Raw genomic sequence first — 72,089 nt, 5'->3', positions numbered from 1 at the left:
GTTCATCCTGGGGTTCTCACTGTTCCTGGGCCTTTCAGTTCCTCAGTATTTCAATGAGTACACATCCGTCGCTGGTTTTGGCCCTGTTCACACCCGCGCAAGATGGGTTCGTGGCAGTATAACCATTCTCAACTTTACATGAAGAGATATGAGATACTAACCAGTTGCTTCCCCTACTTCTGCAGTTCAATGACATGGTGAACGTGCTCTTCTCATCAAAGGCTTTTGTTGGTGGCATTGTGGCATACGTGCTGGACAACACCCTTCACAGGCATGAGGCTACTGTCAGGAAAGACCGTGGGTATCACTGGTGGGATAAGTTCAGGTCATACAGGACTGACACAAGGAGCGAGGAGTTCTATTCCCTGCCATTCAACTTGAATAAGTTCTTCCCCTCGGTTTGAGCATACTGTGATTAATGCAAGACGCTAAGGTTACCTGTACTGTCTGTCCATCCCTACCTATCTGGAACAGCCAAACCATTGGGCTCGGTAACAAGGTGCGAATCCAACGGTGCAAACATAGTGTTTCAGTGCCTTGCTAAAACCATCGTCCTATGTTAGGCCAGTGCTGTATATTTGGTACTCTATTCGGGGACAAAAAATACTCGCTCTGATCCATAATAAGTGTCATGGTTTTAGTTTAGATTTGAACTAAAACCATGACCCTTATTATGGAACGGAGGGAGTAGGAATTTTTTGGCAACTCATTTGCATATGGAACAGCATGCTGGTTCGGTACAAGTCTCATTTCAGAAGTGAGGCCAGTGTATTGACAGCTATTGTAGTGCTGCTGCTGTAGGGATATTACTAATGGAGCTATAATATGTATGTAGGCTTCAGTAGAAGTGTAGAACAATGAACTGGTATCCTTTGAGGCTGGTACTCTGCTTGTTATGCTATGTTGCAGTGGGGTACTATTGATGTAGACTTGAGAACGGAATGGAGGTCGTTATGATTAATTAATTTTCCTGCTATAGAATGTTTGAATGACCATTTAGACATGAAATATGTTGGATAATTCTGTATGTCTCTTCTGGTATTCCGTTTTTTGTTGGCTGTTGGTAGCTGGTACTGACAGCACCTGTGGTGGTTGCTCTTTTTTTATTGATAAAAAAGGGTGGCCTGAAAAGAAAAAAAACTGTGAAAAGTAAAACGACACCTTAAACAAGACGTGCTCCATGAGAGATTATCTAGAATGACAGGCGAAAGATTATCTAGAATGACAGTTGAAGATAATAGTCTTCAATTAGCTTCTAGCAAGCCATCTCCTGGTGCCAACGATCTGATCTTTGTCAGCCAACCCCTCAGCAACGAAGAGGTGGCCTGAGCTTTGTCAGCCAACCCCCTCAGGCCTCAGCAACGTCTTCATGTCATGCAATCAGGAGCAATTGCATAACAGGTACCAGTGCCAGCTTTCGCAAAACCTCTTTGACACCTGACTAGTTTAGGTGATGGAAACACATCTCGTTACAAATCAACCACAAGGTTCACAAAACAGCATAAGAGAAAACATTCAGAACTGAATTCTTATTTTCAATTAACCACCACCTTGATGCTGACTCAAACGAGGCACCAGTACAGATATTAAAGATGTCGAAGATAACAGTCCAGACTTGTTTAGCTACAACACACACAAATAATACATGTCTAGCTGATTCTTGTTCATTGCAAAATAAACAGGAACCATCCTCTACCGGCCTTCTCTTACTAAGGTTATCCCTAGTTTGAAGTTTATCATTTGACAACAGCCACATGAAGATGTGAATACGGGGTGGAATGTGAAGCTTCCAAACTGCAAGAGTATGAATAAGAACAACACCATCATTGTTCACAATCCCATAAAAGGATCGAACCGAATAATTACTAGAGGAATGTAACAACCAAACATGACCATTAGGATCCTTAGTTAGACACACAATTTTAATCAACTCAACTAGCTCAAGCCAACGGTTAAACAAAGTGGGGGAAACGGTGTGTCTAAAAGATAATCATATGTTTTTGCTCATTAACAATTGAATAAAGGTCCCATAACAGAATAGAGAGAAGAGTAGCTAAGCCAAATGTCTTTCCAAAATAATACCTTTTGACCATTCCCAATATGTATGTATCCTACTTGAGCAACAGAAGTTTCCCCCATGGCACTTTTCCTGAAAGGAGAGCTATGCGAGGGATTAGCCCTCAAGATGGTTGGAGACAAATCATACTAGTAATCCACAATCATTTTCCAAATTTTGTTATTATCTAAATGATATCTTCTAATCCACACCACAAGGAGACATAAACTGAAAATCCTAAGGTTTTGGATACCCAAGCCACCAAACTCATTCTTATGGGATACAAAGTCCCAAGAAGCAAGAGGATACTTATGGGAATTACCAATACTATTTAAAAAGTAATAAGCCATTTGAGAAATAATAGCTTTAATAGTCCATTTTGGAAATTTAATAAAAGATAATAAAAACATAGGAATGCTAGCGATGCATGCTTGAAGGAGAATAAGCCCACCTCAGTAGGAGAGAAGCTTATCCATCCATCCAGCAATATGTTTAATTATTTTACTCAAAATAGGGATGGCATTTTCGTCACCGTCTTCTCCATGGAAATCGAAAACCGATATGTCCCTTGACGGCAACAACTAGTGAAGCTTCACGCACTCCTTCCTAAAGCCACACGACCAGAAATATGGATGCACACGACCAAATTTCAGTGGAGATTGTCGGCGGAGCCTTCTAAAACTCATCACCAGCAATGTGGGCCGACATCAAGGAGAAAACCGTCTTGGCGCGAGAAGAACTCAAGGACTGCCTCCTTTATTAAGAAGAACGGTAGGTCCCCACACCGCGTACATCGGCTCCCAACAGTAGACTGGAGATCTCAGTGGGCACCACCACCACCACACGAAGATGCGGTACTGAGCTGTATTGAGTCCCCCGAACTAGGCGTTGTGCCGCCCTTGCGGCCACAACTATCTCCAAGGTCGCCGAAGAAGTCTGGGGTCACCGCCCAGCGTCCATCATGGCCGGATGAGCCGCGTCGTCTAGGGCTACCGCGAAGCTCCGACCGGAGATCGCACCACACGAAGAGGAGGAGGCCCCCGCCAACCACACTCGGAGATGAGAGCCCGCCACAGTCGTATGCCTAGAAGGGTTTCGACCACCGCCGCCGAGGAGATGCGAGGGAGGAGGGGTGGGAATCATTTGACTGGAAGGAGCTTTATAAATGTTTTTTTGTGAAAACATCAGCAGTAAGATTAAACATATATGGGAAAGGAGATCCCCTTGCTTAAGCCCTTTTCCAGCAACAAAATAACTGTTGTTCACACTATCCGGATGCACATGCACCTCATTATGAAAAATTCCAAAAAATGCTATTTCAAAGTTTCAGAAAATTCTGTTTCATGTATACCCTATGTTGACACTTATTTGTGCAGATTTTGGAATAAAAAAGATCATCTGTGACCTACACAAAAAAATGAAAATGGAATTCCCTATTTCCATGAACAATACACAACCAATCATTATAGTATCATTTGAATATTTTGTCATTTTTGTGTAGGCCACATACAATTATATTTTCGTGAAATCCTACACAAGTAAGTATCAACATAATATATATGATTTTTTTTTAGATTTTCAAATAGCATTTTTTTCAATATTGGAGAAATCGGTGCACGTGCACCTGGGTTCATCATGGTATTTTCCCTGTTCACATCATTAATTCTAACACGAAACGTACCTTAAACTAAACCGCCTAGACTTAAGCATAGCGGTGGTCGCTCTTCACTCTTCCAGGTAAAATAATAAAGCGAAGCCCGTCACCAAGTCAATTCTGAGATCGATATTTCGTGTACTCACTTTTATTCGGTTGTCGACGTCGATCAGGACTGCCTCCTTGCGAGCATTGCTTCAATTGAGACTTTGATCCTGGATTGCTATTGCGTATGTGCATTGTTGCATCGATTGATTTGTATAGCTTTTAGAGTACGTAATTACTAATTAGATTAGTTGCTAAGGCTGGCGCTTGCGTCTTAATTTTGCTTGATACAGTATTAATTCCATGTGATGTCACGAACTGAACTATTGCAAGTCATGACATCTTGAGATCCCCCGATACAAGCTGGGAGTTTGTTTCCGTATCAGACTCCTCTCACGTGATTGCATGGCTCGTGCATGTGGCAATTGCTGACGCTTAGTGAGTGTGACGACATATATGTCATTGTGAGGACAGCTCAGCGAAACACGCGCGCGTTTTGCTCGAGCAGGCTTCTTTCATCTGAAGGAGATAAAACTAGGAAACACTGACAACACTAGCTGGTCAATTGGACCGATCTCCCTCCGTGCGTTTCGTCCCTGCCACGCCGGCGGACTCCAACGGGCAACGGCCGAGCGCTCGCTGTCAAGCGTTTCCTCTTCTTCTGGTGCGAGACAACGATGCACGGGCAGCGGCGAGCGCGGACAAGACGTGGATGTGGATCGGTGGCCGCTTTCCTCGGCGTGGAAAGCTCCAGCTCACGTACGCACTTTGGACTTGCTTCGCCGATCACGCGAGCTATAAAACAGGTGGATGCCGTCTAGCGTCGACAGACCATGGCAACATTCTGAGCTTTTAAGTGCCGTACAGGTAGGAGAGCTAGTGAGGAGGCAGAGTTCGTGGTCTTGTACAGCTTGCGCTTCGTGAACGGTGAAGAAACAGCGGACGGGACACATGTGGCTTCTGAACGGAAAAGAGGAGCAAAAGGTAGTCGGATTGCGAGCAGGAGTTTGCGGAAAATAAACAGTATTTGGATAGCGAGGAATGTTGCACAAGAATGCTAGTCTAAATAATGTTGCAGAAGAAGAAATGATGAAGATGGATCTGTATTTGGCAAATATTGACCACAGACACTAGTTAAAGATAGAGGCAGACAAGTTGAAGTTTAAGCAATTACTTAGAAACCATTAAAAATAGCTTTTATTGCTTTAGCTACCATTGTAATCCTAATAGGGTTGCAATAGCACTTTAAGGCTTATTTAGGTGCACGCATTAGAGATTTCTGAACAGTGTTGTGGGAAAATTATCTCACACACGGTTAATGGCAGGTCCACCTTTTGCGACATCCTTATAGCGCAAATAGTTTTTCATAGATAAACATGTGCGATATTTGGTCCGTGGTCGCCCAATAGATGTAAACCCTACAAACATTTTTTTTTACAAATATGGACCTGTGACCTCATGTGGTTCCATTCCACTTCACATGCGTCCTCCTCTTTAGGACCACGACTGCCCCTGGAAAACTTACCTAGTCGGCGAGGCAGAAACTACCTTCTAGTCGAAGATCTTTCTGGCCGGAATACCGTGGATGGCACGCTAACCGTAAAGTCGCGCCGATCAATGCTCTCGTAGGCCGGACCTACGGACGACACAAACGAGCCGGTTCATCCTCGCCCTCCACCCCGGCTGAACCCATCCTAGCGCTCCACCGCGGCCGGACCTGCCGCCGACACCTACGATCAAGCCGGCTCGTCTTCCCTAAGGTTTACGTTCTTAGGTTTTTCATGTTTGCCTTCTATTTATACCATGGATCTATTCAATGGATATATCTATAGAATATACACATAGTTAGCAAAGATGGATCCATTAGAATATTGGGTTGATGTTATATTGTATTATTGGATATTATAGTTAGACCTTTATATTATATTATGCAATCTTGCTAGATTTATACATTACAAGTTTTTCTATATATTTCACGTATTTGGTTCTTAACTATCATCTTATAATAGGGATGATAATTTAATGACACCGCATAAGAATTGGACAACCCTGGCTCTGCACCATCATCTGCGAGTAAGAACACAAATCATTTGAACTTGCGTTTATTTAATTTTTTAATTTTCTATATTTATGTTCTAACGCAAAATGGTTTTTGTGCAATTTTACCGTCTTGTGCCATGTATTTGGCAAGGCGGAGAACTACATCCAAATTAGGACCAGTTAGAACATCCACATACGGAGTTCCATCCACGGTATTCCTAGGGTGCCTTCTACCGTGGATGGCACGCTAACCGTAGAGGCGGGGTGGAGGTGAATCATTGCCGACTCTCATGGACATAACAAACGTAACTAAGAATTATTCTGCAGCTCTCTCATTTGTATTGCTATTAGCTAGCAATGGAATCCATGTTAAAATACATGTATACATATGGTGTATGAAATGTACAATTAAATATAAATTAGTTTTGCTAATATATTTTCATACAACATTGAGTTATAGGATACTGGGTACAGATGAGTATTGCTTGTTGCATAGATAGAACGGTTGTGATGCTTGCGAAAAGTATACCGCTGGTTAAAACAAACGTGTGCCATCTAAAATAAATACATACAACTTGTTAAACATTTATCATATGTGACCTTACAATTTACGATCAAGTATAATAAAATATTTGTGATGACCCTTTGTATCACAAACGATTATGAGAAAATGATCGTGTGTCAAAGGAGGCTCCTTCGCAAACGGTTTATTGTAGAGGCTCATCGCCTACCCTTGCATAGTGACGATTAGATAAATCATGTGTAACATGTCATTTTAGTCGTGTGTAAAAGTGTGTTCTGTATTTGTGTGGGGAAGAAGTTTTTGATACACATGCTTGAGTACCATGCAGATGAAGTCGAGGACAATATTTCTCATGTTCTACGAGGGTACCTTACGTGGGTCAAGAGAGAATGGCTTAATAAATAAGTAATAAATTTTCAGTCTTCGCATTTTATATATTTTATGTTAAATTATGTGAAGTAAACCTTTGAATATTTTAAAACATTATGAAGTTATCTTTTTTTATGTAGTTAGATATTTACACGCATTAAATACATGTGTTATGTGTAACATATGCAACACTAGGCATAATGTAAGTTGCCGTGGCAACCCACGGACACCCCGCTAGTAAATATAAATGAATCCCTTCAAAGTAATTTCTGAGGCTGAGACTTAGAGCATCTCCAGTCGCGTCCCTCAAAAAGCGTCCGGCACAAATGATTTGGGGCACGTTTGGGACCACGCCGGACAAAAAGAGACCAAAAATCTGTACAAAAAAGAGGCCCTTCCCAGCCGCGTCCCTCAAACAACGTCCGGATGCATGTATTTTAATAGAGGGGACCACCCCATGTGGGAAAAGTAGGTGAGAGAAAGTGTGGGGAAAGAGACTAGCATGTGGGGACTAGGGGCTGCATGCATGCATATGGACGCTGTTTTTGTGTCCGGCGTCCTCGGTAAAGACTCTATGCATAGAGTCTCTACCGGGGACGCCGGACACAAAATGAGGCGCTAATTAGCTTTGGGCGACGCGACTGGACAATTTTTTTCCCCATTTCTTGTCCGCGGTCCACCAAACCTTATTTGGGGGACGCGACTGGAGATGCTCTTAGCATACTCACTTTTGTTCAGCGGTCGCCGTCTGATGAGGACTGTTTTTGGAGGATGCTGTGTTCTAGTTGGGACTCCGATTTCCTAGTTTGATATTGCGTCTGCATTATTGCATCAGTGATTCCTGGTTTGCTGAGTGATTAGATTGATTGTTCAACATTCTCTTCCGGCTACTAAGGTTGGCGCTTGCGATTTGGTTTAATATACAATATTCATGTGATGTCACGAACTGAACTATTGCAAGTTATGGTATCTTGAGATCCCCCGATACAAGCTGGAATTGGTTTTCGTATCGGACTCCTCGCATGATTGTATGGCTCATGCATGTAGATGTGGCAATTGGCGAGCCTCATTGAGTGTGACATGTCAAATTCGATCGATCTCTCTGGTGCGTTTCGTGCCCGCCACGCCGGCGGACTTCAACCGCCGAACGCTCTCTGTCAAGTGTTTCATCTTCAGTTTGGTGCGAGACAACGATGCAGAGGTAGCGGCGAGCGGGATCGGTGGCCGTTTTTCTCGGCACGGAAAGCTCCAGAGCTCACGTATGCACTTTTGACTCGCTTCGCCGATCACGCGAGCTATAACAGGTGGATGCCGTCTACTAGCGTCGGCAGACCATGGCAACATCTTGAGCTTTTAAGGGCATCTCCAACCGGCCGACCCAAATAGACGCGCAGGGCCGTTCGTTTTGGGCCGTTTGGGTGGCCGCGCGGACACGCGGACAGCGCCCCGCGTCCGCGTGTCCGTTTGGGTCGCACGCGGCGCCCAACGCGGTGACCCAAAGAGACGCCACGTGGTTCATCTTCCTTGCGCCGCGCTGTGCCATGGCAGGCCTCGACGGGACAACCATGGTGGGCGGTGGAACGCGCGAGAAAGTTCCTGCGCGCACCAAGGTTCCCGCGCGCGCGCGAGCGCCCAAGTTTCCCGCCAGGCCGCCGGCTATAAAAGACGGCGGCGGTCTCACACAGACCGCAACACCATCCTCTCCCCTCCACCTTCTTCGGCGCCATGCCGCGCACCCTGCAGGCCACATGGGCCAAGCTCTCCCTCGCCGCCCGGGCCAGGTTCCCGCGGACGGAGGAGGAGGAGCGCGCGGACTCGCGGTGGGTCGCCGACGACGAGGCGCTCCGCGTCGCTGCCGAGGCGGCGGCAAAGAAGGCCGGTGACGCGGAGATGGTGGAGGCGGCCGCGGAGGGTCGGCACGAGACCGCGGACGGGCTGGGTACGAGGCCGCGGAGGAGGGGCGGCCGCCGCGGAGGAGCCCGTCGGCGAGGAGGACCTCGCGCTGGCGAACATCAACGCCGCCATCGAGGAGCATCTCGCCGACCTCACGCGCGTGACGAAGGAGCACGAGGCCACCTGGCGGGCCGGCCGCCGCCGCTTAGGCGACCTCCTCGGCCAGAAGAACGAGCTGCTCGCTATGCGAGCAGCCCGTCACCTCATCCAGATGTCGTCGCCGAGCGGCGCGCCCGGGAGGATCTTGAGTCGGCGGAGCGCGGCCGGCAAGAGCGCATGCGCCGGCGGCAGGAGAACCACGAGGCCTGTGCCCCCGCCCGCGTCCGCCCGGGAGGCGCGCACCGCCGTGGAACGCGCCGCCCTGCAGGAGGTGGAGCTATGCGGGAAGCGGATGATTCCGCCGCAGAGGCGGAGCGCGAGCGCGCCCGAGGTGCGCGGACGGAAAGGAGGAGGATGATGGCCTCCGCCCAAGCCGCCGCTGCCGCCGCCCGCGCCGCCGCCGACGCGCCACCCAGCCCGTAAGCTGGAGTGGAATCCTCACGCGTACAGGCCGCCCGCGTCGAGTGAAATCCACGGCCCCGACGGCGAGCCGGCGAGGAGTCGCCGGCGAGGCCGCCGGCCCCGTACGTATTTAGGATAGAAGTAGTAGCTAAAAAAAATGTAATGAGTTCTTTTTAATGAAAAATATTGTTTATGCCTATGACACGCGGGCCAGGGGCGGACAAGGGGCGGACAAGGGACCAAGATTTGGGCCGGGTTTGCGTCGATCCGGACGCCGCGGGTATCCGTTTTAGGGATGGGTCCGCGCGCTGGGCCGGGTTTTTGTCCGGGTGGACCCATCCGGACGCACGGGCGCGGGATGGGTCGCCCGGTTGGAGATGCCCTAAGTGCCGTGCAGGTAGGAGAGCTAGTGAGGACGTAGAGGTAGAGGCCATGGTCGTGTACAGCAGCTTGCGGGACATGTTTCTGTAGGGGATAGAAGGATGGGGATCGAGAGGTAGTTGGATTGTGATGAGCAGGAGTTTGTGGAAAATAGTCTTTGGATAGCCGGAAATTTCAGGCTAATGATTATTTGTTACGTGCAGTGATGCTAGAACGATTCTTATACTAGTATGAAACAACCAGAGTATTCAGAAATCACACTCCTTGAGGACCTATTTTACAGTGCAGATGTTGCATATGGTGGTGTTTATTACTATTGTTTTTTGCGAGAAATTACTGATAGTATTAAACCACGGTTCTTACAGAACAGTCCAGAACAAAGATAAAAATACAAGTCGATCCTTATGGACCCCAATGCCGAGGACGGCAACGAGAACGTTGCGCCGGCGGGCTGCCGCACCTTCTCCCCTGAGCCTTGGATTGGGAGGATCCCCTGCACGGTCGGGGTAGTCGACGCCACTCAGCTCCAAAGATGAGCTTCCGGCTTGCGCCACCATCGCTATCGACGTGGTCAACACCAACAACAACTTCCAATATATTCGGAATCCAGATCCGCCACCGCGCAAGATCTGGCCGGGGAACAGCGCACGATGCAGATCCACCGATCCGCGAGCGCCAGAGAAGCAGGCACACCACCACGAAGCTCCATGGAGCACCATCGTCGGAGAGGACGCGAACCTGCAACAAAACCACCACCGGCGACCCCACCACCTCCACGGCGCCGCCGGCTGAAGCCCCTACTGAACCTACGCTGTACACCACCATGAGGCGGGGATCCCCCACCCTCCCGCCGCCGGAGGGTGAGGGATCCGACGAATCGATGGGGAGGAGGTGGATCGGCCGGGAAGATCTAAAAACCGCCCCTCTCAGCTACAATGGTGGGAGAGGAGAGACGTCCAGGGTCATCTGGTGTTTATTACTATTGTTGTGATTCACTTATCACGTTAGCAGGTTTTTTCTTTTATTTTTCATTTTGGCTATGTACATTCTTAATATTTCGTCTAGTTCTTAACATTGCTAAAAGACTGAGTATAATTGATAGCTTCCTGGTATTAATATATTTTTTTGGTCGAAAAGGATATCACACTAAAAGAAAGGGAATAAGTATATGAACTTGAATAAAGGGCACGGTTAATTCTCGATCGACCTAGAACTAACTTAATTCTAGGTCACTGAATATCATGTGCAATTAGCAAAAGCACAAGTAATTGCACACACATATGCAATTCTCACGCGCACGAATTGTGAATTTGTGACGCAAATCTAACAGTTCTAGAGTTGGCATAGAACTGACTTAATTCTTTGTTGACCTAGAACTAGCAAAAGGTTGGCATTAATGCATGTCATCACTCCATGAGTACAACAAGTGGCTGATCACGGATCACGGGAAGATCACTGATTAGAAAGACATTCTGGAACACGTTTACACTTTCTACAGATAGCTCATGGGTTCTGTTAGGGGGACAAGGGCGCTCTTCCTGGGCTCTAACCTTTGATCAGTTGCCAAGCACATCTCAAACACGAACTTCGAGCTTGGGCGTTCCTTCACAGCAGAAGAGGTCGAGGAGGTGTTGTTGCGTATGAAAGTGGATTCAGCTCTCGGTCCGGACGGATCCCCAGTGTCTTTTTTTAAAAAAAAATATGCGGAATTTATGAATCGCCTATCCTACAACTGCTTAATGACTTTGCTCTAGGGATGGTAGATGTTTGTCGTTTGAACTTTGGAGTCCTATCACTCATCCCTAAGGTAAAGGGGGACGGACATCAAGCAATTCATGCCAATTGATCTCTCAACAACGTGATTTTCAAGTTCATAGATAAAGCTTATGCCAGTCGCCTATCATCTCTTGCACATAGGATTATTGACCAAAACCAACCCGCTTTCATCAAGGGACAGGCTCCCCGTGAAGGGGTTCTGGCATTACTCGAGATAACTCACAAGCTGAGAACAAAGAAGTTGGGCGGGCTCTTCCTGAAATTAGACTTTGAGAAAGCGTATGACCGAGTTAATTGGGACTTCATGAGGGAGGTTCTAACTAGGTAAGGGTTCTCCTCTACTATGGTTCAACATCTTGTGAAATTGGTCTCGGAAGGCCAAACTATGGTAAACGATCAATGGTGAGATTGGACCTCGATACGTCTCAAACGTATCTATAATTTTTTATGCTCCATGCTTGTTTTACATCAATTTATATATGTTTTGCTCATGCTTCGTTGCACATTTATACATTTTCCGGCGCTAACCTATTAACAAGATGCCACAGTGTTAGTTCCTTGTTTTCTGTTGTTTTGTATTTCAGAAAAGTTGTACATGAAATATTTACCGTAACGAAGACGAAGTCCGAAGGGGAGTCGAAGAAAGGCAACATGGCGACCAGACCAGCCCTAGGCGCGGCCTGGCCTGGGCCCGCGCCTAGGGGTGGTGTGGGCCCCTAGCCTCCACCGACCTCGCCCTTCCGCCTATTTATTCATGATCTCGGGAAAACCCTGAACACCAGAGCCTCCATCCACGAAAAGTTCCGTCGCGGCCGCCATTGTAGACCCTAGCTCGGGAGGGTTTTGAAGCTCTTCCCGGCACCCTGCCGAAGGGGGAAATCATCACCGGAGGCATCTACATCGCCATGCCCGCCTCCGAAGTGATGCGTGAGTAGTTCATCCCTGGACTATGGGTCCATAGCAGTAGCTAGATGGTTGTCTTCTCCAATTTGTGCCTCATGTTTAGATCTTGTGAGATGCCCTACATGATCAAGATCATCTTTATGTAATGCTACATGTTGTGTTTGCTAGGATCCGATGAATATTGAATACTATGTTGAGATCGATTATATATTCTTGTCATATGTTATTTGTGATCTTGCATGCTCCCCGTTGCTAGTAGATACTCTGGCCAAGTAGATGCTTGTGACTCCAAGAGGGGGTATTTATGCTCGATAGTAGGTTCACGCCTCTAGTTTTCTGAAAGAGTGACAATAACTTTAAGATTATAGATGTGTTGTTGCTACTATAGAGAAAGCAACAATGTTTTATCCAAGGGTAATTCTATTGTTTACTTTACACTTATTGCTTAATGCGATAATCTGTTGCTTGCAACTTAATATTGGAAGGGGTTCGGACGATAACCAGAAGGTCGATTATTAGTCATAGACGCAGTTGTATTACGGTCTATGTATTATGTTGTAATGCCCAAACGAATCTCATAGTAATCATCTTGTCATGTACGGGGTATTCTGTCAATTGCCTAGCTATAATTTGTTCACCCAAGATGTTATTTATCTTTATGGAGAGACACCTCTAGTGAACTGTGGACGCCGATCCTTGTTGGAGATATGCCCGATATGCAATAATAAAGTGGTTATTGTTATATCTTAGAGTTCATGATAAATGTTTACATCCCATGCTATAATTGTATTAAGTGGAAACATTGATACATGTGCGTTGTGTAAACAACCAGAGTCCCTAGTAAGCCTCTCGTTTAACTAGTTTGTTGATTAATTAATAGATGATCATAGTTTTCTGATCATGAACATTGGATGTTATTAATAACAAGATCATATCATTAGGTGAATGATGTGATGGACACACAGCCATAGTAAGCATAACATAAGATCAAGTCATTAAGTTCATTTTGCTATAAGCTTTCGATACATAGTAACCCAATCCTTCGACCATGAGATCGTGTAAATCACTTACACCAGATGAATGCTTTGATTACATCAAATGCCACTTCGTAAATGGGTGGTTATAAAGATGGGATTAAGTGTTACGAAAGTATGAGTTGAAGCGCATGGATCAAGAGTGGGATTTGTCCATCCTGATGACGGATAGATATACTCTGGGCCCTCTCGGTGGAATGTCATTCAATTAGCTTGCAAGCACGTGACTAGGTCACAAGGGATGACATACCACGGTACGAGTAAAGAGTACTTATCGGTAACGAGGTTGAACTAGGTATAGAGATATCGATGATCAAACCTCGGATAAGTAAAGTATCGCGTGACAAAGGGAATCATTATCGTATGTTAATGGTTCATTCGATCACGAAGACATCGTTGAATATGTGGGAGCCATTATGGATCTCCAGGTCCCGCTATTGGTTATTGATCGGAGAGGGGTCTCGATCATGTCTGCATAGTTCACGAACCGTAGGGTGACACGCTTAAGGTTAGATGTTGTTTAGTACATACGGAATATGAGATGGAGACCGGATATTGTCTGGAGTCTTGGATTGGATCCAGAACATCACGAGGAGGTCCGGAGGCAAGTTATGTCATTTCGGAATATATTGTTCTGGAAGAATTCTACTGTTTTGTATTTCAGAAAAGTTGTTCTGGATATTTTCACGAAATTGAACAAAACAAAAACAGAAGTTCCTATTTTCTGTCACAAAGAAGGAGTCAAAAGGGGAGACGGAGAAAGGCCGGGAGTTGGCCATACCTATAGGGATTCGTTGCATAGAAAACAAAAATTTTCCTACCGCGAGAACGCAATCCAAGCCAAGATGCAATCTAGAAGACGGGAGCAACGAGGAGATGATCGAGACTCACCCTTGAAGATTTCCAAAGCCTACAAGATGAGGCTCTTGTTGCTGCGGTAGACGATCACTTGCCGCTTGCAAAAGCGCGTAGAAGATCTTGATCACGGTGCCACGATCGGGCAGCACCTCCGTACTCGGTCACACGTTCGGTGTTGATGAAGACGACGTCCTTCTCCCCGTTCCAGCGGGTAGCGGAAGTAGTAGCTCCTCCTTGAATCCGGCAGCACGACGGCGTGGTGGCGGTGACGATGGAGATCTCCGGCGGAGCTTCGCTAAGCGTTGCGGGAGAGGTGGAGGAGAGGGGGCGGCTAGGGTTTGGGAGAGGGGGAGGTGGCCGGCCACTATGAGGGGTGCGGCCACAATGGCTTTTGTGTGGCCGGCCCCCTCCCCTTGCTCCTCATTTTATAGGTGGAACACCCAAGAGTTGGTCTACAAGTCTTCGAATAAGACCCCAAACCAAAACCTTCCATATGACATGAAACCTACCCAAGGTGGGATTCCCACTTGAGGTGGGATTCCCACCTTTCCTTGGGAGGGGGTGGCCGGCCACCTTAGGTGGAGTCCACCTGGGACTCCACCCCCTAGGGTTGGCCGGCCATGGGTGGTGGAGTCCCTCCGGGACTCCGCCTTCCAAAGTGATTTCTTCCGGACTTTTCTAGAACCTTCTAGAACCTTCCATAAATGCACCGGATCATTTCCAAACTTAGAATATGACTTCCTATATATGAATCTTATTCTCCGGACCATTCCGGAACTCCTCGTGATGTCCGGGATCCCATCCGAGACTTGAACAATACTTCGAACTCCATTCCATATTCAAGTTCTACTATTACAACATCAAACCTTAAGTGTGTCACCCTACGGTTCGCGAACTATGTAGACATGGTTGAGATCTCTCTCCGACCAATAACCAATAGCGGGATCTGGAGATCCATAATGGCTCCCACATATTCAACGATGACTTAGTGATCGAATGAACCATTCACATACGATACCAATTCCCTTTGTCACGCGATATTTTACTTGTCCGAGGTTTGATCATCGGTATCACTCTATACCTTGTTCAACCTCGTTTCCTGACAAGTACTCTTTACTCGTACCGTGGTATGTGGTCTCTTATGAACTTATTCATATGCTTGCAAGACATTAGACGACATTCCACCGAGAGGGCCCAGAGTATATCTATCCGTCATCGGGATGGACAAATCCCACTGTTGATCCATATGCCTCAACTCATACTTTCCGTATACTTAATCCCACCTTTATAACCACCCATTTACGCAGTGGCGTTTGATGTAATCAAAGTACCTTTCCAGTATAAGTGATTTACATGATCTCATGGTCGAAAGGACTAGGTAACTATGTATCGAAAGCTTATAGCAAATAACTTAATGACGTGATCTTATGCTACGCTTAATTGGGTGTGTCCATTACATCATTCATATAATGATATAACCTTGTTATTAATAACATCCAATGTTCATGATTATGAAACTAATCATCTATTAATCAACAAGCTAGTTAAGAGGCTTACTAGGGACTCATTGTTGTTTACATAACACACATGTATCAATGTTTCGGTTAATACAATTATAGCATGGTATATAAACATTTATCATAAACATATAGATATATAATAACCACTTTTATTATTGCCTCTTGGGCATATCTCCAACAAGACCACCACTGGGCGCGGGCCCACCCAGGCCGCGCCCAAGCATGGTCTGGGCCCACCAGGCGCCGACCCTAGATGGGTTTTGGGAAACCCTAACCCTACCTCCTGACTATATATAGATGGATTGGTTGGCCGGCCATAGCTGCTCCGTATGCAACCCTAATTTGCCACCTCTCCTCCCTCCCAGTTTTCTCCTTCTCTGGCTTAGGCGAAGCCCTGCAGGAATTCTCCTCCACCACCACCACCACACCGTCGTGCTACTGGGATTTCGAGGGGATCTACTCCTCTGCTGCCTGCTGGAACGGGGAGAGGAAGGACTTAATCGACACAGTACGCATGACCGAGTACGGATGTGCTGCTGGATTGCAGCACTGGAAGGATCGTCTACATCAACCGCGAGATCTGATCTCGTTAACGCCTTGGATCTTCGAGGGTTAGTCTCTCTTCTATCTCGCTGCTCTGATCTCATAGATTAGATCTTGGCTTTTCCATAGATTGGATCTTGGTTTTATTCATCTTTGCGGTAGAATTTTTTTGTTTTCTATGCAACGAACCCCACAGTGGTATCAGAGCCGTGTCTATGCGTAGATCTGTTGCATGAGTAGAACACAATGGTTTTGTGGGCGTTGATGCTTTTGTTGTCACTTGCTCTTCGTGTACTTTGCATCTTGCGGGATGGGGGATGAAGCGGCCCGGGCTAACCCTACATGACCGTGTTCATGAGATTTGCTCCACGCTTGACATGCAACTTGTATTGCATAAGTGGCTCAGCGGGTGTCTGTTTCTCTCACCATAGTTAAGATCCAATTTACAATCTGCACTTGACAACACTTGTATCAGCATTGTGGTTCTTGTTCGTAGGTAAGATTGGATCTTATCCGAAAGCCCCAAGCCACGTAAAACATGCAAAGAAAATTAGAGGCGTCTAAGTTGTTTTTGCAGGGGCATGTGATGTGATATGGTCATTATGCGATTTGTTTATATTTGATGTAAGAGATGATCCTTATTGTAATGTGGCAACCGGCAGGAGCCAAATGGTTGTCTTTATTGTTTCATGACCTGCGTGTCAATCACCATGTAATAGCTTTATTTCATTTCTATGATTTAGTAGTTGTAATAGTTTCTATGTATGGTGGACAACCATGAAGCGGCGCCATGGACCTTGGCGCAATGCTGGTGATGATGGAGATCATGCTCGTGTGCTTTGGAGATGGAGATCAAAGGCACAAGAAGAAAATGCCATATCATATCACATTATCCATGCATGTGATGTTTATCCTTTTATGCATCTTATTTTGCTTAGATCGTGACGGTAGTATTATAAGATGATCCCTCACATTAATATCAAGATAATAAAGTGTTCTCCCCTCGTATGCACCGTTGCAAAACTTCGTCATTTTGAAGCATCTCGTGATGATCGGGTGTGATAGATTCTACGTTCACATTACAACGGGTGTAAGCCATGTTGCACACGCGGAAATACTTGGGTTTGCTTGACGAGCCTAGCATGTACAGACATTGACATATGCATCCTGAATGGGCCTGCCGAATAGGATAGTTGGAGGCCCACGACTCGAAGATTGTGAAGCCTGGAAGCCCAACAAGCATCGATATGGAAAATAGATATATTAGGAAGTCTTGTTGTAATACGGGAAGGACTCGTGTAACTTCCCGAACTTTGTAACTTGGACGATACGAAACCCTCGGCTCCACCTCCTATATAAAGGGGAGTCGAGGGAGAAAGGATCGAATCATTGTTAACACAAATCCTAGTTTTCATAGTCGAGCACCTGTTTCGGCTGAACCTTCGATATCTACTTGGCCTCTACTTTCTACGAAACCCTAGTCTACAACTTGTAGGCATTGACAAGTTAAACCCTTGTCAATTGGCGCCGTCTATGGGGATTGGAGGCGACAAGGAGCTGATCTCGATGGCATTGTCAACATTGACAATACCATAAGTAGCAAGCAACACGATGGACGGAGGTAAACAGGTCAAACCTGATCTCGTCGATTTTGTTCCTCACCCTCCCGCCCGTTTGCATGCATATGCCGATCTGGAGGAGTCAACGGAGATGACGTTCGGGAGTTTTCACTTCCTCGTCGGGAAAGAAGGATCGCACCATTTTTTGGCACCGCTTCTCTCGGGACCGTCAACGGTAGATTCCGACTTTTCGGAATCAACATCAATCATCGAGTCAGGCGATGATGAGGTTTCGTCGTCAAGCTTCATCAAGCCCGCCATCGGCTGAGAACTCGCCGATATGTTTGGCAACATGTCTTTCGGGTCATTCACGGGCTCCGATCTAAGCAGCGACTTAAAAAGCATTGACAGCTTTGACTTCATCGACAGATCTACTTCTATTCGGGAGGTCTTTGCCGATCTTTCAGACGGTGTCACCGACCCTGAAGACGAAAAAAACAATATATCATCAAATCTGTGTGATCGATGAATCAAGTCACCCAGAAGAGGCGTCATAGGCTTTTGATGATCTGGGTAATCCATACATCGATCCCGCTGATCTCACGAGAGGAACCGGAAATAAGTACGTCGGCTCCATACCTTGTGAAAAAGTGCAGCTTCCGCAAGCAGCTTGGGATAGAGCTGGGAGAGCCACTAATGACACAGAGCCGATGACCACAACAGCCACGGCAGAAGAATTACAAGCATATCAATATAGACTTGCTCGTGCTGGACGTGAACTAGAAAAACAAAGAAAGATACTTGATGATAGAAGAGCTGCAGCTTCCGTATCAAGTGCGCACAGAGCCAACCTGAGCCAACATTCAGGAACCTCGGGAGAAAGTCACAGAGCGGCACGCCCGAGAGGAAGATCTCTGCTAGCTAATGTGCCTGAGCATGAAAGAGAGAACCTGATACAAAACCTCGACATGTCCTTTATGTCGATAGATACAAGGGGGCACATCATCCCCAAAACACCGGAAGCAGGATATATGGCAACTCATGCTTTCATATTAGCATCCAAGCCACCTCCCGGAGATCCCAGAGAAGCTCTGTACCAGATGGCCATGGCAGGAGTTGGCGTCATGGGGACAACGTTCGCAGAATCAAGTACGCCAGAACCCGAGAGCACACCAAGACAGAATAATCCTCGACCTGCTACGACAGCGCGAGATCCTCCACGAGAAGGTGATGCAAGAGATACAACGATACAAGCACGAGTCGATAGAGCACGGCAAGAGAGAAGAGAACGTCGGCACTCACCTGAAGTCGATGAAGAGGATATGTGTGGACTCCCCTGCTTTACTCGACGAGTTCGTATCGGTTTCTTCTGGGTTCAAGTTACCCGATAACTACAAAAAGTTCGATGGCTTGCAAGATCCAGAGGACTGGTTAATCGACTACCTAGAGACGGTGAAATTGACGGGTGGAACTAGAGAAACTGCCATGCAGAGCATCCATGTTCACCTCAGTGGAGCCGCAAGATCGTGGATAAAAAAGTTACCAGAAGGATCCATCGATAGCTGGGAGACTTTCGAAGACTTGTTCGTGAAAAATTTCCGTTCCACGTGCAAGAAACCTGCATAAATAGAGCAACTAAGGGCCTGCAGGCAGAAGTATGATCCAACAAATAAACTTCGGGAGTCTATGATCAAATACAAGCATTTGTTCATATCCTCGGGGGCTACTCTTATCAGAAGTAGTGCTCATACTTCTGATAAGAAGATGAGTCGAAAGACAAAAATATAGAGTTTGTTACAGTAGCAAAAGTTGAGCCTACAGCCAAGTGCAAACACTTGCCTATAGCCTCGGGGGCTACTCCCATCGGGAGCGCTGGTTGCGCACCCGATGAAAATGAAGAAAGAAAGAAAATGGAAAAGTTCAACTTCAAAACATAGATGGTATGTATTGAGCCTACACCCAAGTGCAAGCACTCGCCTGTAGCCTCGGGGGCTACTCCCATCGGGAATGCTGGTCGCGCACCCGATGAAACATAAAGGGAAGAAGGAAAAACAGGATGATAAGATAAAAAACAAGGCAAGAAGTTATCGTCGTGCATCTTCGAGTTACATATAACTCGTCATGTACTCCGATCGGGAGATAAAGATATTATCATTAATAACTCGAAGAAATTAGCAATTCCAGCAGCTGAAAAAGGCACTCGACAATATATTCCTAGAGCGCGTCCGCCACGATGAAAATTCTGGATGCCGTAATACTTTACGAAGGTAAGTCCCCAGGATCCGTCCTGTGAGGCGTGGTATCGCACCCGAATGCGCTCTACTACTTTATCAGTGTCAACAGACGCGAAGAAAAATCCTAGCGGACGCCTTAGGTACTCGATAAAATTTGACTGGAATTCGGCTCATGGTAAGACCTTAAGCGGCACATGTCGAGTTACACCAGTATACCGAGGTCGAGTCCAGGGACTTGACCTTGAAGTAGGTTTTTGCGGGATTGCCATGAGAGCAGTTAACTTGTACCTGATCCGTCAGATGAACCAACCCCATCTACCAATATCCCTGCGCAAAATATAAATATTTTAGAGAAAATGTTATGGTAATTCGAAGAATTTATGGATTGACTTTACAGTGGAGATTTTACTCGACTCTACGGTTCAAGCAAAATCTCGGGGGCTACTGACATAGGCATCCCGAATGGGCCTGCCGAATAAGGTACCCCAGGATAGTTGGAGGCCCACGACCCGAAGATTGTGAAGCCCGAAAACCCAACAAACATCGATATGGAAAATAGATATATTAGGAAGTCTTGTTGTAATACGGGAAGGACTCGTGTAACTTCCCGAACTTTGTAACTTGGATGATACGAAACCCTCGGCTCCACCTCCTATATAAAGGGGAGTCGAGGGAGAAAGAAAGGATCGAATCATTGTTAACACAAACCCTAGTTTTCATAGTCGAGCACCTGTTACGGCTGAACCTTCGAGATCTACTTGCCTTGTAATTTCTACGAAACCCTAGTCTACAACTTGTAGGCATTGACAAGTTAAACCCTTGTCAGACATGGCCTCGGACACAGGAAACCGAAAGGTTGAACACGAGTCATATGGATGATATGATCAACATGTTGATGTTCACCATTGAAGCTACATCATCTCACGTGATGATCGGACTTGGTATAGTGAATATGGATCATGTGCCACTAAACAACTATGATGGATGTTGTATTAAGTGGGAGTTCTTTAGTAATTAGATTAAAATTAAACTAATTATCCTAAACATAGTCTGAATTGTATTTTGAATTAATTTTTTAGAATTGACATCCGTTATCTACCATGCGCTAGTCTTGTAACTGAGATAGAAACACCGTTAAATCTGACAAGTAACTTTACGGACTGGTACCGTATTGTTAGAGAATCAAGTAATATTTAAAGTCCTATTGCAAACTTTTGGTAAATTTCAAATTGCTGATTAAAAAAGCAATGGTTTCAATTAGTATCTAAAATTATCTTGTCTCCGTGAAACTTGATGTTCAAATCCGTTTGAAAAGTTAGGAGCTGGAAATTTTGTTTTCAGAAATAAGCAAGGTGCGATATATATGTGATATCTAAGACCTTATTGCAAGATGATAGAATATAATTTAGCGAGACTACAAAAACTCATAAGTTTTATGGGAATGTACGAAGGTTGAAGACGCTAGGCGTCCCGATCCTCCAACTAGTTCGGCACTAATGATATTCGCATATCCATAAAGTGGTCGTCCTTAGTATGCACCGTTGCTAAGACTCATCGTTTCGAAGCATCACGTGATGATCAGGTGTTATAGATTCTACGTGTGTATACAACAGGTGCAAGCCAGATTTGCCCATGCGAATACTAAGGTTAAACTTGACAAGCCTAGCATGTACATACATGGTCTCAGGACACGGGATACCGAAAGGTAGAGCGTAGCTTAAATTATGAAGATTGTCATGATTTGATGGATAAAATTATGAGTGAAATTGTTCATCACATTAAAAGCTAGATTACTAATAGTGAAATCCAGAACACTTGTCATGTGATGATCAACTTCAAAGGACGAACCTCAAGGTTATTGGTATTTGACCAACAAGTCTAGAAGTTATTGATGTTGAAGTGTTTTATGAAATATGAGGAAAGCCAAAAGAGAAACTACAAAAGTTTTTGGTGGAAAGAAAGAAAAGACTAGAAAGTCTAGCTCGGGTGTATATAAATGATATACATGTTATGAATGTATTCTGTGATTGGTCACACAGTGAAATTCTTGGGTATTTGTACCATATTGGTTGGTATGAGATGTCAATGCAATACAAGAATACAATGGCCTCAGTGACAAGGAATGTGGTAATAATGCACGTCTGGATCAAAATAAAGTGTTATTATGTTCATCGTTGGCATTCTACCTAGGCCTTCAGATTTATAACAAAGAACTTCATAATTGTTATTTTGCTCCAGTCAAATGAAAGCAATGAGTTGTTCAAATTATGACCATACTCCATGTATGATGGATAATTTATTATAAATCTTAATGGTGAAACACACATGCATAACAATGGCGCTAAAATGACATAAGGCAAATGATGTGAATTCCACTTATTTGTGGAACCGCCTGTTAAATCATGTTAGAAAGGAACGCATAAAGAAACTCCGTGCAAATGGATTTTTGGACTCATTCGATTTTTGAATCGTTTGGCACTTGCAAATCTTTTTTAAAAGAGAATGACTGAAACATCGGTCATAGACCAAGAGTTGAACGGGCAACTAACTTAGTGGAAACATACATGATGATGTATGTGGTTCATTGGGCATAGTTGTGTGCGGAAGATTCTTCTACTTCATGACAACTTCCATCAATGAATTGAGTGTATATATATGGATATATTTATTCGATGAGGAAGAAGTTTGAAACATTTGAATAGAATCAAATAAATTTCAGCATGAAGTGGAAATCATCGTAATGTAAAAGTCAAATATCTATGATTGGATCATGGTGGAAATATTTGAATTACGAGTTTAGCGAACATCTAAGAGAGTTACGAAATTGTTCCACAACTCACATTTCTCGGAATATCATAGTGATGATAGAGTATTCGAGAGACGTATCCAAACTTTGTTGGATTAATGATGAGATAAAATAAAATAATATCATTATATTTTTGTGGATTATACTTTAGAGACTACCGCTTTTACACTAAATAGAGCGTCATCATAACCCGTTGAAATGACACCATACGAGTTATGGCAGATAGTCCTTTCTTAAATTTTGGTATGCATAGCATAAGTAAATGAGTTTACAACCAAAACCGGATGAATGTATTTGTTGGTTATCCTAGAGAACAAATTGGGAATTCTTCTCACTAAGAAGTCAAAGACAAAAGTGTTTGTCGATATTTCTTGCTTATTTCCAAGAAATTTTTGCTAGCGAAATATTTGAGTGGGAGGATGATGGCGTGTAACTCACACGTTCGTTGGGAACCCCAAGAGGAAGGTATGATGCGCACAGCAGCAAGTTTTCCCTCAGAAAGAAACCAAGGTTTATCGAACCAGGAGGAGCCAAGAAGCACGTTGAAGGTTGATGGCGGCGGGATGTAGTGCGGCGCAACACCGTGGATTCGGCGCCAACGTGGAACCTGCACAACACAACCAAAGTACTTTGCCCCAACGAAACAGTGAGGTTGTCAATCTCACCGGCTTGCTGTAACAAAGGATTAACCGTATTGTGTGGAAGATGATTGTTTGCAGAAAACAGTAGAACAAGTATTGCAGTAGATTGTATTTCAGTAAAGAGAATTGGACCGGGGTCCACAGTTCACTAGAGGTGTCTCTCCCATAAGACAAACAGCATGTTGGGTGAACAAATTACAGTTGGGCAATTGACAAATAAAGAGGGCATGACCATGCACATACATATCATGATGAGTATAGTGAGATTTAATTGGGCATTACGACAAAGTACATAGACCGCCATCCAACTGCATCTATGCCTAAAAAGTCCACCTTCAGGTTATCATCCGAACCCCCTCCAGTATTAAGTTGCAAAGCAACAGACAATTGCATTAAGTATGGTGCGTAATGTAATCAACAACTACATCCTTAGACATAGCATCAATGATGTATCCCGAGTGGCAACAAAGACAACACAACCTTAGAACTTTCTATCCTTGTCCCGGTGTGTCAATGCAGGCATGAACCCACTATCGAGCATAAGTACTCCCTCTTGGAGTTACAAGCATCTACTTGGCCAGAGCATCTACTAGTAACGGAGAGCATGCAAGATCATAAACAACACATAGATATAACTTTGATAATCAACATAACAATTATTCTCTATTCATCGGATCCCAACAAACGCAACATATAGAATTACAGATATATGATCTTGATCATGTTAGGCAGCTCACAAGATCCGACAATGATAGCACAATGGGGAGAAGACAACCATCTAGCTACTGCTATGGACCCATAGTCCAGGGGTAGACTAATCACACATAACACACGAGGCGACCATGGCGGCGTAGAGTCCTCCGGGAGATGATTCCCCTCTCCGGCAGGGTGCCGGAGGCGATCTCCTGGATCCCCCGAGATGGGATCGGCGTTGGCGGCGTCTCTGGAAGGTTTTCCGTATCGTGGCTCTCGGTACTGGGGGTTTCGTCACGGAGGCTTTAAGTAGGCGGAAGGGCAAGTCAGGAGGGGGCACAGGGGGCCCAAACCATAGGCCGGCGCGGCCAGGGGTGGGGCCGCGCCGCCCTAGGGTTTGGCCACCCCGTGGCCCCATTTTGTTTCGTCTTCGGACTTCTGGAAGCTTCGTGGAAAAATAGGCCCCTGGGCGTTGATTTCGTCCAATTCCGAGAATATTTCCTTACTAGGATTTCTGAAACCAAAAACAGCAGAAAACGACAAGAAGCGGCACTTCGGCATCTTGTTAATAGGTTAGTTCCAGAAAATGCACGAATATGACATAAAGTATGCATAAAACATGTAGATAACATCAATAATGTGGCATGGAACATAAGAAATTATCGATACGTCGGAGACGTATCAGCATCCCCAAGCTTAGTTCTGCTCGTCCCGAGCAGGTAAAACGATAACACAGATAATTTCTGGAGTGACATGCCATCATAATCTTGATCATACTATTTGTAAAGCATATGTAGTGAATGCAGCGATCAAAACAATGTACATGACATGAGTAAACAAGTGAATCATAAAGCAAAGACTTTTCATGAATAGCACTTCAAGACAAGCATCAATAAGTCTTGCATAAGAGTTAACTCATAAAGCAATAATTCAAAGTAAAGGCATTGAAGCAACACAAGAGAAGATTAAGTTTCAGCGGTTGCTTTCAACTTGTAACATGTATATCTCATGGATATTGTCAACATAGAGTAGTATAATAAGTGCAATAAGCAAGTATGTAGGAATCAATGCATAGTTCACACAAGTGTTTGCTTCTTGAGATGGAGAGAAATAGGTGAACTGACTCAACATTGAAAGTAAAAGAATGGTCCTCCATAGAGGAAAAGCATCGATTGCTATATTTGTGCTAGAGCTTTGATTTTGAAAACATGAAACAATTTTGTCAACGGTAGTAATAAAGCATATGCATCATGTAAATTATATCTTATAAGTTGCAAGCCTCATGCATAGTGTACTAATAATGCCCGCACCTTGTCCTAATTAGCTTGGACTACCGGATCATCACAATGCACTGTTTTAACCAAGTGTCACAAAGGGGTACCTCTATGCCGCCTGTACAAAGGTCTAAGGAGAAAGCTCGCATTGGATTTCTCGCTATTGATTATTCTTCAACTTAGACATCCATACCGGGACAACATAGACAACGAGATAATGGACTCCTCTTTTATGCATAAGCATGTAACAACAATTAATAATTTTCTCATTTGAGATTGAGGATATATGTCCAAAACTGAAACTTCCACCATGGATCATGGCTTTAGTTAGCGGCCCAATGTTCTTCTCTAACATATGCATGCTTAACCATAAGGTGGTAGATCTCTCTTACTTCAGACAAGACGGACATGCATAGCAACTCACATGAAATTCAACAATGAATAGTTGATGGCGTCCCCAGTGAACATGGTTATCGCACAACAAGCAACTTAATAAGAGATAAAGTGCATAATTACATATTCAATACCACAATAGTTTTTAAGCTATTTGTCCCATGAGCTATATATTGCAAAGGTGAATGGTGGAATTTTAAAGGTAGCACTCAAGCAATTTACTTTGGAATGGCGGAAAATACCATGTAGTAGGTAGGTATGGTGGACACAAATGGCATAGTGGTTGGCTCAAGTATTTTGGATGCATGAGAAGTATTCCCTCTCGATACAAGGTTTAGGCTAGCAAGGCTTATTTGAAACAAACACAAGGATGAACCGGTGCAGCAAAACTCACATAAAAGACATATTGAAAACATTATAAGACTCTACACCGTCTTCCTTGTTGTTCAAACTCAATACTAGGAATTATCTAGACCTTAGAGAAACCAAATATGCAAACCAAATTTTAGCATGCTCTATGTATTTCTTCATTAATGGGTGCAAAGCATATGATGCAAGAGCTTAATCATGAGCACAACAATTGCCAAGTATCACATTACCCAAGACATTTATAGCAATTACTACATGTATCATTTTCCAATTCCAACCATATAACAATTTAACGAAGGAGAAACTTCGCCATGAATACTATGAGTAGAAACCAAGGACATACTTGTCCATATGCTACAGCGGAGCGTGTCTCTCTCCCATAAAGTGAATGCTAGGATCCATTTTATTCAAACAAAACAAAAAAACAAAAACAAACCGACGCTCCAAGCAAAGCACATAAGATGTGATGGAATAAAAATATAGTTTCAGGGGAGGAACCTGATAATGTTGTCGATGAAGAAGGGGATGCCTTGGGCATCCCCAAGCTTAGACGCTTGAGTCTTCTTGATATATGCAGGGGTGAACCACCGGGGCATCCCCAAGCTTAGAGCTTTCACTCTCCTTGATCATGTTGCATCATACTCCTCTCTTGATCCTTGAAAACTTCCTCCACACCAAACTCGAAACAACTCATTAGAGGGTTAGTGCACAATAAAAATTAACATATTCAGAGGTGACACAATCATTCTTAACACTTCTGTACATTGCATAATGCTACTGGACATTAGTGGATCAAAGAAATTCATCCAACATAGCAAAAGAGGCAATGCGAAATAAAAGGCAGAATCTGTCAAAACAGAACAGTTCGTATTGACGAATTTTAAAATGGCACCAGACTTGCTCAAATGAAAATGCTCAAATTGAATGAAAGTTGCGTACATATCTGAGGATCATGCACGTAAATTGGCTTAATTTTCTGAGCTACCTACAGGGAGGTGGACCCAGATTCGTGACAGCAAAGAAATCTGGAACTGCGCAGTAATCCAAATCTAGTACTTACTTTTCTATCAACGGCTTAACTTGGCACAACAAAACACAAAACTAAGATAAGGAGAGGTTGCTACAGTAGTAAACAACTTCCAAGACACAAAATAAAAGCAAAGTACTGTAGGTAAAAACATGGGTTGTCTCCCATAAGCGCTTTTCTTTAACGCCTTTCAGCTAGGCGCAGAAAGTGTGTATCAAGTATTATCGAGAAACGAAGTGTCAACATCATAATTGGTTCTCATAATAGAATCAAAAGATAACTTCATTCTCTTTCTAGGGAAGTGTTCCATACCTTTCTTGAGAGGAAATTGATATTTTATATTACCTTCCTTCATATCAATGATAGCACCAACAGTTCGAAGAAAAGGTCTTCCCAATATAATGGGACAAGATGCATTGCATTCAATATCCAAGACAACAAAATCGACGGGGACAAGGTTATTGTTAACGGTAATACGAACATTATCAACTTTACCCAAAGGTTTCTTTGTAGAATGATCAGCAAGATTAACATCCAAATAACAATTTTTCAGCGGTGGCAAGTCAAGCATATCATAGATTTTCTTAGGCATAACAGAAATACTTGCACCAAGATCACATAAAGCATTACAATCAAAATCTTTAACCTTCAACTTAATAATGGGCTCCCAACCATCCTCTAGCTTTTTAGGAATAGAGGCTTCACGCTCTAGTTTCTCTTCTCTAGCTTTTATGAGAGCATTTGTAATATGATGCGTGAAAGCCAAATTTATAGCACTAGCATTAGGACTTTTAGCAAGTTTTTGCAAGAACTTTATAACTTCAGAGATGTGGCAATCATCAAAATTCAAACCATTATAATCTAAAGCAATGGGATCATCATCCCCAATGTTGGAAAAAATTTCATGACTTTATCACAGCAGTTTCAACAGTTTTAGCGATTTGTGCAGTTTTTCGCGCTTTGCATTAGAAGTGGAAACATTGCTAACACCAATTCTTTTATTAGTATTAGTAGGAGGTGCAGCAACATGTGTAGCATTAGCATTACTAGTGGTGGTAATGGTCCAAACTTTAGCTACATTCTTCTCTTTAGCTAGTTTTTCATTTTCTTCTCTATCCCACCTAGCATGCAGTTCAGCCATTAATCTTATATTCTCATTAATTCTAAATTGGATGGCATTTGCTGTAGTAACAATTTTATTATGATGATTCTCATTAGGCAAAACTTTTGATTTCAAAAGATCAACATCAGCAGCAAGACTATCGACTTTAGAAGCAAGTATATCAATTTCCCCAAGCTTTTCTTCAACAGATTTGTTAAAAGCAGTTTGTGTACTAATAAATTCTTTAAGCATGGCTTCAAGTCCAGGGGGTGAACTCCTATTATTATTGTAAGAATTTCAATAAGAATTACAATATACGTTGCCATTATTATAAGGATATGGCCTATAGTTGTTACTAGAATTGTTCCGGTAAGCATTGTTGTTGAAATTATTATTTTTAATGAAGTTTACATCAACATGTTCTTCTTGTGCAACCAATGAAGCTAATGGAACATTATTAGGATCAATATTAGTCCTATCATTCACAAGCATAGACATAATAGCATCAATCTTATCACTCAAGGAAGAGGTTTCTTCGACAGAATTTACCTTCTTACCTTGTGGAGCTCTTTCCGCGTGCCATTCAGAGTAGTTGATCATCATATTATCAAGAAGATTTGTTGCTTCACCAAGAGTGATGGACATAAAGGTACCTCCAGCAGCTGAATCCAATAAATTCCGCGAAGAAAAATTTAGTCCTGCATAGAAGGTTTGGATGATCATCCAAGTAGTCAGTCCATGGGTTGGGCAATTTTTAACCAGAGATTTCATTCTTTCCCAAGCTTGAGTAACATGTTCAATATCTAATTGTTTAAAATTCATTATGCTACTCCTCAAAGATATAATTTTAGCAGGGGGATAATATCTACCAATAAAAGCATCCTTGCATTTAGTCCATGAATCAATACTATTCTTAGGCAGAGATAGCAACCAATCTTTAGCTCTTCCTCTTAATGAGAAAGGGAACAATTTTAGTTTAATAATATCACCATCTACATCTTTATATTTTTGCATTTCACATAGTTCAACAAAATTATTAAGATGGGCAGCCGCATCATCAGAACTAATACCAGAAAATTGCTCTCGCATAACAAGATTCAGTAAAGCAGGTTTAATTTCAAAGAATTCTGCTGTAGTAGCAGGTGGAGCAATAGGTGTGCATAAGAAATCATTATTATTTGTGGTTGTGAAGTCACACAACTTAGTATTTTCAGGGTTGGCCATTTTAGCAACAGTAAATAAAGCAAACTAGATAAAGTAAATGCAAGTAAACTATTTTTTTTTGTGTTTTTGATATAGCAAACAAGATAGCAAATAAAGTAAAACTAGCAACTAATTTTTTTGTATTTTGATTTAGTGCAGCAAACAAAGTAGTAAATAAAACTAAGCAAGACAAAAACAAAGTAAAGAGATTGAGAAGTGGAGACTCCCCTTGCAGCGTGTCTTGATCTCCCCGGCAACGGCGCCAGAAAAAGAGCTTGATGGCGTGTAACTCACACGTTCGTTGGGAACCCCAAGAGGAAGGTATGATGCGCACAGCAGCAAGTTTTTCCTCAGAAAGAAACCAAGGTTTATCGAACCAGGAGGAGCCAAGAAGCACGTTGAAGGTTGATGGCGGCGGGATGTAGTGCGGCGCAACACCAGGGATTCCGGCGCCAACGTGGAACCTGCACAACACAACCAAAGTACTTTGCCCCAACGAAACAGTGAGGTTGTCAATCTCACCGGCTTGCTGTAACAAAGGATTAACCGTATTGTGTGGAAGATGATTGTTTGCGAAAAAACAGTAGAACAAGTATTGCGTAGATTGTATTTCAAGAAAGAGAATTGGACCGGGGTCCACAGTTCACTAGAGGTGTCTCTCCCATAAGACAAACAACATGTTGGGTGAACAAATTACAGTTGGGCAATTGACAAATAAAGAGGGCATGACCATGCACATACATATCATGATGAGTATAGTGAGATTTAATTGGGCATTACGACAAAGTACATAGACCGCCATCCAACTGCATCTATGCCTAAAAAGTCCACCTTCAGGTTATCATCCGAACCCCCTCCAGTATTAAGTTGCAAAGCAACAGACAATTGCATTAAGTATGGTACGTAATGTAATCAACAACTACATCCTTAGACATAGCATCAATGTTTTATCCCTAGTGGCAACAGCACAACACAACCTTAGAACTTTCTGTCACTGTCCCTGGTGTCAATGCAGGCATGAACCCACTATCGAGCATAAATACTCCCTCTTGGAGTTACAAGCATCTACTTGGCCAGAGCATCTACTAGTAACGGAGAGCATGCAAGATCATAAACAACACATAGATATAACTTTGATAATCAACATAACAAGTATTCTCTATTCATCGGATCCCAACAAACGCAACATATAGAATTACAGATAGATGATCTTGATCATGTTAGGCAGCTCACAAGATCCGACAATGATAGCACAATGGGGAGAAGACAACCATCTAGCTACTGCTATGGACCCATAGTCCAGGGGTAGACTACTCACACATCACACCGGAGGCGACCATGGCGGCGTAGAGTCCTCCGGGAGATGATTCCCCTCTCCGGCAGGGTGCCGGAGGCGATCTCTGGATCCCGAGATGGGATCGGCGTTGGCGGCGTCTCTGGAAGGTTTTCCGTATCGTGGCTCTCGGTACTGGGGGTTTCGTCACGGAGGCTTTAAGTAGGCGGAAGGGCAAGTCAGGAGGGGGCACAGGGGGCCCAAACCATAGGCCGGCGCGGCCAGGGGTGGGGCCGCGCTGCCCTAGGGTTTGGCCACCCCGTGGCCCCACTTCGTTTCGTCTTCGGACTTCTGGAAGCTTCGTGGAAAAATAGGCCCCTGGGCGTTGATTTCGTCCAATTCCGAGAATATTTCCTTACTAGGATTTCTGAAACCAAAAATAGCAGAAAACGACAAGCGGCACTTCGGCATCTTGTTAATAGGTTAGTTCCAGAAAATGCACGAATATGACATAAAGTGTGCATAAAACATGTAGATAACATCAATAATGTGGCATGGAACATAAGAAATTATCGATACGTCGGAGACGTATCAGAGGACAATGGAACTCGATAAGGTTGATGAACCTGAGCATAATGATCAGAGTAGCACATCGTCGAAAATGGTTCCGGAAGCGGCTACGATGCTCATAGCTCTCATGTCTACAAAGTGTTATAGCCATGGAGATCGTAGTACCTATTAACCCTTGTAGGTTATGGTTTACTTTGTGATCAAATAAATGATTTGTGAACAAAGGATTGATTTTGAACAATGATAAACCAACTACATACAAAGAAGCTATGATGGGCCCTGACTCCATTTAAATGGCTAAGAGCCATGAAATCCAAGATAGTATCTATAATCAAGCTTGGAGCTTGGTAAACCTTTTGAAGGAATAAATACTTTTTGAAAGTAAATGGATCAAAAAAATTAATAGACTTGGATAGAATATCCTTAAAGAAGCTCGACTTGTCGAAAGAAAGTTTACGATAAAGTTCAAAGAGTTGACTACGATAAGATTAGATCTTCCGTAGTGATGCTTATAGTCTATGCGGATTATTCTAGTAATCGCTACATATTTCTTTGCTGAGATATGTTAGTAGGATGGCAGAAATACATTCCTTACCAGAAGTGTGCATTAAGGATGTATGCAAGATACAACCAAGAGTTTTGCTAGTCCGTGGAATACTAGATAGGTATACAAACTTCAACTGGATGAAGTGAGTATCACAGAGTTAGAATCTTCACCGGATGAAATAATCAAAGAGTTTTGATTTCATCAGAAATGATAAAGATGCTTGCATTTGCAAGAAATTAAGTGGGAGCGCTGAGACATATTTATAATACTTTATGCAGATGACATATCATTGATTATAAATAATGTAATCATGTACTTGATGTGATTAGAAGGTTTCATTGAAAATTAACTTCAATGAAAGGGTATGGACTAAAAACATATTTAGCGTCAAGATCTATGAAGATAGATTGAAACACATAATAAGTTTAAGTCAAAGTACATAGACTGAATATTGAAGTAGTTCAATATGAAAACGTTAAGAAGGTGTTCTTTTCTATGTGGAAGTTTGACAAAACTTGAGTGTATTTGACACTCAATGAGTAAAAACGTATGAGTGATTTTAGATCACGAATAATATGTACACAATCAGATGTCCTGAGCTCTAAAGTGTTACGAGCATATAACATAATGATTCATGTGATGATCATTGGACAACAGTAAACATATCCCTAAGTGCTTTAGAAGAACCAAGGATATATATAGTTTGTATGGGGTAATGATAAACAAATTGCTGTAAGATGTTGCACCGATATTAGTTTGGTCACATATAAAAATGAATTTCATATCTCAGTTAGGCTAAGTGTTCATTAAAAGGTAGCACAATGGGCTAGAAGAAGTCTATGCTAGATTTATATGAGTTCTAAATATTGTGACAGATTCTACAAACGAAGGCAGAGTATGTCATTGTTTTGACAATGATCGAGTGTGTTTGAGTCGAGAAATTCTTTGAGAACTTGGTGTAGTTCCGGTAGTGTCATAACTATGGAGTGATACGTCCCAAACGTATCTATAATTTCTTATGTTCCATGCTACTTTTATGATGATACTCACATGTTTTATACACATTATATGTCATTATTATGCATTTTCCGGCACTAACCTATTGACGAGATGCCGAAGAGCCGATTCTGTTTTTCTGCTGTTTTTGGTTTCAGAAATCCTAGTAAGGAAATATTCTCGGAATTGGACGAAATCAACGCCCAGGGGCCTATTTTTCCACGAAGCTTCCAGAAGTCCGAAGAGGAAACGAAGTGGGGCCACGAGGTGGCCACACAACAGGGCGGCGCGGCCCAGCCCCTGGCCGCGCGGCCCTAGCGTGTGGGGCCCTCGTGTGCCCCCCTGACCTGCCCTTCCGCCTACTTAAAGTCTTCGTCGCGAAACCCCCAGTACCGAGAGCCACGATACGGAAAACCTTCCAGAGACGCAGCCGCCGCCAATCCCATCTCGGGGGATTCATGAGATCGCCTCCGGCACCCTGCCGGAGAGGGGAATCATCTCCCGGAGGTCTCTGCATCGCCATGATCGCCTCCGGATCGATGTGTGAGTAGTTCACCCCTGGACCATGGGTCCATAGCAGTAGCTAGATGGTCGTCTTCTCCTCATTGTGCTATCATGTTTGATCTTGTGAGCTGCCTATCATGATCAAGATCATTTATTTGTAATCCTACATGTTGTGTTTGTTGGGATCCGATGGATATTGAATACTATGTCAAGTTGATTATCAATCTATCATATATGTTGTTTATGTTCTTGCATGCTCTCCGTTGCTAGTAGAGGCTCTGGCCAAGTAGATACTTGTGACTCCAAGAGGGAGTATTTATGCTCGATAGTGGGTTCATGCCTCCATTAAATCTGGGACAGTGACAGAAAGTTCTAAGGTTGTGGATGTGTTGTTGCCACTAGGGATAAAACATCGATGCTTTGTCTAAGGATATTTGTGTTGATTACATTACGCACCATACTTAATGCAATTGTCTGTTGCTTGCAACTTAATACCGGAAGGGGTTCGGATGATAACCTGAAAGTGGACTTTTTAGGCATAGATGCATGCTGGATGGCGGTCTAAGTACTTTGTCGTAATGCCCTGCTTAAATCTCATAGTACTCATCATGATATATGTATGTGCATTGTTATGCCTTCTTTATTTGTCAATTGCCCAACTGTAATTTGTTCACCCAACATGCTATTTATCTTATGGGAGAGACACCACTAGTGAACTGTGGACCCCGGTCCTATTCTTTACATCTGAAATACAATCTACTGCAATACTTGTTCTTTACTGTTCTTCGCAAACAATCATCTTCCACACAATACGGTTAATCCTTTGTTCACAGCAAGCCGGTGAGATTGACAACCTCACTGTTACGTTGTGGCAAAGTACTTTGGTTGTGTTGTGCAGGTTCCACGTTGGCGCCGGAATCCCTAGTGTTGCGCCGCACTACACTTCGCCGCCAGCAACCTTCAACGTGCTTCTTGGCTCCTACTGGTTCGATAAACCTTGGTTTCTTTCTGAGGGAAAACTTACTGCTGTGCACATCACACCTTCCACTTGGGGTTCCCAACGGACGTGTGTCTCACGCGCATCAAGACTGTTTTCTGGCGCCGTTGCCGGGGAGATCAAGACACGCTGCAAGGGGAGTCTCCACTTCCAATCTCTTTACTTTGTTTTTGTCTTGCTTTATTTTATTTACTACTTTGTTTGCTGCACTAAAACAAAACACAAAAAAATTAGTTGCTAGTTTTACTTTATTTACTGTCTTGTTCTCCATATCAAAAACACACAAAAAAATTAGTTACTTGCATTTACTTTATCTAGTTTGCTTTATTTACTACTGTTAAAATGAATACTCCTGAGAACACTAAGTTGTGTGATTTCACTAGTTAGGCTTAATGGAAAACAACAAAAATATTAGAGATCTTTATAGTATTTATCTTGAGTTAGGACATGAGGTGTTTGAAGAGAAAATTAAAAAACCCATGGAACTTTGTTTGCAAAATAGTTGTAGCAATGTTATTAGCATGAACTCTTTGAACACTATTATTGCTAATGCTATGGAAGAATTTAAGCTTGGGGAAGCTGGTTTTGATGAGCATGATATTTTTAGTCCCCCAAGCATGGAGGAGAGAATTTACTTTGATGACACTTTTCCTCCCATTTATGATGATAGTGGTATTTTGGTGCCACCTACTATTGAGGATAAAGTTTATTATGATTATACTATGCCTCCTACATTTGATGATTATGGTGATGAGAATAATAATGATAGCTACTTTGTTGAATTTGCTCCCACTACAATTAATAAGAATGACTATGCTTATGTTGGGAGTAGTAATTATTTTATGCATGAGACTCATGATAAGAATGCTTTATGTGATATTTATATTGTTGAGTTTGTTCATGATGCTACTGGAAATTATTATGAGAGGGGAAAATATGGTTGTAGAAATTTTCATGTTACTAAAACACCTCTCTATATGCTGAAATTTTTGAAGTTACACTTGTTTTGCCTTCCTATGCTATTCACTTTGTTCTTCATTGACTTGTTTATTTACAAGATTCCTTTTCATAGGAAATGGGTTAGACTTAAATGTGTTTTGAATTTGCTTCTTGATGCTCTCTTTTGCTTCAACTCTTATTTCTTGCGCGAGCATCATTAAAATTGCTGAGCCCATCTTAATGGCTATAAAGAAAGAACTTCTTGGGAGATAACCCATGTCTTTATTTTGCTACTGTTTTGTTGTGTCTTGGAAGTTATTACTACTGTAGCAACCTCTCCTTATCTTATTTTATTGCATTGTTGTGCCAAGTAAAGTCTTTGATAGTAAAGTCAATACTAGATTTGGATTACTGTGCAGAAATAGATTTCTTGCTGTCACGAATTTGGGTATGGTTCTCTGTAGGTAACTCAGAAAAATCTGCCAATTTACGTGCGTGATCCTCAGATATGTACGCAACTTTCATTCAATTTGGGCATTTTCATCTGAGCAAGTCTGGTGCCTCTAAAAAATTCGTCTTTACGGACTGTTCTGTTTTGACAGATTCTGCCTTTTATTTCGCATTGCCTGTTTTGCTATGTTTGATGGATTTCTTTGTTCCATTAACTTTCAGTAGCTTTGTGCAATGTCCAGAAGTGTTAAGAATGATTATGTCACCTCTGAATATATGAATTATGCACTGACCCTCTAATGAGTTTGTTTTAAGTTTGGTGTGGAGGAAGTTTTCAAGGGTCAAGAGAGGAGGATGATACAATATGATCAAGAAGAGTGAAGAGTCTAAGCTTGGGGATGCCCCCGTGGTTCATCCCTGCATATTTTAAGAAGACCCAAGCGTCTAAGCTTGGGGATGCCCAAGGCATCCCTTCTTCATCGACAACTTATCAGGTCACCTCTAGTGAAACTATATTTTTATTCCGTCACATCTTATGTGCTTTGCTTGGAGCGTCTGTTTGCTTTAGTTTTTGTTTTTGTTTGAATAAAATCGGATCCTAGCATTCTTTATATTGGAGATATTACGCTCCGCTGTTTCGTATGAACACATGTGTTCTTAGCTTTATCTTTAATGTTCATTGCGAAGGTTGAACTACCTCGTTCATTGATATATGGTTGGAAACGGAAAATGCCGCATGTGGTAAATGGTATAATGTCTTGAATAATGTGATACTTGGCAATTGTTGTGCTCATATAGATCATGTTTAAGCTCTTGCATCATGTACTTTGCACCTATTAATGAATAACTACATAGAGCTTGTTAAAATTTGGTTTGCATGATTGGTCTCTCTAAGTCTAGATATTTTCTGGTTGAGGTGTTTGAACAACAAGGAGATGATGTAAAGTCTTATAATGCTTACAATATGTTTATATGTGAGTCTTGCTGCACCATTTCATACTTGAGTTTGCTTCAAACAACCTTGCTAGCCTAGCCTTGTATTGAGAGGGATTCTTCTCGTGCATCCAAATCCTTGAGCCAAAATCCATGCCATTTGTGTCCACCATACCTACCTACTACATGGTATTTCTCCGCCATTCCAAAGTACATTACTTGAGTGCTACCTTTAAACTTCCATTCTTTGCCTTTACAATATATAGCTCATGGGACAAATAGCCTTAAAAACTATTGTGGTGAAGAATATGTACTTATGTGTCTTATTTCTTAATAAGTTGCTTGTTGAGCGGTAACCATGTTTCTGGGGACGCCATCAACTTTTACCTTTGTTGAATATCATGTGAGTTGCTATGCATGTTCGTCTTGTCTGAAGTAAGGGAGATTTTCATGATCAAATGGTTTGAGTATGCATATTGTTAGAGAAGAACATTGGGCCGCTAACTAAAGCCATGAATCATGGTGGAAGTTTCAGTTTGGACATAAAACCTCAATCTTTTATGAGAATATTACCTGTTGTTGAATGCTTAAGCATTAAAAGAGGAGTCCATTATCTGTTGTCCATGTTGTCCCGGTATGGGTGTCTAAGTTGAGAATGATCAAAAGCGAGAAATCCAATGCGAACCTTCTCCTTAGACCCTTGTACAGGCGGCATAGAGGTACCCCTTTGTGACACTTGGTTGAAACATATGCTATGCAATGATAATCCGTGTTAATCCAAGCTAATTAGGACAAGGTGCGAGCACTATTGGTATACTATGCATGAGGCTTGCAACTTATAAGATATCTTATACATAACACATATGATTTATTACTACCGTTGACAAAATTGTTTCTATGTTTTCAAAATGAAAAGCTCTAGCACAAAAATAGTAATCCATGCTTCCCTCTGCGAAGGGCCTATCTTCTACTTTATTATTGAGTCAGTTTACCTATTCTTTCTATCTTAGAAGCAAACACTTGTGTAAACTGTGTGCATTGATTCTTAGATGTTTACCTATTGCACTTGTTATATTACTTTGTGTTGACAATTATCCATGAGATATATATGTTGAAGTTGAAAGCAACCGCTGAAACTTATATCTTCCTTTGTGTTGCTTCAATGCCTTTACTTTGAATTTATTGCTTATGAGTAACTCTTATGCAAGTCTTATTGATGCTTGTCTTGAAAGTATTATTCATGAAAAGTCTTTGCTATATGATTCATTTGTTTACTCATTATCTTCATCATTGCTTCGAATCGCTGCATTCATCTCATGTGCTTTACAATAGTATTGATCAAGATTATGATAGCATGTCACTTCAGAAATTATCTTTGTTATCGTTTACCTACTCGAGGGCGAGTAGGAACTAAGCTTGGGGATGCTTGATACGTCCCAAACGTATCTATAATTTCTTATGTTCCATGCTACTTTTATGATGATACTCACATGTTTTATACACATTATATGTCATTATTATGCATTTTCCGGCACTAACCTATTGACGAGATGCCGAAGAGCCAGTTGCTGTTTTCTGCTGTTTTTGGTTTCAGAAATCCTAGTAAGGAAATATTCTCGGAATTGGACGAAATCAACGCCCAGGGGCCTATTTTCCACGAAGCTTCCAGAAGTCCGAAGAGGAAACGAAGTGGGGCCACGAGGTGGCCACACAACAGGGCGGCGCGGCCCAGCCCCTGTCCGCGCGGCCCTAGCGTGTGGGGCCCTCGTGTGGCCCCCTGACCTGCCCTTCCGCCTACTTAAAGTCTTTGTCGCGAAACCCCCAGTACCGAGAGCCACGATACGGAAAACCTTCCAGAGACGCAGCCGCCACCAATCCCATCTCGGGGGATTCAGGAGATCGCCTCCGGCACCCTGCCGGAGAGGGGAATCATCTCCCGGAGGTCTCTTCATCGCCATGATCGCCTCCGGATCGATGTGTGAGTAGTTCACCCCTGGACCATGGGTCCATAGCAGTAGCTAGATGGTCGTCTTCTCCTCATTGTGCTATCATGTTTGATCTTGTGAGCTGCCTATCATGATCAAGATCATTTATTTGTAATCCTACATGTTGTGTTTGTTGGGATCCGATGGATATTGAATACTATGTCAAGTTGATTATCAATCTATCATATATGTTGTTTATGTTCTTGCATGCTCTCCGTTGCTAGTAGAGGCTCTGGCCAAGTTGATACTTGTGACTCCAAGAGGGAGTATTTATGCTCGATAGTGGGTTCATGCCTCCATTAAATCTGGGACAGTGACAGAAAGTTCTAAGGTTGTGGATGTGCTGTTGCCACTAGGGATAAAACATCGATGCTTTGTCTAAGAATATTTGTGTTGATTACATTACGCACCATACTTAATGCAATTGTCTGTTGCTTGCAACTTAATACCGGAAGGGGTTCGGATGATAACCTGAAAGTGGACTTTTTAGGCATAGATGCATGCTGGATGGCGGTCTATGTACTTTGTCGTAATGCCCTGATTAAATCTCATAGTACTCATCATGATATATGTATGTGCATTGTTATGCCTTCTTTATTTGTCAATTGCCCAACTGTAATTTGTTCACCCAACATGCTATTTATCTTATGGGAGAGACACCACTAGTGAACTGTGGACCCCGGTCCTATTCTTTACATCTGAAATACAATCTACTGCAATACTTGTTCTTTACTGCTCTTCGCAAACAATCATCTTCCACACAATACGGTTAATCCTTTGTTCACAGCAAGCCGGTGAGATTGACAACCTCACTGTTACGTTGGGGCAAAGTACTTTGGTTGTGTTGTGCAGGTTCCACGTTGGTGCCGGAATCCCTGGTGTTGCGCCGCACTACACTCCGCCAGCAACCTTCAACGTGCTTCTTGGCTCCTACTGGTTCGATAAACCTTGGTTTCTTTCTGAGGGAAAACTTACTGCTGTGCACATCACACCTTCCTCTTGGGGTTCCCAACGGACGTGTGTCTCACGCGCATCATGGAGCTATATTGTGTGTGACAATATTGGTAACATATTTCAGACCACGGAATTAAGATTCCACCAGAAGACCAAACATATAAGATCAAAGCCGACTCATTTTTGAAAAATGAGTGATGCGTGGAGACGCAAATGAATTACAAAATACATACATTTCTGAGCGTGTCAGATTCGTTGACTAAAACCTCTCCCATGAGCAAACATGATAAGCACCAGAAGGCCATGGTGTTAGATCTTTACAAATGTAAACTAGATTGTTGACTCTAGTGCAAGTGGGCGATTGTTGGAGATATGCCCGAGAGGCAATAATAAAGTGGTTATTGTTATATCTTAGTGTTCATGATAAATGTTTACATCCCATGCTATAATTGTATTAAGTGGAAACATTGATACATGTGTGTTGTGTAAACAACCAGAGTCCCTAGTAAGCCTCTCGTTTTACCAGTTTGTTGATTAATAGATGATCATAGTTTCCTGATCATGAACATTGGATGTTATTAATAATAAGATCATATCATTAGGTGAATGATGTGATGGAAACACACCCATAGTAAGCATAGCATAAGATCAAGTCATCAAGTTCATTTTGCTATAAGCTTTCGATACATAGTAACCTAATCCTTCGACCATGAGATCGTGTAAATCACTTACACCGGATGAATGCTTTGATCACATAAAACACCAGTTCGTAAATGGGTGGTTATAAAGATGGGATTAAATGTTAGGAAAGTATGAGTTGAAGCGCATGGATCAAGAGTGGGATTTGTCCATCGTGATGACAGATAGATATACTCTAGGCCCTCTTGGTGGAATGTCATTCAATTAGCTTGCAAGCATGTGACTAGGTCACAAGGTATGACATACCACGGTACAAGTAAAGAGTACTTATCGGTAGCGAGGTTGAACTAGGTATAGAGATACCGATGATCGAACCTTGGATAAGTAAAGTATGATGTGACAAAGAGAATCAGTATCGTATGTTAATGGTTCATTCGCTGATGAAGTCATCATTGAATATGTGGGAGCCATTATGGACCTCCAGGTCGCGCTATTGGTTATTGATCGGAGATGGATCTCGATCATGTCTGCATAGTTCACGAACCGTAGGTGACACGCTTAAGGTTAGATGTTGTTTAGTAGATATAAAATATGAGATGGAGACCGAATATTGTTTGGAGTCTTGGATTGGATCCAGGACATCACGAGGAGGTCTGGAGGCAAGTTATGTTTCTGAATTGTTCTGGAATAATTCTGTTGTTTTGTTCTTCAGAAAAGTTGTTCTGGAAATTTTCTCGGAATTGAACAAAACAAAAACAGAAGTTCCTATTTTTCTGTCACACAGAAGGAGTCAAAAGGGGAGACGCAGAAAGGCTGGGAGTGGGCCAGACCACCCCTGGGCGCGGGCCCACCCCAAGCCACGCCCAGGCAGGGTCTGGGCCCACCAGGCGCCGACCCTAGATGGGTTTTGGGAAACCCTAACCCTACCTCCCAACTATATATAGAGGGATGGGTTGGCCGGCCATAGCTGCTCCGTACGCAACCTAATTTGCCACCTCTCCTCCCTCCCAGTTTTCTCCTTCTCTATCTTAGGCGAAGCCCTGCAGGAATTATCCTCCATCACCACCACCACGCCGTCGTGTTGCTGGGATTCCGAGGGGATCTACTCCTCCGCTGCCCGCTGGAACAGGGAGAGGAATGACTTCATCGACACCGTACGCGTGACCGAGTACGGATGTGCTGCCGGATTGCATCACTAGAAGGATCGTCTACATCAACCATGAGATATGATCTCGTTAAGGCTTTGGATCTTCGAGGGTTAGTCTCTCTTCTATCTCGCTGCTCTGATCTCATAGATTAGATCTTGGCTTTCCCATAGATTGGATCTTGGTTTTATTCGTCTTTGCGGTAGAATTTTTTTTGTTTTCTATGCAACGAAACCCACAATCTTTTCCTTTACACTGATAAATTCGTCTACTGCAAACCTGTTATGTTTACTTTCTGCAAACACTGTTCTTAATGGCTGCAAACATCTCTTTCCACTCGATACGTTTAATCCTTTGTGTTCTGCAAACCGGTGAGATTGACAACCTCACTGTAAGTTGGGGCAAAGTATTTTGGTTGTGTTGTGTGAAGATTTCACGTTGTTGCTGACGCCGGTAGTGCGCCCTACCAATATTCAGCTAGCAACACCTTTAGAAGTCACGCCTTTCTCCTACTGGTCGATTAAACCTTGGATTCTTACTGAGGGAAAACTTGCTGTTGTGCTCATCACACCTTCCTCCTAGCACCATCAAGATTTTCTGGCGCCGTTGCCGGGGAAAAAGAGCATTTCTGCAAGGGGGGTCTCTCATCTCCAATCTCTTTACTTTGTTATAGTTTTGCTTAGTTTATTTTATTTTGTCTTGTTTGCTTCTTTATATCAAAAACACAAAAATAGTTTATTTTATAGTTGTTATTTTGTTTCTACTTCATTATGTTGTTCCATAAGTACGTTTCGAAATTCCTATCAATAGGTAGTGGTTCTATAATTGGAAAAGATAACATTGAAAAATTCTTCAATCATGTTAGTAAGCATAAAGATATTGAGGATAAACCCCTGGTAGAACTTGCTCCTAATTATGAAACTGCTGCAGCGTATTTAGTTCAAATGTTGGAGGCTAGATTTGTTAGCCTTAACCCCATAATGAAACAAATGTTTCTTAAACTCCATGAAGTTGAGGATGATGAAAAGAAAGATTTTATCCTAGAAACTTTGCTTAAATAATTTAAAGATGTTGTTATAGAAGTTAGGAATTTTTTTGATCAGTTTGAGATGCTAGGCTCATGTGTAGATGTTATTGGTACACTTGAAAAAATATACCTTTCCAATGCGAGAGTAAAAGAGTATCCGTGTCTAGGAAAGCTCAACCGGAACCCACACTCAAAGTTAAGGGCAATACTCCATTTATACATACCAGCCTCGATAGAGGGGAAGCACCTACAGCATAATCACTCATGAACACATATTGACTCACTTCTAGATAGATTAGTTGATTCACAATTCCTACAGATACCTATATATGTTATTTCACCTTTTTATTGGAATATGTTTATCAAAGGCAGATCGAACTAGTCTTAATATATGTAAGATCTTGGGGACAAGGAGCTTAAACGTTATCGATCGACATATTGGCTCGATCGGGGCCCAGGCTCTGCCCTCCGAGCACTTAAGCATGCATCCACAAAAGCAAACCTAAAAATAGGGAAGAAAGTAAAATACCAATACCTTTCAAACTTGTAGCAATGCATGGAGCTTTGGAAAAGAATGTTGATTGGATTGTTCCTGAAAACCCATTTGATGAAAGTAGTGAACCTAAAAGTGCTGAGAGAGGATTTTCTAAAACTTATATTGATAAAATACAAATCCTTGTTGAAAAAACTTCTTGCATTCTTGATGCTTCTTCACTTGATAATACTTGTTGCTAGCTCTTTTTCTGCGCCTAGCTAAAATGCGTTAAAGAAAAGCACTCTTGGGAGATAACCCATGTTTTATTTCTATAATTTTTCTTTTGTTGAGTCTTGGAAGTTATTACCTCTATAATAACCTCTCCTTATCATTTTTATTTCATTTTTGTACCAAGAATAGCCTCTAATAGGAAGAAAGTAAGATTTGGGGAAGTTGTTGTCCTGAAAACAACTTTTGTGCTGTCACCATAAAAATTTGTATAAACAGCCAAAGCAGAATTTTGAGCTGTCAAGTTTGTGCATATGCCCGAGGTTATTATCTAACTTTTGTTAGTTGAACACTTTTCGAGATGAGCAACAGAAGAATTTTGAAAAAAGCGATCTTTACCTGCTGTTCTGTTTTGACAGATTTCTGCCACTATTTGCATTTGCCTCTTAATCTCTTTCTTTTTGAGTTCTTTTGAGAAAATAGCTTTTTGAAGAGGTTGCTACAATAGCTAATGTTTTAATAGATGTTTTATATATGTTAGAACTGAACCCAAGTGGATTTTTCATTTTGATTGTACTAATGCTGCTAATAAAGAATTGTGTGAAGTTTTGTATGAAGTTTTTAAGTGTAGGGAGAGAAGAACGATGTGATGAGATGAAGAATGGAAAAAAGCTCAATATTGGGGAAGCCCATGTAACCCCAAGAATTATCCAAGAGGTACAAGCATCAAAGCGTGGGGATGCCCAAGGCATCTCCTCGTCATCAACAAAGCAACATGTCATCTCTCTATGCGCTATATTTTTATTGCTTCATACGCTATGTGTTGTTCTTGGAGCGTCTTTATTTTTGTTTTTAGTTTATTTTTGTTTTTTTGTTGTAGCATATGGTTGGATCCTGACATATTTGTTTTGGAGAGAGACACACTCCGTTTTAATTGCATAGAACGCTATAGTTTTCGCTCTTATTGTTCTGCGAGTGTTCTATTTTTATGGTACTGCGTTTAGCTCTTGGTTTTCGATTTAATTTTGTTCAGATCTCATTAGTATTCTTTATTTATGTATGATTATCTCTCTTGTCCATATTGATTTTCATCTCTGAGAGTTATTTCAAATAAGTTGATTGGTGTTGGAGACGAGTAAAATGTTTCATGCCTATAGTGATGCAAAAGGAAGCTTGTCTAGACTGTGGCATAGACTTTGGCATGTCATATTGGATGTTATTCTTGTCATATACTTAGTATTTATTTTTGTAGCATGACTTGTTGCTGAGCGCGGAGTTGATGATAGATAACATTAGCAAGTTCAAGTTCACCCACTGAAGTGCAGGGACCTATATAGGATCAAAACTCGTTGATTCACCACAACAGTAGACCTTTACGCAAGACGAAGATTAACAATATATTGATGGGGGCACTGCTCGGACCTAGACGGGCAGCCACACAAGCATCTGCAGACCAGACCAATGGTCTTCCCACAAAGACTTAAAAGAAGGGGTCACACTATTACCGAGGCCACACCAACAAATATCAACAAGAACCGTGCCATGAAGACTAAGAATAAAAATACTCCTTGGCTTCTCGGCCACGGAAACTTGAAAGTGTTAAAAAAAAATGGGATGCACCGCAACTAGTTACGAAATATTCAGGTGCAACTCATTTTTCTATGACACTTCTAAGTTTCTAAAAATACAAACTAAAATTATGGACCTACATTGTGTTGTATCTTCTGCATCTGTGAAGTTTCATCTGAAAATATGATCATATTTGATCTACACAAAAAGAACAAATGATGTGTAAATAGTACATGAAACTATTCACCTATGTCTTTCCTTTTTTGCACAGGTCACATATGATTCATATTTTGAAACAAAAATTTCCAGGTTCAAAACATATAGCATAACCAATGTCTACAATTTTAATTTACATTTTTCAGAAACTTGAAAGTGTCACAAAAAAAATGGGATGCACCCGCAACTAGTTGCAGAATATTTGCACTCCATTTGAGAGATGTTTGATGGCATTAAAATAAAACAAAAAGTACTACTCCATTTGTCCACTAATATAAAATGTTTTGGTTTTTCTTTTGAAAATGCACATATCTAGATGCATTTTACTGCGTAGTTTCACTCGTTTTGATCCGTATCTACTTCACATTTAAATATCTAAAACGCATACTACATCAGTTTTAATGAATAAGGCGTACACATATTTCAAGACAAATTTTGACCGAGAAAATTGAGCAACAAAATCTTGATTTGCGGGAGGTGGAGGAGAGTTAGATTGGATCCAGAGGTGAAGCTAGAGTTCTAACAATTTGCGGGATTCTGACAAATTCTTTTCCGTTTTCGCTGATCAGTTAGGGCACATACAGTGAAGAGAGGTGCTTTGGCGCCTTGCATACTTTCATTACGGCAAGCTACCAGATCCACAAAGCACGCAGCACAATCTACGCCCAAGCTTTTGCTTTGACGTTTGTCTCTTTCTTGATTTTGCAGCGGCAATTGTGGGTGGCTTTGCACAATCCATGCAAGCATGCGACAATCCTACATGTCTGCATCTTCATCCCGTGATGGGAACAAGTCCACACGGCATCCTAGTTTTCTAACTACCTGAGTACAGGACTGCAGGTTTTCCCTCGTTTCATTGGCATGCTGAGTTATAAATAAGGTTCTAAAGTATTTTTTAGGGGAAAAAATAGTTTGGAACCTTCTTTATAAAGTATTAGCAACACTCGGACATGATCTCGCAGGTTTGCAGTCCAGATAAATCTTTCTGCACCGTCCTGGCTGTCGAGCATTTGTTTTGGTTTTTGGTGGGAGACAACGATGTAGATGGGACGAGATCGGTGGCATTTTCCATCCTCGGCACGAAGCGCCCAGCTCACGTTTGCAGTTTTGACCTTGCTTCGCCGATCACGCGAGCGAGCTATATGTAACAAATGGCTGCTGCCTAGCGTCGCCAGATTGCCTCTAACGTGTGAGGCTGTCATGCCGTTTTGAGTTTCAGGTGCTCTACAGGTAGGAGAGCTAGTCGATCGTTGGCGATATCGATCTCAGTTACAAACTTCCTTATGTGAACATGCCAACTGAATAAGGAATTCATCTTTTGGATGATGTAAGCTATAGTCAAGTAGGTAAAGGATGATGTAGCTTGTAGCTTACTTCTGATCTTCTTTTGGAGAAGGTTGCTTCTGATGAACACGCCAATTTAATAATCTTTACAAACACATGGTGATTGGAATGCTCGCTTTGTATTAGATTGATAGATAGATTCCATATGCTTCTTCAATCGCACCACACCATTTTTGCTGCAGGACTTCCTACAAACCGGATGCAGGGGTAGAAACAAGTTGGAGATGAAAATGCATCTCCTACTACGTACATCTCCATGCATTTGTATAGAAGCTGTAACTGTAAGAACTCCGGCCGCTGAGCGCAGCCTTCAAACAACGAAAGAAACTGGACAACAAATGAACCCACCATCTATGTTTTTCTACTACGTACCTATAATCCAAGATTAGATTATCATGGAAACGATCGATCGATCGATCGCAGCTAGCGCGCAATGTACATAGACATGATGCCGGCCGTATTGCTCAATCAGTTGTTGTTGGCCTGCTGTTGTCCATGGGGGAGGAGCTTGAGCGCCTCCAAGAAGGTGATCTTGAGCCTGCCCAGGTGCGGCCTAACGTTCTGCTTGTCGAGGTACACCGTCTTGAGCGCGTTCCAGCCTTGCTTGTGGATGGAGTTCGGGTCCCTGAGCACGGGGTGGTCCTTGGGGTACTGCTCGCTCAGCGTGGTCTCGTCGAGCTGGATCATGTACTCCATGTAGTGGATCTGCATGTCGGCCGACGGCTCCTGGAAGGTGCTCCGGGCGAGCCACTCCAGCCCGCCGTAGGGCACCACCTGGATCAGCACGGCGCCGGCGGGGAGGAACACCATGTTGGTCAGCCCGGCGCCGTGCACGCCCACCATCACGTCCGCCGAGTTCACCAGCCGCGCGAACTTGGACACGTCCGAGGTGATGTCCGGCTCCCCGACGCGCACGTCGAACCCCAGGCTCATGGCCATGTCCGCCATAGCGCGCTCGTTCAGGAACGCGCGCGAGCTCCGGCGCGCGATGATCAGCAGCCGCGGCCGCCGACGAATGTCCCACCGGTCACCGCTGGGTTCCGCCGTGGCCCGCTCCAGCCCGAACGCGCCCCGCAGCATCGCGCGGAAGTCCACCATGGAGGACCCCGGCGGCGCCTTGGACGCGTCGATGCCCAGCTCCTTGTGGAACGTCGGCCCGACCACCACGTTGCGGAAGCAGCGGACCTCGTCGTCGTTGTCGATGTCGATCACCTCGTGCTTGCTCAGCTGCTGGAAGATCTGCAGGTAACGGTTGGTCCACCACGACTTGAAGCTGCTCACCAGGAACTGGACCTCGCCGGCGAACCGGTGCGCCGTGATGAACGCCGGGATGAGCACGTCCGTGTAGTCGTGGAACAGGTTGCCCGTGAACCCGCCCGTGGACATGACGAACGCCGTCGCGGAGCTGTTCACCGTGCACTGCGGCGGCGGCGCCGCGGCGTCGGAGGAGAGGGGCCGGAGCGTCCACTCCTTGACGTGCGACTGCGCGAACGCGTCGTGCTTCCGGCAGTACGGCTTCACCCTCCACTCGTGATCCAGCGGGCCGACGTTGATGGTCTGGCTGCGGCCCTGCACGCGGACGTCGCCGGCGGCCTCGCACGTGTCCGACCGCCGGCTCGTCTCGTAGCACACCGGTTTGATCACGCGGTCCGTGGCGTCAACGGTGACGACCGGGGTACTCGTGCTTACGCCGCCGCCACCGCTGGACGTGCCTGCGGTTTTGGGGTGAGCCTCTCCTTCCTCGTCCTCTGCTGCAGGTTGCAAATTCAGCTCAACATCAGATCTGGTGGGGGCTGCTGAGCTCCACAAATTGCATTCGATTTCCACCCATGAGAATGAATTGGTCGCACGAAACTTACCAGTTGAAACTGCAGCTTCATCGGCCGTCTCCATCTTGACGCTGTCCTTGCTTACCAACCCCTGCCGCTCCTCCTCTGCTTTGATGGCATCCCCTGTTTTGCCTGCAGCACGTTACCCAGCCAAGGAAAAGGTCAAACCGCCACCCAGGATCACCATTTCAGAACCAAGAACACAAGAATTAATGAATCAACACAATCAAAGATCCAAGTGTTCGATCGCGTACCGATGGGGGAGAACCTTGCCCTGATGACGGAGAGCAGGAGGAGGGATCCGAGCATGAAGGCGATCAGCGCCGCATTCCCCAGCCTCCGGCCCTCCGCTCTCGAGAGGTTTCTGTTGGACTTCATCGTCCCTGACCTCTTCTTCCTTCTCTCTCTGGATGCTTTCTAGGACTAACAATCAAATCTTTATCTATGGACAAGGCTTTTATAGGAGGAAGACGGGGCAATGAACTGCGTGAGCACTTCTACTCGTCTTGTCGTTGAACAGGGCAAAGGTTGAAATGGTAGTGGAGTTGACCGGGAAGGCGACGGCGACAACGAAAGCCTAACACGCGACCATGACACGGTGCGGCAGACGTGGAAGAGGCCAGCTTCTCTGGGAAAGGGAAAAGGGCAGGAGAGACTTGGGAGCGCATCCATCAAAAGTGACGGACCAGATCACTTCCATGGCTCCAAGCTCGCTGCTCTGTCAGCGCCGCGACAGTAACTAATCACGCCTATCGACGCCCAGGCGTTGCTGTCGTCTGTTAGCTCGGGGCGTACCTAGCTACTTTACTCACTTCGAGGCAGATGACACCGTTGGAGAAAAAGCAGGCGACGGAACTCGATTTCGGGGGTTCCATGGCTGCAAGCTCATTGTCTTGTCGTCCTTGTCCTCCTCACGACAGTAACTGCCGAAGAGTTTGCTCCACCCACCGACGAGTTTTGGGGTTATTTTTGGCTGTTAGCTTGATGGATGATCTTTGACTTGCACTTAATTAGTGTTGCCTTAATTATCTCACAATATAAGGAAAGAAAATTAATGTTAGCCTTGCTACCCTTTAGGTTGTGTTGATGCAAATCCAATATTCATGACTTTACCTACTCCCTCCGTCCCAGTTACGGCTTACATGTGTCCCTAGGTCGTAAATTTGACGATAATAATGCAACATATGTATTACAAAATATATATCATTAGAAAGCTTAGATGTTCTACTTTTTAATGATATAATTTTTATATTATATAAATAATATTATGTTGGCCAGATTGACAATCTAGTGATACGCGCAAGCCCTATGAACTGGGACGGAGGAAGTAGTAGCTATAGGCTATCTCCAACGGCCACCCGCATAACGAATCGTATTTTAGTTTGATTTTGTCTGGATGCAGCGGTCCGTGTACAAGTGAAATTCCGCGGTCCGTTTGGGAGTGGTAGCGGCCCTAACGGCGGCCTGTATTTTGTTTGCGTCCTAGAAAATGAATGTCTTTTAAAATTCATATTTAACATTGTCGGTCACAAAAAAATAGCAAATAATTCGCCAAAAATAATAGAAGGCAAAGTTGCAATACAATAAGTTCAAATACAACATGCCGGCACACTAGAGTTTTGAAAGCATGGTACACAAATCACATATCCCGAGCTAAAATGATCTTTTCTTCTTCTCGGGCCATGCCTGGTGAATAGGGTCCATGTCATCGGTCAAGGGGGTCGCCATGATCTTGGCCTCCTTGCTGAGCAAGGCGATCTCCAACTAATTTTGCTTGTTACCCACCTCCTTTGCGGCCACGTGGGCATTGATTCCTTCAATCTCGAGCTTCTTGGTTTGTATCTTATAGTAGTTCTTGACGGTCTCTTCTTTTTCCCTCCGCTTTCTCTCATCCCTCTTCTCACTCAACACCTCCTTGTCGGCAAGAAGATTCTTCATTGTCTCTGTCACTGCTAGCAAGGAGGAATCTCACTTGGCCTCCAACTTGGAGTTGATCTGTCCACTCGGCCTCTTCGTGGTGCACTACCCGCACTTGGGGCCGCGCCATCAACATTGATGACATTGGATTCTCCGGGCGCGTTAGTGTCATAGGTGTTGGAAACATGCCCTAAGGCAATCATGGATGCTATATTTTCTAATGTATTCATAAAATAAGGTTGTTCTTGTATGAATTCTTGCATATATCATCGAATACGTGATTCGGTTGTGGAACTATATGCTTATGTTGTTCATATTAATTTGTCCTTAGTCATAGAGGTTGTGTTGGACACACGACTTAGACTAATATGCAAGTCGGATGATGACTCTGTTCCAGTTGTCATGTGCATGGTGATGCTAATCGGACATACACGGACTCGGGTAAAGTGTTTAGCGAGTCAGACTGGCCTACCATGAGACGCAACGAGCAAAGTCGTCATTTGCATGTCTCTATCAATGTAATCCTTAGACCTGAGGTTGTTGCATGATCCGAATTGTGGATCGTCTGACTTAGGTTCTGTCAAACAATGTTATGTAATAAGGCAGAGTTCGGTTCGACTGAGAAACAAGCTGCGTGACATGGATAATGAAGATGTGATTTTGCCTCTCCACTTGAAGAGATATTCTCTGGGTCCTCTCGGATGATATGATTCAGAAAGCCTGGCCATGCGCGACTCGGTTAAGTGTTAACCGAGGCGATCGACTAAGGGTTAGTCAGGTGAATCACATATCACGGATCGAAAAGAGAGTTGAGCTACAAAGTTGATACATGTAAAATGTATCCATCAGTGTTTATTATACGATATTCATTGATATTTGCATCATATGTGAGGTTCCTAGCATGTTTTACATTGATTTAGGGATTTTCCACAAAGTCTCCCTATATTTGTTTCTAATGATGCATAACAGGAAATCACTATTTTGCGTATTTTTGAATTACACGGACTTCCAGATATTAAATGGACCCATTTTTTATTGACATGCAATTATTTTGGGAAATACTAGGGACTAAAAAGAAGTGACGAAGAAGGTCAACGAAAACGTAATAGAGAAACCATATGAAATCCGTTTTCATTGAACTAGAGCTTGTCATGGAGATTAACACAAGCTCCAAATCCTCTCATGGATAAGAACTAAATAAAAACCAAGAAAGATGACCCCAATGATCCAGAGATTTAAGCTCTCTTCGAATGATACGATGAAGTTACTCACTTGAGAGCTCCTCTTAATAGTACGCCTATCTATCCTATAACCCGGTCTCACAACTAACACCACGAAACCGATAATGAACAAACCCTATCAAGTTCATACCTTTGCCTTGCGCATATTTCACTTAAGGTTGATGAGGTTGATGATGACGCTCTTGTCCACCTCACGATAGCATATTGCCCCATTTCGAGTTGCTTATTGTCGTTCAACACGATAGGAGTTGAACTTAATGAGTTGCCCCCTTTATGAATTGCATTGATCAATATTCTTTTGCTACCCAGACAGTGGCGAAGCTTGCTGAGATGGAAAAAATTGCACGATTTTGGGCTAAATTACACCCCCACTCCCCCTCGAAAAAAAAACTTTCCTATAGCAGAGCAAAGATACCATAGACGAAGTAGGAAATCCAGGGAAGGCCATTGAGCCCACTGGAGCCCAACAGCTCGACCATGGCGACATAGCCTAGAATCAGGTATCGTTAGGATCTTGCATTAATGCCAGTTGAGGCACGATAGGTCGGAAAGATGGGAGATCACTCAACATATGCAGAGATCTTTGAAAAGAACAAAACGTTCCCGTCGGGTTTTTCGTTACAACCTCTCACAGCCAGACTTCAGGAATTTGCTCTTTTCAACTATCCATCAACCATCTTTCATATCAGATCTTCTCTACTCCTCAACACAACAAAACAAGCTCAATAACCGCCTTGCTACATATCTTTCAAATCATTCCTATTCACCATCGACTGTACCAGAGGGACCGTTCATCTCAACAGAGGGATGGCGCCTTGTAATGGCGAGCATGACGAGGTGCACTTATGCCATACCGACATCAACACGACGAACATGCATCACATTCCTCACCGACAGAGCTCCTCAACTGATGGCAACGTTGGCCACGGCTTCCATCCATCCTGGCAGGAGCCATGTATGCATGGATATCAATACAAATACCAAGCTTAGGCTCCTTATTGAATCGACCAACTTGTACCTAGCTAGCTGCACAAAGATGCTAGCTTCACCTCCTAGTTCCACTTATATATACGGATAGGCAGGAGAATTAGACCAGCCGATCATGCATAGGATAATCAGCAAGCTGGTTTTGGGAAAATTTTGGCATGACTTCCCCCTTTTATGGACATTTTCATCACATGGCAAATGCTGGATAATAAAGAACTCAACTAACAAGTTTATTTGGAGACATAAATGCAAGTTAGGAGACTACATTTACAAGTTGTGATCTGGAGTATCACAATTTACAATTCAATTGTACAGGAATTGTCACAAAAGCATTTTAGAAGAATACTAATTAAGCTACCTACTTCAAGTCTTTAACTTCTCTTTTTCACCTGCAAATCAGGGACAAGAAATGGGATTAAGGACTACGAGCTTAACCTTGTGAGAGCAGTAACTTGACAAATATTTAGAGATGCTACAGAAGCAAAAACCAGCTAGCCAGTAATTCATCCAAAGGCAACTCTTGATGAGGCAACATGCAACAAATAATTAGGCAGCAACACCTATAGGCCAGCTAGAACAAAATATATCTACAACATCAATACCATGAACATTCATCATATTAGGAGCCAAGCTCTTATTCGAGTTGAGCCGCCATACAATAGATAGTTCAATGTGCACAAACAGATATGTCTGGCTCAAGACTAGTGTCACTCAGTTCTAGTACCAAAACAATGTAGAACCAATAATACCGAATATCTGTCAAGACACTATAACAGCCAGGCCTAGATATATTGACACAGAACAAGCAAAGCATCACCCAGTCAACAGAATACCAACTAGCGGTGTTCATAAAAAACAAATAGGCCCACGGCACAAAACAATCAACCACAGTGGCTTAAGGGAAATACTACCAAACCAGGCCTACATGTCAATTTCATAGAAACACAACTTAGAAGCTACATGGCCAAATGACCACGAGCGCCATAATTCAGGGTATTGCTCATCGAATAGATGGCCAAAACACATCACAGCCATGACAGAGCACATGGAGGAGAAAAACACTAAGAACTTGCCTAAACCACAGAGCTGAACAAGAGGCAACTGATGCCATCACACAGCATGGTGAACTTGCTACCATCATGACAATATCTCCTTGTCCCCAGGGTCTTCCAGCTTCCTTCCAGGTGATGATGCATCAGGCTGCAGCAGCTAATGTTCTAGCTAGCTACCCTGGTTGTCATTTACTACTCTTCGTAGTCCTTGAACAAGAACAAAACATGGTCAACTCTAGAGTTGTAGTGAGAGTAAATAGATACGGCTATGTTTCTTTTAGATTTGCTCTGAGGCATTGTATATGCCCCTTTGATATTTTGCAACCCCAAAAGCTCGTTAGCTTAGAAGTATTTAGGTGCAACTAACGATTAATACCTACCCCACTTTCTTGTTTTCGGTTACAACAACAGGCATCAGTGCCCAATATATATAATATCAAGAATTATATGAGGTGTCTATACTGTTAGTGTATTACAAGTTTAGAACAGGCATCAGCACTACCACAAACAACAGTGATTAAGCCTAGTTTTCTTCCAGTAGAAAATGATAGTGCAGACAAAAGGAAACTTCTAGTTGTAGACAAATATTACATAATAAACTGGCATTGCCTATTGTATGGTTCTGTTGCAATGGTCAAGCAAAAGTGAGGGCCTACTGAACAAAAATAAAGGACAAACCTGTCGATCTAAAGCTAAGAATGACATTCTTCATGCAACAGGGCGTTCATCAGATGAAACCAACTTATGTTTCTCCTCATCATACTCGGCACTGTCACTATCATTCTTATGTTGTTCTGATGCATGTTCATGCTGTGGTGCTGCAATATGTCCTTTTGCAGTAACTGATTGCTGGTAGAGTACTCCACCAGCTAGAGTGAACAGAAGGCTAACCAAACCAAATGCGCTCGCGTGCTTGTCCCAGATCGTCACATTGATCGCCACTGTGAGGAACTTGTTCACAACCCCAGTTACCGTGAATGCAGTGGCAGAGATTGCTTTCCTAGCCGCGAAGCCAAAGAAGCTGATGAGCAATCCAAACACACATGACAATGCTACCGCAACAAAGGCGTCGAGCTGGAACCAACTCTCACCCCGTGATTTGACAGCTGAGAAGACCGACTTGTGCTCCCCTGTCAGAAACCAAAAGATGGGGGAAATCATGAGCGAAAGAAGGTTGTTGTACAGCACATAACCCCATGTGTTCAGACCCAGACTCGTAACAATATGCTTGATGTACACCATCTCCGTTGTAATTGTCACCAGATAAGCAAGCGCCCACGAGTATGCTGTGAGGCTGAAGGCAGAATCTGTTATCACATAGCCAACTGCTCCTCCCAATATGATTACAAGGGATAAGAATGTGAGCTTGGAAGGGCATGGTTGCTTCCGGAAGAATGTGTCGGCAACAGCAACCAAAAGCGGAGTCAAGGATCGGAAAACTATAAATGTGTCCACATTGGCATGAACGAGGAGGTTTGTGTTGGTGAATATTGCAAGGTAGAAGACAACAGCAGCTGGTGCGAATTTCTTGGCAGTCTCCAGGTTGAAGGAATCATGGCAGAGAAAACCTAGCTTTCCAAGGCCCCAAACACCAGCAGCAGATGTAAAGTACTGTAGCGTAGTCAGGAGGCCAGGGTAATTGAACTTTGTGACAGCATACTTGTTGATGATTGCCAGCAAGCTCGAGCACAAAGCATAGCCTATCACAAGGCTGCTGGTGGCGTGGTGTTGCTTCGCCATGAGATCAGATTATTTACCTGAAATTGGTAAGGTAACAACAAGCGTGAGAAACCGAACCAATGCATATTATTCTATAGAACTGCAAGATACCTCAGGCATTTTGTAATTTTATTTTGCTTATAAAGAACTAATTACAGACGTCCATAAATAAATACACATAAACACACAAGCATGTAAGTACTTGTCAAATTACTACATGGCCACTAAATAAAACTGAGATGCCCAGATCAGCAACATAAGCATTAGAAATATCAACAGGCAACAATTTCTTAGCTGGCCCTTGTGGCATATGATTACAGTTGACATCGTATTGAACTAAATGAAGCATGCTCCAGTTGCATATGAATCATGACAACAGAATTACTACAACTAAGACACCAAAGCTGAAGTGGTGTTCTCCCAACTACCAAGTGCAATATGAACCAGCAACACATTTCAGTTGCGAACACTATAGATTCAGCACTTGTCATGTTGTTTAGCTTAAGCTGTATGTGGCAGGGACTCATAAGCCCCCTTTTTTTTTAAAGTGCGGAATATGCATTCACTGATTCACCGCCAATCAACTGGCTGGAACCAATGCACGATTGACTCGGCACTAATTACTGGAAAAATCATACTAGTACTCAAGAAAGAAACTCCTAAATGAGTGAGGCGTCCTAACTTCACCACGAACCAATTCAAACACCAAGATGGGCACACCTGCCCATTCTATTTTGGGGGAACTTCCCGCGCGATCTCTGGTTGGCTTGATGGCTTCCCATCAACCATGAGCGACGGACCTTCGCGTCGCAATCAGACCCAAGAATTTTTTACTCTTTCTAGATGAATCCAGCCAAGATTCAGCGGGGTGGGGCAGCTATTTAAGATTTGGGGGAAATGGGCAATCAGCTGAATCAGAACGGCGCTAGATCACACAGGCAATAGGAAACAATAAAAACAAATTTTTTGGCGTTTCAGTCTAGCCAAGAATCTACTCCACGAAGAACGATTCGAGCGCCCAATCTCAGATGCGCGCGGCAAGAACAGGAAAAGGGAGGACGGGGAAGAACAGATGACAGATCCAAGAAAATCAACCGAACAAAGGAACTGAGAGAGAAAGTGAGGCGTACCGGTGGAAGAGGAGTTGATGATTTATGGACAGTACTACTGTACTAGCTGCACACTTCGTGCTAATCACGAGCAAACCATTAAACCTTGGCACGGAGGTCCCCGTCGGCCGCCGTGAGACAAGGCTTCAACTGCACGATAGCCATAGCAGCCCTTCCCTCCAATATTGTTTTGTTTACTGAATTTATAAATCTGTTTTGACTAGTACACTACTCCCTCTATGCTAAAATATAGTGCTATAAGATTTTTTCAAAGTTAAACCGGTGAATTTTGAGCAAATTTATAATAAGAAATATCAACATTTAGAATCTCAAACCAACACCATCGAACTCATCATAAAGTATATCCTAATATAGTATATATTAGATATTGTAGATATATATAATTTTATCAATAATTATATTAGGAGTTTCTTTCTTGAGTACTAGTATGCATTTTCCAGTAATTAGTGCCGTGTCAATCTTGCACTGGTTGAGTTTTTTCTGCAAAACTCAGTACAAACGCAGACGTTCATACGTACATACATATACTCACCAATATGAACGTACGCACGCACACACACCCTACTCTACCCTATGAGCACCTCTGAGAGACCGAGTCAAAGAAATTGATCTGACGGGTCTTGAGATGGACGAAACCACCATGGACGTCGACAGGAGCGTTGCCTTCCACTGAAGAATATTTCACCTTTTAATGAGACACTAAAGTGTCAAATCTGGGATTTAAACTATGATAAACTGGAGGTGTCACTACCTCCTGTTGATCTCCAACCAGTTGATTGGTGGTGAATCAGGGAATGCATATTCCACACTTTAGAGAAAGGGCTCATGAGTTCCTGCCACAAACAGCTTAAGCTAAAAAAACATGACAAGTGCTGAATCTTTAGTGTTCGCAACTGAAATTGGGAAGTTGGGCTGGGCGTCTGGGATTTCTTGATGGGATGGGCTCTACTATTTTAGGATATTCGGGTGCCGAGACTATAGGCCTGAATTCTCTGAAATATATTCGGATATTTGAAACAGCATCCCGAATACATGATCAGGTTTTTCGGGTTCAAGATATACGGGTTCAGGATCAGGATATTCGGGTTCAGGATTCGGGTTTTATGCCCGGAGTGACTTCGGGGCACTAAAAGAGAGGCATTTGCCAGGAAATCATGGTCCAAATGAAAACGAAAATCCAAATGAAATATGGTCAGATTGTGTACTAACAGTGGTCTCACGACTCATTAACACCCACTGTCAAGCACTCGGAACAAAAGAATCATGTAGGGCTTGCGATTTCTCTTCCTCAGTTCAGTTCTGTAAAAAGGGTAGCAACAACAAAGAGTTTTTAGTGCTTGAAGACGATCAGAACGGCCGTGCAGTTATCCTTGCATCACCTCTCGCCAACAGCCTCCTTCACCAGACGCCGCACGGCGAGCGTGGCTGAAAATGTCTCCTGAGTGGTACAACAAGGTACAGTGAGATGCTTAGGGTAAAATGAAATTTATCGGAGGCATGAAAATATGTTTACGTCGGTGCGATAAATAATAAGAATCATTGTTGAAGTTATTGATATTGACACGATCTCCTAGGTTCATCATACAATATATATATATTGACAGATTTTTCTATAAATCAACTGAAACTTAAGAGAAGCATGACTTAGGAAAAATTCGCCCGCAACTTCAATTGTTTTGGAACAGAGGGAATATATTGCTATGTGGTGAATTTTCTGCAGAGTTTAGGTAGCCACCCCAGCTGCAACGCATATGCCAGAGCTCTACCATGTATACATGGGTAATCTAGTCCATAGGAGAATAGGTAGCATAAATTTCACTACAGAAAATAGGCTTACAACTTAATTTTAGCATCATCTAATCAAAGCCTAATCAGTATTCACCTTAGTACAGATAACTTATAGCAAATAGTGGGTAGAAGAAACAAACGTATATAAAAGTTACAAATTACTTAGTACCTTTAATTGCTTCTGGACAAATTCAACAGCATCACTTGGTCCAAATACCTGGGATACATAACAAATTAGACTCGACATAAATATGATCGAAGGAGGAGTCCAAATGGGGCAAAAACTGATATAACAAGGAAAGGAAAATGAACATACTCCCCATAAGCCATCAGAGCCAAGAATGACGAAATGATCCTTCTTTGTAAGTTCAAACGAATGTACATCTGGTGTTGCAATTAACCCAACCTGCAGTAGTTGATTGATAAATGTTGATGCTCCACGGAGTTATTTTTTTACAGATAGCCTTCTTATCTTTTTTTTTAACACGTGCCTTCTTATCTGTTCAACACTAGCTTTAAGAAAGCATGCTGGTCTAGGCATTAAGAACTTACACGTACAAAATGTTTGTCTGTTACTGAAGTTTACCTTCAAAACTCTGCAACAAGAAAATACCCCATGGAGACATTGGGTCTCTCACCTATCACTCTACCCTTTTAACCAAGGTGCTCAAAGTTCTTCCTTTGGTAGGATTATCCACAAAAACCTAGACACCCACAGAGCCATAACACAATGCAAGGTGCACAATGGGCAAAACACCTTTTTCTGGCTAGATAGATGGCTGCTGCCAGAACCCCTAGCCAACACACACTCAGCCATTTTTTCACACCACCTAAACCCAAATGCCTTTGTTAGTGAAATCTTGGAAGAAGGGCTAAGCAATGGACTTAGGAACAGGCTAACTAATGTGGCTGCTGCAGAGCTGGCTTCACTTTTGTTGTTAGTGCAGGATTTTCAGTTAACATAGCAAAAGGATCAACGCATCATGCAACTTTTCAACCAGAGCAACATACAACTCACTGCAAGATCAACACGCAGATGACATAACTGAACACATCTGGGCCTCACGTCTACCAGGCAAGATCAAGATATTCGGCTGGCTTTTTCACCTAGACCGTCTCAACACAAGATCCAACCTGCACCGCAAGACCATCATCAACTCTCCATCATGCCCAAGATGCCCTAACACTCCCGAAGATCGACACCACCTCTTCTTCGACTGCCCTGTCGCACACATGATCTGGCAGAGAGCTCACCTGGACCATCTCCTACTCACCTACCCTAACACTTGGAGCCTACAGTCACACAACATCCTGCCTCACTCAGTCTGGCCATCCATCCTCCTCTCCATGCTCTCGTGCATCTGGGATGTTAGAAATTCACTCATTTTCAGTTACCCCTTCCACAGCTATCTCTCATGTAATTGCTGACCTATCTCTCTGGTTGCATAGGTTTAAAAGCCCTAGGCACAAAGAGGATGTCATGATGTGGTGAGACCACTTCTTAGCTTTTAATTCTCAAAACTAAGTGGCATTTTATCAATGAAATTCAGGGGGGGGGGGGGGGGGGAGATGGTGAAAATTTCAAAAAAAGACGACGTGGGCTTACCCCAGTGGTTGGGGTCGCAGTGGCGCACCCCAACGACCGATGTTCGATTTCTGTCAAGGACGAATTTCGGAATTGTCACGCCAAATCTCACTTCTACTATATCAAAAAGGTGTCTAGTTCCTCCTAGACACGGTTTCATTAAAAAAAAAACATGTTGAAGGAGTATGTATTAGAGTATTAGTAGGCATGCAGCACACGCTTTTTTTCTCTAGTTTTTTTTACGCTAAATTAGATTTATTTGTTAGTTTGGCTTGACATAGCTACATCTGCAAAAGTACGTGTCGAGGGTACCACATACTAATGTAAAGCATTAAATTTTTGAAAGTTTTGGATGTAAGCAACACAATGTAAGAACTGACAACTGAATAACTGAGATAAATTAGAATTGCAAGCCCAAAACTGTATCTAACTGATGTGCTCTCTATACAAAAGACCTGTATTTTCATGAACGAGCCATGCTAACCAAGTACCTCCACTATTGCATTGTTTCTAATTCCTACCATTTTAACAAAGATGGAGATGGTAATCAGGAGGGAATCATTCTCTGGAGAACATCTCAACCATTCATCACAACACTGGTGATACTCAAATAGTATATTTTCCATATACACAAACAGAATAGCAGGTTAATTTTATCAGAAAATAAGTTTGCAACAGTAAACCTTCTTAAAGTGGTGATCTCCAAGAGCTGTAGATACTTCAATGCGTCCTTGCAGTCTCCCATTAGGACCAACAGAACCCCCAGGCTTAACAGCACAAGGTTAAATGAATCGTGAGCTGGGATATATCAAAATAAGAGCTCAATATGCAATATGTAGTGGTAAGATGCTCATCAAATACTGCATTCAAACATTAGACCGTCTATTGGGCCGCCCCGTCGATGTTTTTTTTACTGAGGTGTGAAAACTTGAGAGGTATGTAACATACCTCTCTCGTTTTAGATTGTGGTATGAAATTATTTGGACCATTGGATGGACGAAAATTAATGGCTATTATTTATTTAAGGGTACCACAAAAGAACTCGTAAATAAAACCCTTTACCCAAGTAATTTCCGAGATCAAGATTTCATGCACGTATTTTTATTCTGTTGTCAATGTCTCATGGGGACAGCCCCCTTTGGGATATCTTGTATTCCCTTGCTTGCTATTCCGCCCGTGACTTTAGAGCATCTCCAACGGGCTCACGCATTTCGGATGCCTAAATTATCCGCGCGTGCCTGTTTCCGTCGGCCCACGGACACCAAAATGGTGATTATCCGTTTGCATCGGGGGGGGGGGGGGGGGGGGGGGCAACCCCCCGGCCCGGCGCATTTTCGTCCGGTGAGGCTGGCATGTGAGATTTCTATTCCTCTAGATGTGAAGAGGAAGAGGAAGAGATTTCTATTCCTCTAGAATGTCGGTTGATATCATAGATTTCTATGGTAGACACGATTGAGATATTCATATTTTTAGGTAGAATCGATATTTTAAAATTAGTGCAACATTTTCAAACAAATTAAACATACAAACTGCGAAAAAATAAAAAATAAATTAAAACTTTTAAACTAGCTACTTCTTCTTTGAAGGTCCCGCCTCGTCATCCTCACGGAGGCGCTTCCTGCTCGTCACCTCCTACGAAAAGGTATTGGCGGTCGACGCGTTCGACGAGCTTGAGTCCCCCTCCGACGAGTGGTCATTGGGGTATTCATCGTCGTCCGTGAACGGATGATGCGCCTCCGCCTGCGCCTACATCCTCGCTCAGGCCCTTGCCACCGCCGCCTCCTCCGCCTCCAGCCGTGCCCACCTTGCATCTTCATCTTCTTCCTTCTCCTCCTCCTCGTCCTGGCCACCGTGGCCAACGTTGCCCCCCTCCTCGACGACGGCCTCCCCCTCCTCATCCTGCCCGTCATCCGCGATGGCATCCCCCTCCTCCTCCTCCTCGCCGTCCGTCGGCGGGGAGCTAGAGCTGCTCGGCGTGGCAGCTCTATCCCACCAATGCCGCCATCCCGGCGGCTTCCCCTCGCTATCGGTGTCCGATGTCAACGTTAGGTTGCTCATGGCTTGAGAGGAATGGCAGGCCGGTTGTAGATTCTTAGCGCAGACGCAGGGGTCTTATTGAGCGGGGATTAATGACGGCGCGTATAACAAAGAGGGTTGCGGTTGCTCTTCCGCGGCAGTTTAGCGCTCCATTCCGGCGGTTCACGCGTCGATCGACGCGGTTGCCACTCCGGCAGTTGCCCTCCCCTGCAGTTATTGTGCTTACATTCGCGCCGGCTCGAGCCAGGGTCACTGCCAGGCGGGCCCGTGGGAGAAGTAAGCGGACGTTCGGCGCAGCGTCCGCGGAGACGCAAATGCAGCGCAAATATGCGGCACGTTTGCCTCTCCGCGAACGACCCGGAAACTATGCGTCGTCCCGCTGGAGCAGGCTGCATTCCCATTTTTCATCCGGGGAGGACACGCAGACGGTCGCGCAGTCTCTATTTGCGTCGCCCCGACTTTACATCCTTCATGTGTTAGTGCATTATTGCATCGATGATTTGTAGAGTGATTAGATCAGATTCTCTCGTTCTCAACATTCTCTTTTGGCTGTTAAGGTCGGTGCTTCAGGTTTTGTGTGATATGGTACACCATGTGATGCCATGGACTGAACTGTTGCAAGTTATGGCATTTTGAGATCCTCCGACGCATGACAAGTTGGTCGTTGTATGAGCCTGTGGCATGATTGTGTGTGGCAGTGGCTGCCTTGTTTTCTTTTTGTTCTCATGTCCTCGGAATCACTCAACTGAGCGACATATATATTCCTCGAGAAAGAAAAAGAAACACCGGTGTTTGATTGTTAAATGATACATGCACGGCACTGTCCCATGTGAAATCATATGATGAACGAGTTGTTTATCTATGAAATACATGATGACGTTGCTTATGCCACCAAATCTTTTCGGCACATTCGACTAATGAGTCAAATATATGAACTGATGCATCTATGCGTATCCTCCATGGAGAAAAGTTTGAGCCTCCAGGAACCAAAAGTCTAAACCGCTCTATCGACAGTTCTACCTGACAGCATAAATGATGAAACGGGTGGAAACGGGCAAGCAGCAGGAAACGACGAGGAGGAGCCGGCCTGATAGCCCCTTTGGTACGGAGGACCATCCCCAGGTCGAACATTGCTTCCGGCCACCGTTGGACAGCTAGGAGGCGTTGTGGTGACCCTGAAACCTGACAAAAAACAGCCGCCCGACTCTAGATGGTGCCAACGGTCACTGCACGGGCATGCGGGGTCGCTCACAGTGACAAGCCAGCAGAAATGTCCACGGCGATGATGAGGCTCGGGTTTGGTAACAACTGAATACTAGGCTGCCGGACAGTAGCAGACTAGCAGTGCTAGTAACCCATATGGTAGCAGATTATCAATCTATTTTACTGTTAGATTAGATCAGCTCTGCTCCGGTTAGATGGGATGAGATTGCCATGGTCCCTTCTCGAGCTTCTAACACTAATTTAATCAGCTGTTCTGGATCTCTTCGCGAGCTTGGTTCGTGGAAGCCAGATGGAAGGAGTCTGGGGACTGCTATATACCGACCTGGTCGGCGCGTGCGGGGTGCCGCACACCCCCAGCGACCAGGTCGGTTAGTTTGGGCCGCGGCCCATTAGCTCAGGTACGTTTTTTTTCTTTTTTTCTTCTTCTCTTTCTTCTGTTTTTTTTTCTGTTATTAATATTTTTCTTTTTCAAAATCTAATATTTTTTATGAAATTATTTTTCAAGATTTTTTTTCAAAATATGAACATTTTTAAATTCAGCAGTTTTAAAATTTGAATGATTTTATATTTTGAATATGTTTCAAAAAATTATATTTTTCAAAATTTGAACATTTTTCACGTTTGAACGGTTTTTTAATTTGAACATTTTTCATGTTTGAACAATTTTCAAGTTTGAACGGTTTTTAAATTTGAACATTTTTCATGTTTGAACAATTTTCATGTTTGAACAATTTTTAAAATTTGAACGGTTTTTAGATTTTGAACGGTTTTTTATATTTGAACATTTTTTAATTTAATTTTTTTAAATATTTCTATTTTCGAATCTGAAAAATAAAAGTAAAAAAAAGAAACAGAAAAAACGAAAAGAAAAACGAAAACACAAAACAAAAAACAGAAAAAAGAAAACAGGAAAAAAGAAACAAAAAATAAAAGAAAAATCCAAAAAGGAGGCAGCCCGCACCTAACTGGGCCGGCCCGTACCGCGCGCGGGGTGTGCGGCGCGCGGTACGCGCCGACCTGGTCGGTGTATAGGGAGTAGCTATACACCGACCTGGTCGGTCGGTGCAACGCACCGCACACCAGCGCAACTCGGGGCGTTTCAGTGGGCCGCGGCCCATCCCAACAGGTAAGCTTGTTTTCCTTTTTCTTTCCTTTTTGCTGTTTTATCTTTTCTGTTTATATTTCCGTTTTTAAAATCTAACAATTTTTTTGGAAACACAAAACTATTTTTTGAGATAGAATATTCCGTAAAATTTGAACATTTTCAAAACTGAACAAATTTTAGAATTTGAATAGTTTTAAATTTGAACATTTTTTAAAGTTGAACATTTTTTGAAATTGAACATTTTTAACTGAACAATTTCAAAGTTTGAACAATTTTAAAATTTGAATAGTTTCAAAGTTTGAACATTTTTCAAAAATTTAAATTTGAACGGTTTTCAAATTTGAATGGTTTACAGATTTGAACGATTTTTAAATTTGAACATTTTTGAAATTTAAACATTTTCTCAATTTGAACAATTTTTAAGAAATAAAATTTTCGAATCTGAAAAAATATAACAAAAACCGAAAACAGAAAAAAGAAAAGAAAACAGAAAAAGAAACCAGAAAAGAAAAAAGAAAAAGCAAAAACGAACTGCACAGCCTAAACAGACCTAAATGGGCCCGGCCCATACCCGACCAGGGGGTGTGCGGTGGCCGGTAGCCACCGACCTGGTCGGTGTATAGGTTTTGCCGGTGTATAGGGTTTGCCAGGAGCCTTGTCTGGATGAACAGACGGGCGCATTATTGGGGAAATGATTTGAAGTGGGCCTTCCCGCCCGCGGGCTGCTTCGGTTGGCCCATGCCGCGGTTGCGAGCTTCTGCTGCATGACATCATATGGCCTGGCCGAGACACTTCGATCGGCTTCAACGGAACAAACATGCACGTAGCATCACACAACACAACTTGCTTGCGGTGGTCACCACGGACAGGGATCGCGGCGAACCCATCGTTTTCTTTTCCTGGTCACCGATGCATGCCAAAAGGAAGAAGAAAACAGCGGGCAACGTCGACCTTGCGCAAGCGTGGTCTTCACTGAACTGAAGCATGTGAAACCAGCGTCGTGGCAGCGCAGGATTTACGGCTGGTTTCCGGAGTCCATAGCTGGCTGCTGAGATGAATCAATGCGTGAATGGGACAATTAAGGAGTCGACTGGAAACGAGACTTCCGATCAGCTCGTGTCTGCTTGTAACAGCTAGTAACAGACCATCATCACCATTTCCCTACTTTAGCTACCTCGCTCCTGCTCACATGGACACCGGATTCTACGCACGCCACCGGCACGGCAACGCGGTTAAAATGGATGCGCTCGTGCACATGGTCTCCTAAATTCAGCACGTCCGAGTTCACGCGACGCTCTGATCTCGACAGTCGACACCACCACGGAGCAGGACGGCCGACGCGGACGGCGAACCTGCCGCGATAACTGCGTCGCCATACTGCGCTGTTGACCGTCTCTCCGTCAGCTCGTGACACGCACGCTGCTTAGTGCTTACCAAGCAGATAGGGCAGCCTACTAAGAGCATCTCCACCGGCGCTCCCAATAGCGGTCCCGATAGCATTTTAGGGGCCGGCAGCGAAAATGGGCTCGCACCGGCGCGCCCCAAACGGCGCCGGCCAATTTTGGAGCCCAATAGAATCGCCGGCAACCCCGTGCCGGCCCCTCGCGAATCGGGCGCGCCGGCACCTCGCGACACGTCTGAAAACGAGTGTGGGCTCCGCCTGGCAGCCAGACACACCGTTTTCCCACCTCCTACACACGCCCGAGCCGACTCCCACCCCTCTAGATCGCCACCGTCGCCGTCGCCGTCGCGCCCACCCTGCTTGCAATAGACACCGCCGACTGTCTAGGAACCGCCGTCCATCGACATGGCCGTCACCCCCTCGACCGGCGGCCGCTGTTTCGCCCGGAACAGAGCTCGCCACCACATCGATAGTATCGCCCCGCCCGCAAGGTGTTCGTCTGATTGCCGCGATGGACATCGACGACGAGATGATGGTGCAGCTGTTCACGGAGGAGCAGAACGCTCAGGCTGTTCGGCGGCAACAGCAGCTGCTGCTTCTGACGAACATGCTGCACGTTCGCTAGCCTTTCTTCGTCGTGCCTCGGCGCGGCGGCTCAAAGCCAGGCAAGAGAAGGAACATCAGCCGACATCGTGAAGCCGGCGCAATGCTGCTTGATGCCGACTACTTCAACGACGATGCAAGTCATTCGCCGAACGAATTTCGGCGCCGGTTTAGGATGAACAAGGACCTATTCTTGAAGATTGTCCACGGCGTCAGAGAGTACAACACGTACTTCATGGCCAAGAGAGATTGCACAGGTTTGTGGGGCTTCACCTTAATTCAGAAGTGCACTGCTGCAATGCGCTGTCTTGCATACGGAGCTCCTCCAGATATAGCCAATGACTACCTACGGATGGCAGAGTCGACATGCACAGAGACTCTCTACAAGTTCTGCCGAGCCGTCATAGCGGTGTTTGGTAAAGACTATTTGAGAACACCAAGAGCAGATGATACAGCTCGGATCCTGCAGAAGAATGCAGCAAGAGGGTTTCCTGGGATGCTCGGAAGCATTGACTGTATGCATTGGGGCTTGAAGAATTGCCCTTTTGCTTTGCAGGGGATCTACAAGGGCCATACTGGTGAGTGCAGTGTCATTCTTGAGGCGGTGGCAGACCAGGAGTTTTGAATTTAGCATGCATTTTTTGGCATGGCAGGACAGACAATGATATCAACATGCTGCAGCGCTCTCCGGTGTTTTCCAGGCTAGCTGAGGGACAAGCTCCTGCCGTGAACTTTGAGGTAAACGGCCACGCATACAACAAGGGGTACTATCTAGCTGATGGTATCTACCCGACGTTGAAAGAACATCTCTCACATTATGTTTTGTGTGTTTGATGTCAATATATATGATACACTAATGTTTGTTTAAGTGGTACAGGGATTACATAGATATTTATTCTTGTGTGCTGGATTTGATCGTGTGTCAAAAAGGATTCAGAAAAAGTTTGGCCAGGCCGGATAATCCGGGCCGGATATTGTCAAAATATCCGGCCCCCCTGTTTTTGGCTAAGTGTTTCAGGGATTTTGGCTCTGGAAGGGGGCCGGACATTTGGCCGGATAATGTCCCGGTATTGTACCAGGGCCGGATTATCCGGGCCGGATATTTTGGAAATATCCGGCCCCCCCGTTTTTCGCTAAGGACTGGAAGAAAATCAACTCTGGAAGGAGGCCGGACATTTGGCCGGACATTGTCACTCTTTTGCCCCGAAGACCGGATTATCCGGGGGGGGCGGATTATCCGGCCCTTACTTAGGCCGGATTATCCGGCCCCCCGGAATCTGCAACGGCTCCATTTTGAGTGGGGGTATAAATACCCCCCTTCTTGCTCCTTGCCTCTTTGCTCAATCATTGCACAAGAATTCTGCCAAGACACCTCCATTAGAGCCAACTCAAAGAAAGTCAAGATTTGCAAGATCTCCTTCCTCCCCCAACCAAATCTCTTGATCTTTGGAGATTCGAAGGAGAAGACACCGATCTACATCCTCACCGAAGCGTTCTTCATTTCCCCCTCTCTTGTTTGAGGGATCTCATGCTAGTGTTCCTATTTGGTTCCCTAGTTGATTTGTGTTGATGTATTGTTGTTGATTGTTGTGTTGTAACAGATTTGGGAGCCTCCAATTAGGTTGTGGATGTGTGCCCCAAGAACCTTGTAAAGGCCCGGTTTCCGCCTCGAGGAAATCCCTTAGTGGATGTGGGCTAGGCCTTCGTGGCGTTGCTCACCGGAGATCTGAGTGAAGCCTTCGTGGCTGTTGGTTTGGCTTTCGTAGCAACCACACTCCTCCAAACGTAGACGTACCTTCTTGCAAAGGAAGGGAACTACGGGAATCATCTCCGTGTCATCGCGTGCTCCACTCTCGGTTACCTCTATCCTATTCTCTCTATCTTGCTTAGTTGGTAGCCTTGTCATATAGGTAAATTCACTTAGTTGCATATCTAGAGAATTTACCATTTGTGTCAAGCCTAAATTGAAAAAGAACTAAAAATTGGTTAGCACCTATTCACCCCCCCCCCTCTAGGTGCGGCATACGATCCTTTCAATTGGTATCAGAGCCTCGGCTCTTATTTCGGGCTTAACCGCCTAAGAGTATGCCGGACGAGGAGTCCTCGGAAGGGGCCGCCAAGATGGTCTCCGTGGAAGACTTCAATTCGTTGAAGTCCTCCGTGGAAGCCCAAATGGAAAGCATGAAAAAGATGATTGCCGAGCTTTTGGCTCCGGCCCTTCCCAAGGCTCCTAGTGTAGAGGTTAAAGACACGGGTGTGTTACATGAGGGAGAGGCTTCGGACTTACCCTCATCTACCAAACCCGTGGAAGGTGATAACTTAAACACTATCAAATCCCCCATTGCATCTCCCAAGGGAACTAGTGAAAGTGAGAGCTACAATCGAGTACCTCCACCTTTCCAATCACCCGATATACCTGTTCCCATGCCTCATTTGAACATTAGGGGCGACCCACCTAAGTTTTCTATTGAGGATTTCGATACTTGGCAATTTGAGTTCCGCTCTCATGTTTGTAGTGCCTCCAATGAATTATGGAGAATCATCAAGGTGGGCTTCAAGCCATACAACCCCGACAATTTGACTAGAAGAGAAGCCATTGAGAGTCAACTCAACAACACCGCCTTGCACATGATTCAATCAAGTGTGGGGACAAAGGAATTGCATCGTGTCCGGAACTACACCACCGCCAAGGAAGCTTGGGAGGGTTTGACCGCGAGTTGCATTGGAAGTGAGAGCACAAGGAGGAACAAGTATAATGCTCTCAAAAATAAAGCCGAAGGGTTCATGAGGCTTCCGGATGAAGATCATGAAGATATGTATGGAAGACTTCTCACCGTTGCCGATGCCTTCCGGCTCGTTGGTGCCACCCACATCAATGATTCTTGGATCAAGGAGAAGTACATTGAATGCATGATGCCATTTGTACCCATTGATGTCAAGACTCTTGTGGGAAGGGAATGCTATTCCTCTCTCACCTCTCAACAAGTTGTGCACGAATTGCAAGCTCTCAAGGTGCTTGAGGAAACCTCTCATGATTCTCGCAATCGTGCTATTGGGATGGCAAAAGGTTCCAACCTTGCCTTGGTGGTCAACTCCGTTGAAGAAGTGGTTCCTCAAGAATCTTATAGAGCATCTTGGAGTATGACTTATCCGGAAGATTTGCAATGCCACTTCCATGATCACATGGCCTTCCATGCAAAATCCTTTTGGGTTGATCCCTCCAAGGCCAAGGAAGACAACATCAAGAGGAACAACAAAAATGGGTTCACAAGCTTTGGTCCAAAGACAAGATCATGCTACAATTGTGATGACAAGCGCCACTTCATTGCCGAATGCCCCTATGAGAATAGAGAGCTTCATAATGGGAGGCTCATTCCCAAGGACAAGAGCAAAGACTCAAAGGGCAAATATTCAAAGCCACCCAACAAGAAGTTCTACAACCATAAGACCAAGAAGGGCAAGAGGCCCTCAAGAGTTGTGCTAGTAACAAGGGAAGAATATTCTACCGATGAAGTTGAAAGTTCTAGTGGCGATGAAGATGAAGAAAGCTCAAAGGAATTGGCCGCCATCGCCACCACCAACACACCCTCTTCATCTCTCTTTGAATCTCCCAATGAGAACCCTCAAATCAAGAATGCACATTGCTTCATGGCAAGGTCCTCCTTGGACACACCTATTGTGCTATCAACTCAAGAAGAGTATACCTCCGGAGATGATGATGTTGATGATGAAGAAGATGCAACCTCTAATGGATTGGTCGCTCTTGCCTCCCTCTCCACTAACTCTTCATCACCAAGTGAATCCCCCAATGAGGTCATTCATGTGGAGGAAGAAAGTTGCCTTATGGCTAAATCCTCCGAGGTATCATCCCCTAACCCCTCTATGCCTAACATATCTAGTGATCTAGGGGTTGATGATGCTAGTCTAAAAGTGAAACAAGAAATGCTAGATTTTGATGATTTCATTCTTAACCTACAAGGTAACACTAAGAAGCATGTTTCTAGCCTCATGGTTCGTTTAGCTCAACAAAGCGATATGCTTGAGAAAAAGGGTCAAATAGAGAGAGAAGACTCTCTTGAAATCCATGCTCTTAAAAATGCTCTTGAGGAAAGTCAAGAAACTATAGCTTCTCTTGAGGAGAGGCTAGAAACTCTTGAAGAGCCTCAAGATAAAATTAACAAGCTCACTAAAGCTAGAGATCTTGCTAGGGCTAAGTTTAAAGTGCTTAAAAAGGAAAAGGCCCAATTTGAGGTTGATCATGAGAAACTTGTGAAAGATCTAGATGAACTAGACAAAGCTCACAAAGCTTTGAAGAGTGAATACACACTCTTATCCAAGTCTTATGAGCAACTTCAAATTAGGCTTGCCTCATATGATGTGCCTAGCTCCTCTACTCCTTCATGTGATCATGCAAATGTTATTGAGGAAAATGCTAGGTTGAAAGATGAACTAGCTAGGACCTCCTCTCCCCAAAGTAAACTTTCGTTGGATGATCTTTTGAGTAAGCAAAGATCAAACAATGGGAAGGAGGGACTTGGTTTTAATTCCAAGGCTAAAAAGGCAAACAAGAAAAAGACCAAGCCCGCACATGAGAAAGCTAATGGTGAACCCCGAAAGGGCAACACCATTAATGATGATGGTGCGGGAATAGACAATCCTCACTATGTTCTCTTTAAAGATTATTATGGTGATGTTTATGCTAAGTATGTTGGTCCATATGATGGTTATGTTGCTTGGTCTATTTGGGTCCCAAAGACCCTTGTTGCTAACAAAAGAGGACCCATTGAAAAATGGGTACCTAAATCCAAGAATTGATCTCATGTAGGACTATGCCGCCGGAGGTTCAAAATGGGTACTTGATAGTGGATGTACAAGTCATATGACCGGCGGCAAGAACCTCGTCAAGGAGTTGAGGCCTAATGTAAATGATATCACCGTCTCCTTTGGCGATAATTCTACATCCGAGGTATTGGGTTTTGGCAAGGTTGTGGTTGCACACAACATTACTCTTGTGGATGTCATGCTTGTCAAAACCCTTGGTTACAATTTGCTTTCCGTTTCCGCCCTTGGCAAGATGGGTTTCGCCGTCTTTATTGATAATGATATTGTGGTCCTCTTGTGGAGCAAGACTCTAAAAGTCGCATTCGTTGGGTATCGCGAACACAACTTGTATGTGGTGGACTTTTCGGGGACCACCACGTCAAGTGCGATGTGCCTATTCGGAAAGGCGGACGTGGGTTGGCTGTGGCATCGCCGCCTAGCCCATGTCAACATGAGAACTTTGCAAAGTCTTCACAAGGGGAACCATATTGTGGGACTAATGGAAAATGTGTCTTTTGCCAAAGATCGTGTTTGTAGGGCTTGTGTTGAAGGCAAAATGCATGACTCTCCGCATCCAAGCAAGACCATCATCTCTTCCAAGAGGATCTTGGAGCTCCTTCATGTGGATCTCTTTGGTCCCGTTACTCATGCAAGTCTTGGTGCGAAGAAACATTGCTTGGTGATTGTTGATGATTACTCAAGATACACTTGGGTCTACTTTCTCAAGACGAAAGATGAGACTCAACAAATATTCATTGACTTTGCTACCGAGGTGCAACGCCAACACAACCTCCTCATTATGGCAATAAGAAGTGACAACGGCTCCGAGTTCAAGAACTACACACTCAATGACTTTCTTAGTGATGAGGGGATTCGTCATCAATATTCCGCTGCTTACACCCCTCAACAAAATGGTGTTGCGGAGAGGAAGAACCGGACTCTTATGGATATGGCAAGGTCTATGATGGCGGAGTATAAATCCCGCTATAACTTTTGGGCCGAAGCCATCTCCACCGCATGTCACTCCTCCAACCGGATTTATCTCCGCAAGGGCTTGAACAAGACTCCATATGAAATACTCACCGGCAACAAGCCCAACATCTCATACTTCAAGGTGTTCGGTTGTAAGTGTTTCTACAAAATCAAAGGAGTTCGTTTGTCTAAATTTGCTCCTAAAGCTTTGGAGGGTATATTTGTTGGTTACGGTGCCGAATCTCACACTTATAGAATCTTTGATGTATCCTCCGGGATTATCATTGAATCTTGTAGTGTGAAGTTCGAAGAAAATGATGGCTCCCAAGTGGGGCAAGTTGATGTTTGTGCAGGTGATGAAATACCTCAAGATGCCATAGTAAGAATGGGTGTGGGATTTTTCCGCCCCATTGAGGGACACGGTGTGGC

General features: G+C 43.7%; 4 protein-coding genes across 9 annotated transcripts in view; 2 read left to right on the top strand and 2 right to left on the bottom strand.

Annotated features, from left to right (window-relative positions):
* LOC127306062 (nucleobase-ascorbate transporter 6) overlaps positions 1-981 on the top strand; it is a 7,905-nt gene extending 6,924 nt beyond the window's left edge. Inside the window, exons 13-14 of the mRNA XM_051336671.2 lie at positions 1-106; positions 186-981. The exon at positions 1-106 is cut by the window's left edge and continues 55 nt beyond it. Coding sequence (XP_051192631.1) covers positions 1-106; positions 186-404 — 325 coding nt within the window. The 3' untranslated portion in view covers positions 405-981. The remainder of the gene's footprint in view (positions 107-185) is intronic.
* Positions 982-46,348: 45,367 nt separating this feature from the next.
* LOC127306061 (alpha-1,3-arabinosyltransferase XAT3) lies at positions 46,349-48,806 on the bottom strand. Of its 2 annotated transcripts, none has more exons than XM_051336670.2 (3): positions 48,332-48,806; positions 48,108-48,209; positions 46,349-47,996 (listed from the first exon to the last, which is right to left on the bottom strand). In XM_051336670.2, the coding sequence occupies exons 1-3, from the start codon at positions 48,453-48,455 to the stop codon at positions 46,717-46,719; spliced, it is 1,506 nt and encodes a 501-aa protein (XP_051192630.1). In that variant the 5' UTR covers positions 48,456-48,806; the 3' UTR covers positions 46,349-46,716. The 2 variants fall into 2 exon arrangements, with proteins under 2 accessions (XP_051192630.1, XP_051192629.1); XM_051336669.2 differs by having other exon boundaries at positions 46,349-47,999; positions 48,332-48,794.
* A 3,622-nt stretch (positions 48,807-52,428) lies between these two features.
* On the bottom strand, positions 52,429-56,296 carry LOC127306060 (GDP-fucose transporter 1). Of its 5 annotated transcripts, none has more exons than XR_011747609.1 (4): positions 56,124-56,295; positions 53,953-55,031; positions 53,296-53,481; positions 52,429-52,611 (listed from the first exon to the last, which is right to left on the bottom strand). XR_011747609.1 is itself a non-coding variant. In XM_051336668.2 (3 exons), the coding sequence occupies exon 2, from the start codon at positions 55,012-55,014 to the stop codon at positions 53,983-53,985; it is 1,032 nt and encodes a 343-aa protein (XP_051192628.1). In that variant the 5' UTR covers positions 55,015-55,031; positions 56,124-56,296; the 3' UTR covers positions 52,429-52,611; positions 53,953-53,982. The 5 variants fall into 5 exon arrangements, 2 of the variants coding, with proteins under 2 accessions (XP_051192628.1, XP_051192625.1); XR_011747610.1 differs by lacking the exon at positions 56,124-56,295 and adding an exon at positions 55,688-56,096; XR_011747611.1 differs by lacking the exon at positions 56,124-56,295 and adding an exon at positions 55,714-56,096.
* Positions 56,297-65,970: 9,674 nt separating this feature from the next.
* Positions 65,971-66,492, top strand: LOC139832624 (uncharacterized). Its single transcript, XM_071822421.1, has one exon. The coding sequence runs from the start codon at positions 65,971-65,973 to the stop codon at positions 66,490-66,492; it is 522 nt and encodes a 173-aa protein (XP_071678522.1).
* Positions 66,493-72,089: the final 5,597 nt, after the last annotated feature.

This window comes from Lolium perenne, chromosome 6 (assembly GCF_019359855.2).
Source record: "Lolium perenne isolate Kyuss_39 chromosome 6, Kyuss_2.0, whole genome shotgun sequence".
Taxonomy (NCBI): Eukaryota; Viridiplantae; Streptophyta; class Magnoliopsida; order Poales; family Poaceae; genus Lolium; species Lolium perenne.
The sequence above is the reverse complement of the archived record's forward strand: the minus strand, read 5'-3'. Positions and strand labels throughout refer to the sequence as shown.

Excerpts from the sequence above, each read along its gene's own strand:
- LOC139832624 (XM_071822421.1), top strand. The coding sequence starts at position 65,971 with ATGCTGCTTGATGCCGACTACTTCAACGACGATGCAAGTCATTCGCCG.
- LOC127306061 (XM_051336669.2), bottom strand. The coding sequence starts at position 48,455 with ATGAAGTCCAACAGAAACCTCTCGAGAGCGGAGGGCCGGAGGCTGGGG. Across the intron at positions 48,210-48,331 it reads GGCAAGGTTCTCCCCCATCG|GCAAAACAGGGGATGCCATC; the intron begins GTACGCGATCGA and ends AACGTGCTGCAG. Across the intron at positions 48,000-48,107 it reads TGAAGCTGCAGTTTCAACTG|CAGAGGACGAGGAAGGAGAG; the intron begins GTAAGTTTCGTG and ends TGCAACCTGCAG.
- LOC127306060 (XM_051336668.2), bottom strand. The coding sequence starts at position 55,014 with ATGGCGAAGCAACACCACGCCACCAGCAGCCTTGTGATAGGCTATGCT.